Below are 72,089 nucleotides of genomic sequence, written 5' to 3'. Positions count from 1 at the left end.
TCGGTAACCAACCATATAACTCAAATACGCATAAAACAACGTCGAACCTTAAGTGTGCAGACCCTGCGGGTTCGAGAACTATGTAGACATGACCCGAGGGACTCCTCGGTCAATATCCAATAGCGGGACCTAGATGCCCATATTGGATCCTAAATATTCCGAAGATCTTTATCGGTTGAACCTTAGTGCCAAGGATTCATATAATCCCGTATGTCATTCCCTTTGTCCTTCGGTATGTTACTTGCCCGAGATTCGATCGTTAGTATCCGCATACCTATTTCAATCTCGTTTACCGGCAAGTCTCTTTACTCGTTCCGTAATACAAGATCCCGCAACTTACATTAAGTCACATTGCTTGCAAGGCTTGTCTGTGATGTTGTATTACCGAGTGGGCCCCGAGATACCTCTCCGTCACACGGAGTGACAAATCCCAGTCTTGATCCATACTAACTCAACTAACACCTTCGGAGATACCTGTAGAGCATCTTTATAGTCACCCAGTTACGTTGCGACGTTTGATACACACAAAGCATTCCTCTGGTGTCAGTGAGTTATATGATCTCATGGTCATAGGAATAAATACTTGACACGCAGAAAACAGTAGCAACAAAATGACACGATCAACATGCTACGTCTATTAGTTTGGGTCTAGTCCATCACATGATTCTCCTAATGATGTGATCCCGTTATCAAGTGACAATACTTGCCTATGGCCAGGAAACCTTGACCATCTTTGATCAACGAGCCAGTCAACTAGAGGCTTACTAGGGACAGTGTTTTGTCTATGTATCCACACAAGTATTGTGTTTCCAATCAATACAATTATAGCATGGATAATAGACGATTATCATGAACTAAGAAATATAATAATAACTAATTTATTATTGCCTCTAGGGCATATTTCCAACAGAGAATTGGATCTGCGTACCCTTGTGGATCGCACAGCGGGAAGCATTAAGAAACGCGGTTGATGTAGTGGAACGTCTTCATGTCCCTCCATCGGCCCCACGAACCGTCCCATGAACCGTCCCAAGATCCGTCCCACAAACCGTCCCGCGATCCGTCTCACGATCCTTCCGATCTAGTGCCGAACGGACGACACCTCCGCGTTCAGCACACGTACAGCTCGACGATGATCTCGGCCTTCTTGATCCAGCAAGCAAGACGGGGAAGTAGATGAGTTCTCCGGTAGCGTGACGGTGCTCCGGTGGTGGTGAGGATCTATTCCTGCAGGGCTCTGTCCAAGCTCCGCAGAAATACAATCTAGAGGAAGAACTATGGTCTCTAGAACTGAGTTGCAAGTGGCAAAAGTTGTCTCAAATCAGCCCTAAATCACCACTATATATAGGAGGGAGGGGGAGGAGGCCTGCCTTGAGGACTAAGTCGCCAAGGGGGCGCCGGCCAGGAGGTGAGTAGGATTCCTACTCCGATCCTACTCAAAATAGGATTGGAAAGTGGAGTCCTTCTCTTCCTTCACACCTCCCCTTTTTTTCTTTCTTTGGTTTTCTCTTTACGGTGCCTAGGCTCTCTTGGGCTGTCCCACCAGCCCACTAAGGGCTGGTGCGCCACCCCTAGGGCCATTGGGCTTCCCCCGGGTGGGTTGCCCCCCTCCCGGTGAACTTCCGGAACCCATTCGTCACTCCCGGTACATTCCCGGTAATGTCCGAAAACCTTCCGGTAACCAAATGAAGCCATCCTATATATCAATCTTTGTTTCTCGACCATTCCATAAACCCTCATGACGTCCGTGATCTCATCCGGGACTCCAAACTGTTGGGTAATGTAGAAAAAAATCAAAATTTTCCTACGCCATACTTAGATCTTCCTATGGAGAAACCAGCAACGAGAGAGGGGTGAGAGCATCTTCATACCTTTGAAGATCGCTAAGCGGAAGCGTTTCTAGAACGCGGTTGATGGAGTTGTACTCGGTGTGATTCCGATCGCGGTGTGATTCCGATCTGGTGTCGAACCACGGCACCTCCACATTCAACACACGTGCAGCCCGATGACGTCTCCCGCACCTTCATCCAACAAGGAGGAGGGATAGGTTGGGGAAGAGCTCCGGCAGCACGACGGCATAGTGGCGATGGAGCGTCGAGGTCTCCCGGCAGGGCTTCGCCAAGCATCGTGGGAGAGGAGGAAGAAGAGAAGAAGGGTTGCACCGAGAGAGAGAGAAATTGTCGTGTCTCCAATGGCCAAAAACCCCACTATATATATTTGGGCTGGTTCCGGTCACCTTTTGGGGCTGGTGGCTGCTCCCGGTGGACCTCCGGTACCCTTCCGGTTGTCCCGGCACTTTGCCGGTGGTGCCCGAAACATTTCCGGCGTCCAAACCCATCCATCCTATATATCAATCTTTACATTCGGACCATTCCGGAGCTCCTCGTGACGTCCGGGATCTCATCCGGGACTACGAACTACCTTCAGTAACCTCGTACAACGATTCCCTATAACCCTAGCATCATCGAACCTTAAGTGTGTAGACCCTACGGGTTCGGGAGGCATGCAGAGATGACCGAGACACCTCTCCGGTCAATAACCATCAGCGGGATTTGGATACCCATGGTGGCTCCCACATGTTCCACGATGATCTCATCGGATGAACCATGATGTCAAGGATTCAATCAATCCCGTATACAATTCCCTTTGTCTGTCGGTATAGAACCTTCCCGAGATTCGATCGTCAGTATCCCTATAGCTTGTTCAACCTCGTTACCGACAAGTCTCTTTACTCATTCCGTAGCACATCATCCCATGACTAACTCCTTAGTCACATTGAGCTCATTATGATGATGTTCTACCGAGTGGGCCCAGAGATACCTCTCCGTCACACGAAGTGACAAATCTCGATCTCGATTCATGCCAACCCAACAGACACTTTCGGAGATACCCGTAGTGCACCTTTATAGTCACCCAGTTATGTTGTGACGTTTGATACACCCAAAGTATTCCTACAGTATCCGGGAGTTGCACAATCTCACAGTCGAAGGAAAAGATACTTGACATTATAAAAGCTTTAGCATACGAACAACACGATCTAGTGCTATGCTTAGGATTGGTTCTTGTCCATCACATATGTAACATCCCAATTTTCTTAAATTCGGATGTTAATAGATCGTTCCTATGCATCTCATATTTTATGCATCATTGTGTTCTTCTGAAAATTTTATCCTTATGTGACTACGGGCAATTTATCGGAGTGGAGATAATATGACTTCTCCCCTGTGAGTTAAAGTCATCATTTTTGGTTTTTGCAAATTTTTCCAAACTCCGAATTATTTTAGTCGCGTTTTTTTTTCGATCGCGTTGTGTGATCCTAGTGCATAAAACCTTTTTTTAAAGTTGCATTAGGTGGAACTAGGGTTCCTATATATATTATATATATATTAGTTGTATATGTTATTTTGTTTTCTCCTAAGTTCTAGTGCATATATGTATATTAGTTCCTACTTTTTGTTAGCTAGGAATATATATATATATATATATTTTTACTGTTTTGGTTTTCTTTCTTTTCTTTTTTTGCTGCTGTTAGTTTGTTTTAAAAAAATATATAGAACTGCCAGGCCGAGCCACAAGGGCTCAGCCCAGCCCCCATGCATGCACGCATGCAATTTCCATGCATGCACTCCCTCCCCACGTGAGTCTTCCCTCCCCTTTCCTTATTTCTCTCCTTCCTTCTTTCTCTCCCTCCTTTTCCTTTTACTCCCCACGTTCACCTCTCCCTCTCTTTCCTATTTTCTCTCCCATGATCTCCTTCCCAAAGTTCTCCCTCTCCTTCCTTCTACTCCCCTCCCCTAAGCCTATATAAACCCCCCCCCCACCGTCACCTCTCCCCAACCCTAGCCGCCGTCTCTCCACCGTCACCTCTCCCCAACCCTAGCCGCCGTCTCTCCACCGCCGCCTCCACAAGCCGCCGCCGGCGCCTCACCCCACCGCCGCCCTAGCCGCCGCCGCGAGCAGCGGCAGCAGCCCGAAAGCTGCTGCACCTCGGCCTCGCCGCGGAGGAGGAGCCCTCCCCGAACTCTCTCTCCACCGCCGCCTCTTCCCCGCGGAGGAGGAACCTCACCGCCGCCGCCCGACGCCCCACCGCCCGGAGCTACTCCCTCCTTCCTCGCCGGCCATCTCCTTTCTTGCCGGTGCAACACCTCCAGCAGCAGGTAGCAACCTCTCTCTCTCTATTTCATGCACTCCATCTCAGCCATTAGAAGCTTGCCACGTGTGCCTCTCATTAGCACTAGCAGTTTTGTAAGTTTCTGTCCAGATTTCAAAAAACAGAAACTTTCAATCTTGTTTTGATCACAACTTTTTATCCCTACGTCCAATGACATTGATTATTTTACCAGTATCTCACAAATTTCCTGTAGTTCTTAAAAATATATAATTTTTCTGTGTTTGGAATTTTTAAATATAAGTTAGAGCAGATTTAGTTTAAACACTGTTTTGCCTATTCCAGGAGTTTGAAACATGATATTGAGTTGATTCTTTTTGCTACTGTTTTCTAGTGATAAAATCTTACTGTGGTAGAATGTTCAGAATTTTACAAGTATTTTTACTAGTGTTTTCAACAGAAACAAGTTTCTGTCCTACCGACGCGCGATAAATTCTTTTGCGTAGTCGTTTGCAAATCATTGCATGTGATGTTATTTTTACTCGTGGCATGATTGAATTGCTTATGGTGTGCTTTGTGTTTGTATCGGTAGATCATCCGGAGTGCGAAGCGTGTTACTTAGAGACGCTCGAGCAGGACAACTATCATCAAGGCAAGTCATCTTTGATCATGTTATTTTACCTATGTTTTCAATGCATAGTAGATCACCTTCTTTGCCCTATTTGCATGCTGCCTAGGTACTTAGAAACTTTAGTCATAGGTGTAGTATCATGTGGTAGGAACACCAACACCCCGATACTTGGCCCCGGGACGACAATGTTATATATGCTATGCTTAAGTAGACGGGTTATCGGTTGAGTGTATACCACGAGTGAATGCGAGGTTGATATAATAATCAAGACCGGACTAAGACAAGATTTTCAAGACCTCGGACGCAATGCAACACTGGGTGAAGGACGGTTGATCGGCTCCCTGGAAAACCCAGTGGATGCCCGGGATGCTGGAGAGGCCATGTCATCCTGCGGAAAGCTTCACCCAGGCTCAAAGGGACGGACGGAGACTTCAAGACTCAAGGCTTACCTGCACAGCCACAAGTCATTATGGGCTCTGGCTTGGTTGGACAAGGCGGCGACTCTGGACAGGCGGTGCTAGCAGATGTAGACGAACGGTAGGAATGGATGGGCACCGACAGGGATTCAGAGGGACCCGTTGAAAGACCATGTTTTGATCATCCGGTCTTCAAACACCCTGAAGTGCGAGGACAAACCCGGAGGCGATCAAATCTTGTGGGGAACGTGTGCAAAACTCTGCAGAGTACCCAACCTAGCCGTGTCCACGGTCATGGACAACTTGAGCCGAAGGCATTGAATTTCCCCTGAACTCTCGACACAACTTAATAATGATGTGGGTGTTAACAACTATTCGGGTACGAGAACTGGTTGGCGGAACCATCTCGTTAACAACAAACTATGTAGTAATATTTTGCTTTCAAACCCTTTTGTTGTAGGATAAAACTAGCTTTATGCAAAACTTAGCTCCACCGGCCAAATATGCATGTAGAGATAGATGATTATTATTTTACTCCCTCTCTTGATGATTTGCCAGCATATTCAATATGCTGACCTACACGGCTGCAACGTATCATGTTGCAGAGTACTTTTCCGACCAGGAGTGAGGCTACGGTTCTACGCTTAGCGACATGCCCTTGGAGTCGGATGGACTCGTCTACCTGATGCTTCCGCTTAGTCTTCGTTAGATAATCTCATGAGTTTGGCCTTCAGCCACTTTATGGTACTCCGTTATTGTAATAAAGTACTCTTTATGAGATTTCGATTAATAAAGCTATGTGATTGCACTCTTGAATATATACATTATGTACTGTGTGTGTACCAGCATGATCTTGGGATGGTACAGAAACACCAGAGGCTTGACTCGTTGAGTCGGGTCGCTACAACATCATTCTTCTAATGATGTGATCCCGTTATCAATGACATCCAATGTCCTTGATCAGGAAACCATGATCATCTATTGATCAACGAGCTAGCCAACTAGAGGCTTGCTAGGGACACATTGTGATCTATTTATTCACACATGTATTACTGTTTCCTATTAATACAATTATAGCATGAATCATAGATGATTATCATGAACAAGGAAATATGATAATAACCATTTTATTATTGCCTCTAGGGCATATTTCCAACAGTCTCCCACTTGCACTAGAGTTAATAATCTAGTTACATTGTGATGAATCGAACACCCATAACATTGTGGTGTTGATCATGTTTTGCTCGTGGAAGAGGTTTAGTCAACGGGTCTGCAATATTCAGATCCGTGTGTACTTTACAAATATCTATGACTCCTCTCTGGACCTGGTCCTGGATGGAGTTGTAGCGGCATTGGATGTGCTTGGTCTTCCTGTGAAATCTGGGCTCCTTGGCTATGGCAATGGCTCCAGTGTTATCACAGAAGAGTGTCATCAGACCTGACGCGCTTGGAACCACTCCAAGGTCGGTGATGAACTCCTTCATCCAGATCCCTTCATGAGCTGCTTCAGAAGCAGCTATATACTCCGCTTCACATGTAGATGCTGCCACGACGTCTTGCTAGCTTCTGCACCAGCTCACTGCCCCACCATTCAGAACATACACGTATCCGGTCTGTGACTTAGAGTCATTCGGATCTGTGTCGAAGCTAGCATCAGCGTAACCCTTTACGACAATCTCTTCGTCACCTCCATAAATGAGAAACATCTCCCTAGTCCTTTTTAGGTACTTAAGGATATTCTTGACCGTTGTCCAGTGTTCCATATCGGGATCACTTTGGTACCTCCCTACCAAACTTATGGCAAGGTTTATATTAGCTCTGGTACACAACATGGCATACATTAGAGAGCCCACGGCTGAAGCGTAGGGGACAGTACTCATCTTCTCTCTATCTGCTACCGTGGTTGGTGACTGAGTCTTACTCAATCTCATACCTTGCAAAACTGGCAAGAACCCCTTCTTCGAGTTTTCCATATTGAACTTCTTCAATATCTTGTAAAGGTATGTACTTTATGAAAGACCTATGAGGCGTATCGATCTATCTCTATAGATCTTGATGCCTAATATGTATGCAGCTTCTCCAAGGTCCTTCATTGAAAAACTCTTGTTCAAGTAGGCCTTTATGCTCTCCAATAACTCTATATTATTCCCCATCAATAATATGTCATCCACATATAGTATGAGAAAAGCTACAGAGCTCCCACTCACTTTCTTGTACAGACAGGCTTCTCCAAAAACCTGTATGAACCCAAACGCTTTAATCACCTCATTAAAGCGAATGTTCCAACTCCGAGATGCTTGCACCAGCCCATAGATGGAGCGTTGGAGCTTCCACACCTTGTTAGCACTCTTAGGATTGACAAAACCTTCTGGTTGCATCATATACAACTCTTCCTTAAGATACCCGTTAAGGAACGCTGTTTTGACGTCCATTTGCCAAATTTCATAATCATAAAAAGCGGCAATTGCTAACATGATTCACACTAACTTCAGCTTCGCTACGGGAGAGAAGGTCTCATCGTAGTCAACTCCTGGAATTTGTCGAAAACCCTTTGCGACAAGTAGAGCTTTATAAACGGTCACATTACCGTTTGCGTCAGTCTTCTTCTTGAAGATCCATTTCTATGGCTTGCCGATCATCGGCCAAGTCCACCAAAGTCCATACTTGTTCTCATACATGGATCTTGTCTCGGATTTCATGGCCTCAAGCCATTTGTTGGAATCTGGGCCCGCCATCGCTTCTTCATAGTTCGAAGGTTCACCATTGTCTAACAACATGATTTCCATCACAGGGTTGTCGTACCACTCTGGTGCGGAACGTACCCTTGTGGACCTTCGTGGTTCAGTAGCAACTTGATCTGAAGCTTCATGATCATCATCAGTAACTTGCTCTTCAGTTGGCGTAGGCACCACATGAACATCTTCCCGTGCTGCGCTACTCTCCGGTTCGAGAGGAGGTGCAATTACCTCATCAAGTTCTACTTTCCTCCCACTTACTTCTTTTGAGAGAAACTCTTTCTCTAGAAAGGATCCATTTTTGGCAACAAATATTTTACCTTCGGATCTAAGATAGAAGGTGTACCCAATAGTCTCCTTAGGGTATCCTATGAATACGCATTTCTCCCCTTTGGGTTCGAGCTTTACTGGTTAAAGTTTCTTCACATAAGTATCACAGCCCCAAACTTTTAGAAACGACAGCTTAGGTTTCTTGCCAAACCATATTTCATCGTCTCAACGGATTTAGACGGTGCCCTATTTAAAGTGAATGGTGCAGTTTCCATTGCGTATCCCCAAAATGATAGCGGTAAGTCGGTAAGAGACATCATAGATCGCACCATATCTAATAAAGTGCGATTACGACGTTCAGACACTCCGTTACGTTGCATTGTGCCAAGCGGCGTGAGTTGTGAAACAATTCCATATTTCCTTAGGTGTGTGCCAAACTCGTGACTCAAATATTCTCCTCCATGATCAAATCGTAGACACTTTATTTTCTTGGCACGTTGATTCTCAACCTCACTCTCAAATTCCTTGAACTTTTCAAATGTTTCAGACTTGTGCTTCATCAAGTAGATATATCCATACCTACTCAAATCATCGGTGAGAGTGAGAACATAACGATAGCCACCGCGAGCTTCAGCGTTCATTGAACCACATTGATGACCCACAAGTATAGGGGGTCTATCTAGTCCTTTCGATAAGTAAGATGTCGAACCCAACGAGGAGCAGAAGGATCTGACAAGTGGTTTTCAGCAAGGTAATCTCTGCAAGCACTCAAATTATCGGTAACAAGTAGTTATGTGATAAGATGATTCGTAGCAAGTAGCAAGTAACAACTAACAACTAACAAAGGTGCAACAAAGTGGCCCAATCCCATTTGTAGCAAGGGACAAGCCTGGACAAACTCTTATAGGAGGTAAAGCGCTCCCGAGGACACATGGGAATTTCTGTTAAGCTAGTTTTCATCATGTTCATATGATTCGCGTTCGCTACTTTGATAGTTTGATATGTGGGTGGACCGGCGTTTGGGTACTGCCCTTACTTGGACAAGCATCCCACTTATCATTAACCCCTCTCGCAAGCATCCGCAAATACAAAAGAAGAATTAAGACAAAGTCTAACCATATCATCAAACAAGTGGATCCAAATCAGCCCCTTACGAAGCAACGCATAAACTAGGGTTTAAGCTTCTGTCACTCTAGCAACCCATCATCTACTAACTACTTCCCAATGCCTTCCTCTATGCCCAAATAATGGTGAAGTGTTATGTAGTCGACGTTCACATAACACCACTAGAGGAAAAACAACATACAACACATCAAAATATCAAACGAATACCAAATTCACATGACTACTTATATCATGACTTATCCCATTTCCTCAGGAACAAATGTAACTAATCACAAAGCATAATCATATTCATGACCAGAGAGGTAATGAATAGCATCAAGGATCTGAACATATAATCTTCCACCAAGTAATCCAACTAGCATCAACTACAAAGAGTAATTAACACTACTAGCAACCTTACAAGTACCAATCGGAGTCACGAGACGGAGATTGGTTACAAGAGATGAACTAGGGTTTGGAGATGAGATGGTGCTGATGAAGATGTTGATGGTGATGAGTCCCCTCCGATGAGAGGAGTGTTAGTGATGATGATGGTGACGATTTCCCCCTCCGGGAGGGAAGTTTCCCCGGCAGGATCGTCGTGCCGGAGCTCTAGATTGGTTCTGCTCAAGTTCCGCCTAATGGCGGCGGCGATTCCTCCCGAAGGCCTCCTCTTGATTTTTTCTGGAACGAAACCCTTCTTGTAGCAAAAGAGGGGGCCCAGAGGGCCACCAGGGAGCCCACAAGCCCCCTAGGCGCGGCCAGGGGGCGCGGCAGGCTTGTGGCCTCCTGCTGGCTCCCCTCTGGTACTTCTTCGGCCCAGTATTTTTTATAAATTCCAAAATAAATCCTTGTTGATTTTCACGGCTTTTGGAGTTGCGCAGAATAGGTATCTCAAACTTGCTCCTTTTTCAGGCGAGAATTCCAGCTGCCGGCATTCTCCCTCTTCATGTAAACCTTGCAAAATAAGAGAGAAAAGGCATAAGTATTGTACCTTGAAGTGTAATAACAGCCCATAAAGCGATAAATATCAACATGAAAGCATGATGCAAAATGAACGTATCAACTCCCCCAAGCTTAGACCTCGCTTGTGCTTAAGCGAAAGCCGATATCAACAAACATGCCCACATGTTTAGAGAGAGAGGTGTCGACAAAACAAGGTACGGACATGCAGGAATCATGATCATAGTTAGAACAGCAATACCAACATATAATCTCTCGTGCTAAAGTTATAATTCCTTCACAAAGTAAAGTATGGATCAAGAACCTTAATGAGAATTAACAATCGATAGCCTTTAGTCACTAAATCAATTGCAATTTATCATCACATCGGAAAGAGTCAAATCAGAGCTTGTAAAGAAAATTCACATACTCAATCATCCTTTTGTCTTCTACAATTTCTACAACTCACATGGTACTCATGAGATCAAAGTTTCAGTCGGACACAGAGAAAGATAGGGGCTTATAGTTTCGCCTCCTAACTATTTACCTCAAGGGTAATGTCAACAATAATATTTTATGAATACTTACTTCCAAGTTGATATATGAATATAGATCTTTCCCTAGCATATGACGTTAGCCAAGAAAAAGGCGAAATAAGGAATTGGTGTAGATCACCATGACTCTTTCAAGGGCAAAAAGTAAAGGTACAGGATAGGCCCTTCGCAGAGGGAAGCAGAGGTTGTCATGCGCTTTTGAGGTTTGGATGTGCGACCTCTTAGTGTTAAGGAACATCACTTTATATTGCCTCGTGTGATAAAGAACTTTATTATGCAGTCTGTCGCTTTTATGTCTTCCTCATCACAGGTTCGTACAAAGCTTATTTTCCACACACTAATAGATCATACATATTTAGGGAGAAAGTTTTATTGCTTGCACCGATGACAACTTACTTGAGGGATCTTATTCAATCCAAAGGTAGGTATGGTGGACTCTCATGGCAAAACTAGGTTGAAGGTTTAAGGATGCACAAGTAGTATCTCTACTTAGTGCAGAAGTTTTGGCTGATATGAGGTGGAAGCAATCGTCACATGCTAAGGGATCACTAGTCATATAATCATTGTTCGGAACCAAGCAAACATAATTCATTATGTTGTCTTCCTTGTCCAACATCTACTTCTAAGCATGTAATAGTTTAGTGAGTGTTCACAATCATAGATGGTGTCAAAGATGATATATTTATATGTGAACATATCCTTCCTTATCAGTTCCTATTAATTGTAACAATGACCAAGGTCTACGTTTGTCCACCCTCAACAAGTTTCAATCAACATTCTTTTTATATGTGAAGCCATCACTTCCCATAAGATCATTACATGATCTTTCATGCTTTTGTTCTTTTATCATTCTCTTGATCATGGCACGAAGCAAGGCCCTTAGCAAAGACACTCTTTATTATATGAATCATGAACTCGAATACATCGGGGGTGACACAAAGCAAAACACAAGCCTAAAACACTAAGGACTTTATTCTACTAGAGAAAGATAAAACCAAAAAGGATCGAACTAAGAAAAGGTAAAGGCAAAATATGTGATGGTGATACGATACCGGGGCAACTCCCCCAAGCTTGGCACAATCCAAGGGGATTTGCCAAACCCATGCTTAGTTGTCTTCCTTTGGAGGTGATGGTGCTGGAGCAGTCCTATCCCTTAATTCCAAGAGGGCCACCAATCTTCGATTTATGCTTCGAAGATCTGTGATTTATTTCTCCAGCAAAGTAATTTCACGGGTGTGAAAAGTATTGCGAACATGAGTTGTTTCACAAAACCTCAAGAGTTCAAACAAAGATGGAGACAGTAGGTGGAGGTAGGGTTTAAGGAAATCCACTTCTTGAACTTCTTCCTTGTTGAACACAGATTGCCCTTTGTCCCACACCTCATTATCCTCCTTAGTTTTGCCATTGGCTTCTGTGACTTCCACTCTTTTCAGATCAACATCTACTACTTCCCCGATAGATTCCTGAGACGACATCTTGCTCTAGATCTGCAGCAGAAACAGGCTTGAAACGAAACAGAGAAAATTTGTGTGATACGAGGGTCAGACCTTTCGGGAGAATATATAGTGATTTTTTTACAGACCAGAAGGAGTACTCCGCAAGAAAACGGAGTCCGGGAGGTGCACGAGGTGGTCACAAGCCCCCAGGCGCGGCCAGGGGTGGCCCGCGCCTGGCAGGCTTGTCGCCTCCTCTTGCGCTTTCCGGACTACTTCAAAAAAATTCTATTTTTTCAAAAATTCCAAAACGGAGAAAAATTCCTACTAGAAAAGTTTTGGAGTCTCTTTACTTACCGAATCACATACCTCTTCATTTTCGGAGTCTGAAACAGGGTGATAAATATCCCTCATGTACTCCTTCGGAGTTATGGTATTGATAATATTACTTTCAACATTTATGGGAGTACATGAGATATAATGCTTGATTCTTTGCCCATTTACCACTCTCAGAAAATTACCTTCCGTGTTGTTGATCTTGATGGCACCGGAACGATATACTTCCTCAACAATGTAAGGACCTTCCCATTTAGAGAGAAGCTTGCCTGCAAAAAATCTTAAACGAGTATTATATAGCAAGACATAATCACCTACATTGAACTCACGTTTGTGTATCCTTTTATCATGCCACCTCTTAACCTTTTCTTTGAACAACTTGGCATTTTCATATGCCTGAGTTCTCCATTCATCAAGCGAGCTAATATCAAATATCCTCTTCTCACCACCAAGTTTGAAATCAAAGTTGAGCTCTTTGATTGCCCAATAAGCCTTGTGCTCTAGCCCAAGAGGTAAATGACATGCTTTGCCGTAAACCATTTTGTACGGAGACATGTCCATGGGATTCTTATAGGCAGTTCTATAAGCCCACAGTGCATAGTCAAGCTTCTTAGACCAATTCTTTCTAGACCTATTGACAGTCTTTTGCAGAATTAGTTTAATCACTCTATTACTTAGCTCTGCTTGACCACTAGACTGAGGATGATAGGGAGACGCAATTCTATGACTGACATCATACTTAGCAAGCGTCTTACAGAAAGCACCATGAATGAAATGTGAACCACCATCAGTCATTAGATATCTAGGGACTCCAAATCTAGGGAAAATAACTTCTTTAAGCATCCTGAAAGAGGTGTTATGATCAGCACTACTAGTTGGGATAGCTTCTACCCACTTAGTAACGTAATCAACAGCAACTAGGATATGAGTATACCCGTTGGATTTTGGAAAAGGTCCCATATAATCAAAGCCCCAAACATCAAATGGTTCAATGACAAGTGAATAATTCATAGGCATTTCCTGACGTTTACTGATATTACCTATTCTTTGACATACGTCACAAGACAAGACAAACTTACGGGCATCCTTGAAGAGAGTAGGCCAATAGAAACCTGGTTGCAATACCTTGTGTGCAGTTCTATCTCCCGCATGGTGTCGTCTGTAAGCTTCGGAGTGACACTTTTGTAGGATTTGTCTCTGTTCATGTTCAGGTACACAACGTCTAATAACACCATCTACTCCTTCCTTATAAAGGTGAGGATCATCCCAAAAGTAGTGTCTCAAATCAAAGAAGAATTTCTTTTTTTGCTGGTATGTGAAACTAGGTGGTATATATTTGGAAACGATATAATTTTCATAATCAGCATACCACGGTGTACTATGTGAAGTATTAATGACATTCAGTTGCTCATCAGGAAAGCTATCATCAATAGGTTGTGGGTCATCAAGAACATTCTCCAACCTACACAAGTTATCTGCTACTGGGTTCTCAGCACCCTTCCTATCGACAACATGCAAATCAAATTCTTGTAGCAAGAGAACCCATCTGATAAGTCTAGGTTTAGCGTCTTTCTTTTCCATGAGGTACTTAATAGAAGCATGATCAGTGTGAATAGTGACTTTGGAATCAACTATGTAAGACCTGAACTTTTCACATGCAAACACGACTGCTAAAAATTCCTTTTCAGTAGTAGCATAGTTTCTTTGGGCACTGTCTAGAGTTTTAGTAGCATAGTGAAATAACATTCAACTTCTTATCAACTCTTTGTCCTAGAACAGCACCAACAGCATAATCACTAGCATCACACATGATTTCAAAAGGTAAGTTCCAATCAGGTGGTTGAACAATAGGCGCAGTTATCAAAGCCTTCTTAAGTATTTCGAAGGCTTCCTCACAATCATCATCAAAAACAAAAGGAATATCCTTTTGCAAGAGATTGGTAAGAGGCCTAGAAATCTTAGATAAGTCTTTAATGAACCTTTTATAGAAACCAGCATGACCAAGGAAACTTCTTATACCTTTGATATCTGTGGGGCATGGCATTTTCTCGATTACATCAACCTTAGCCTTATCGACTTCAATACCTCTTTCAGAAATTTTATGTCCTAAGACGATGCCTTCATTAACCATAAAGTGGCACTTCTCCCAATTCAAGACAAGGTTGGTGTCTTTACATCTCTGCAAGACTCGATTAAGGTTGCTGAGGCAATCATCAAAATAAGACCCGTAAACAGAGAAGTCATCCATGAAAACCTCAACAATCTTTTCACAAAAGTCAGAGAATATAGCCATCATACATCTTTGAAAGGTAGCAGGTGCATTACATAAGCCAAAAGGCATACGTCTGTAAGCAAAAGTATCGAAAGGCATACGTCTGTAAGCAAAGGTACCGAAAGGGCAGGTGAAAGTGGTTTTCTCCTTATCAGATTGTGCAACAGGTATTTGGGAGGAACCAGAATAACCATCTAGAAAGTAGAAGTGTTTGTGTTTAGACAGTCTTTCTAGCATTTGGTCGATAAAAGGCAAAGGGTAATTATCTTTCCTAGTGGCCTTATTCAACTTCCTAAAATCGATCACCATCCTATAGCCAGTAATAATCCTCTGTGGGATCAATTCATCCTTATCATTAGGGACAACGGTAATACCTCCCTTCTTAGGGACGCAATGCACCGGACTCACCCAATCACTATGAGCAACAGGATAGATAATACCTGCTTCCAGGAGCTTTAGTATTTCTTTTCTTACTACCTCTTTCATCTTAGGATTTAATCTCCGTTGATGATCAGCAACTTGTTTGGAACCAGGATCGGTTTTAATCTTGTGTTGGCATAGAGTGGGACTGATGCCCTTAAGATCATCAAGAGTATATCCAATAGCGGCACGGTGCTTCCTTAGAGTTTTTAGTAACTTCTTTTCTTCATGCTCTGAGAGGCTAGCACTAATAATAACAGTATATATCTCTTTTTCATCAAGATAAGCATACTTAAGAGTATCTCGCAACTGTTTAATCTTGAACACAGGATCACCATTTGGTGGGGGTGGATCTCCAAGCAGTTCAATAGGCAAATTATTCTTAAGGATAGGATATTGTTCAAAGATAAATCTATCTATCTCATCCCTTTCATCCATATGCATATCATTTTCATGCTCAAGCAAGTATTGCTCCAAAGGATCAGTAGGAGGCACAACAATAGAAGCTAGGGCAATAGTTTCATCCTTACTAGACAACTCTTTTTCGTGAGGTTGTCTACCAAACTTGGAGAAATTGAACTCATGTGGCACTCCTTCAAAGCCAACAGTGACAGTTTGCTTCTCACAGTCAATATGAGCATTCACAGTATTGAGAAAAGGTCTGCCAAGTATGATGGAACAAAAGCTATCTTGTGTGGTAGCAAGAACGAGGAAATCAGCAGGATCTTCGTTTTACCATACAAGACTTCAACATCTCTAACAATTCCCAAAGGGCAGATAGTATCTCTATTGGCAAGTTGAATATTGACATCAATGGGTTCTATCTCGACACGTGCGATCTCGTCTTTGATTTCATCATATAAAGATCGAGGTATTGCACTAACACTAGCACCCACATCACATAAACCATGATAACAATGATCTCCTATCTTAACAGAAACAACAGGCATGCCAACAACAGGCCTATGTTTGTCTCTAACATGAGGTTTAGCAATTCTAGCAGCATCTTCATAGAAGTGAATATCATGGCCATCAACATTGTCGGACAGGAGGTCTTTGATAATAGCAATGCTAGGTTCAACTCTAATTTGCTCAGGGGGTGTAGGTGTTCTAATGTAGTATCTACGTATCACAGTTGAAGCTTTAGAATGATCCTTTATCCTAACAGGGAAAGGTGGTTTCTCAATGTAAGCACTAGGAACAATAGGATCATTATAGGCAATGACTTTCTCTTCAACTGGATTGGGTTTGACTACATTGCCTTCTAAGGGAGGATGATATTTAAACCACTCCTCTTTGGGGAGATCAATATGAGCAGCAAATGATTCACACAATCAAGCTACTATCTCAGAGTCAAGTCCATACTTAGCGCTAAAATCACAAAAAGTATTTGTTTCGACAAAGGATTTAACGCAATCAAACTTGAAATTCATACCTGACTCCTTACCTTCATCAAGCTCCCAATCTTCAGAGTTGCATTTAATTCTCTCCAATAAATTCCATCTGAAGTCAATATCTCTCTTCATAAAAGAATCGGTACAAGAAGTGTCAAGCATGGTGCGATCATCATGAGAAAGCCGAGCATAGAAGTTATGAATGATAATTTCTCTTGAGAGCTGATGGTTGGGGCATTAATATAACATTGATTTAAGCCTCCCCCAATCTTGAGCGATGCTTTCTCTATCACGAGGCCAAAAGTTATAAATATAATTCCGATCACGATGTACTAGATGCATAGGATAAAACTTTTGATGAAATTCCAATTTCAACCGGTTGTAGTTCCATGATCCAGTATCATCACATAGCCTATACCATGTCAATGCCTTATCCCTCAAAGATAAGGGAAATACCTTCTTCTTGACCTCATCCTCGGGAAAACCTGCAAGCTTAAATAAACCACAAACTTCATCTACATAAATTAGATGCAAGTCTCGATGTGATGTTCCATCTCCTGTAAAAAGGATTAGCCAACAGTTTCTCAAGCATACCCGAAGGAAATTCATAGAAAATATTTTCTGTAGGTGCAGCAGGTTGAGGAGCAACTCCTTGTGCTTCCGTTCGAGATGAAGATACCCCGAACAAGCCCCTCAAAGGATTAGTTTCCATAGTGACAAGTGACAATAAATTTCAGCACACTATATAAATGTTTCCTTACCAAATTCCACTTACCAAAGGCGCTTCACTCCCCGGCAACGGTGCCAGAAAAGAGTCTTGATGACCCACAAGTATAGGGGATCTATCGTAGTCCTTTCGATAAGTAAGAGTGTCGAACCCAACGAGGAGCAGAAGGATCTGACAAGTGGTTTTCAACAAGGTAATCTATGCAAGCACTGAAATTATCGGTAACAAGTAGTTATGTGATAAGATGATTCATAGCAAGTAGAAAGTAGCAAAGGTGCAGCAAAGTGGACCAATCCCTTTTGCAGCAAGGGACAAGCCTAGACAAACTCTTATAGGAGGTAAAGCGCTCCCGAGGACACAAGGGAATTTCTGTCAAGCTAGTTTTCATCATGTTCATATGATTCGCGTTTGCTACTTTGATAGTTTGATATGTGAGTGGACCGGCATTTGGGTACTGCCCTTACTTGGACAAGCATACCACTTATGATTAACCCCTCTCGCAAGCATTCGCAACTACGAAAGAAGAATTAAGACAAAGTCTAACCATAGCATTAAACTAGTGGATCAAATCAGCCCCTTACGAAGCAACGCATAAACTAGGGTTTAAGCTTCTGTCACTCTAGCAACCCATCATCTACTTACTACTTCCCAATGCCTTCCTCTAGGCCCAAATAATGGTGAAGTGTTATGTAGTCGACGTTCACATAACACCACTAGAGGAAAAAAACATACAACACATCAAAATATCGAACGAATACCAAATTCACATGACTACTTATAGCATGACTTATCCCATGTCCTCAGGAACAAAAGTAACTACTCACAAAGCATAATCATATTCATGACCAGAGAGGTAATGAATAGCATCAAGGATCTGAACATATAATCTTCCACCAAGTAATCCAACTAGCATCAACTACAATGAGTAATTAACACTACTAGCAACCTTACAAGTACCTATCGGAGTCGCGAGACGGAGATTGGTTACAAGAGATGAACTAGGGTTTGGAGATGATATGGTGCTGATGAAGATGTTGATGGTGATGAGTCCCCTCCGATGAGAGGAGTGTTGGTGATGACGATGGCGATGATTTCCCCCTCCGGGAGGGAAGTTTCCCTGGCAGGATCGTCCTGCTGGAACTCTAGATTGGTTATGCTCAAGTTCCGCCTCGTGGCGGCGGCGATTCCTCCCGAAAGCCTCCTCTTGATTTTTTCTAGAACGAAACCCTTCTTGTAGCAAAAGAGGGGGCCAGAGGGCCACCAGGGAGCCCACAAGCCCCCTAGGCGCGGCCAGGGGGGCGCGCCTAGCAGGATTGTGGCCTCCTGCTAACTCCCCTCTGGTACTTCTTCGGCCCAGTATTTTTTATAAATTCCAAAATAAATCCTCGTTGATTTTCACGGCTTTTGGAGTTGCGCAGAATAGGTATCTCAAACTTGCTCCTTTTTCAGGCCAGAATTCCAGCTGCCGGCATTCTCCCTCTTCATGTAAACCTTGCAAAATAAGAGAGAAAAGGCATAAGTATTGTACTGTGAAGTGTAATAACACCCCATAAAGCGATAAATATCAACATGAAAGCATGATGCAAAATGGACGTATCACACATACATCAGTATGTATTATTTCCAATAAGTCGGTTGTTCTCTCCATTATTCCTGAGAATGGAGTCTTAGTCATCTTCCCCATGAGGCACGGTTCGCATGTGAAATGATTCAAAGTCAAGAGACTCTAACAGTCCATCAGCATGGAGTTTATTCATGCGCTTGATACCGATATGACCAAGGCGGCAGTGCCACAAGTATGCGGGTGATACGTCTCCAACGTATCTATAATTTTTTATGGTTCCATGCTATTATCTTGTCAAACTTTGGATGTTTTGTATGCCTTTTATATCTTTTTTGGGACTAACTTATTAACTTAGTGCCAAGTGCGAGTTCCTGTTTTTCCGTGTTTTTGACCCTTTTCAGAGGAGAATATTAAACGGAGTACAAACAGAATAAAACCTCCGAAAAGATTTCTTTCGGAATAGAAGATACGCACGGAGCTTGAGAACTAAGGCAAAGGCCACCAGGGGAGGCCACAAGACCCCTAGGCGCGGCCAGGGGCCCCGCACCTAGCAAGCTTGTGGGCCCCCTGTGGCTCCTCTACCCTACTTCTTCCACCTATAAATCCCTGAAAAATCCAAAACCACGGGAGATATCCACGAAAATACTTTTCCGCCGCCGCAAGCTTCTGTCTCCGCAAGATCCTATCTGGGGCACGTTCTGGTGCCCTGCCGGAGGTGGGATTCGGATACGGAGGGCTTCTTCATCAACACCATTGTCTCTCCGATGATGCGTGAGTAGTTCACCATAGACCTTCGGGTCCATAGCTAGTAGCTAGATGGCTTCTTCTCTCTATTGGATCTTCAATACAAAGTTCTCCATGATCTTCATGGAGATCTATCCGATGTAATCTTCTTTTGCGGTGTGTTTGTCGAGATTTTGTGGATTTATGATCAGATTATCTATGAATCTTATTTGAGTTTCTTCTGATCTCTTATATGCATGATTTCATATCCTTGTAATTCTCTTCGAGTTGTGGGTTTTGTTTGGCCAACTTGATCTATGATTCTTGCAATGGGAGAAGTGCTTGGTTTTGGGTTCATACCGTGCGGTGAACTCACCCAATGACAGAAGGGGTAGCGAGGCACGCATCGTGTTGTTCCCATCAAGGGTAAAAAGATGGGGTTTATATCTATTGCATGAATTTATCCCTCTACATCATGTCATCTTGCTTAAGGCGTTACTCTATTCGTCATGAACTCAATACACTAGATGCATGCTGGATAGCGGTCGATGTGTGGAGTAATAGTAGTAGATGGAGAAAGTATCGGTCTACTTGTGTCGGACGTGATGCCTATATGTATGATCATTGCCTTAGATATCGTCATGACTTTGCGCGGTTCTATCAATTGCTCGACAGTAATTCGTTCACCCACCGTAATATTTGCTATCTTGAGAGAAGCCTCTAGTGAACACTATGGCCCCCGGGTCTAATTCACATCATATTTTCAGCCCTACACTTTTACTTTGTTGCACTTTCCGCCTTCAGATCTCACCTTGCAATCAATCGTGAAGGGATTGACAACCCCTTTGTAGCGTTGGGTGCAAGTTTGCTGTTTTTGCGCAGGTACATCGGTGCTTCATCTTTATACTCCTACTGGATTGATACCTTGGTTCTCAAACTGAGAGAAATACTTACTGCTACTGTGCTGCATCACCCTTTCCTCTTCAAGGGAAAAAACCAACGCAAGCTCAGGAGGTAGCAAGAAGAATTTCTGGCGCCGTTGCCGGGGAGCATCAAGTGAAGCTTATCCAAGTAAGTGTCGCAAACTCATCTCTTGCATTTACTTTTTTGCCTCTCATTTTCCTCTCCCCCACTTCTGAAAAAACAAAAAATTACAAAAATATTTGCCTTTTTCGTTCGCCCTTTTCCTTCGCTTGCTTTCTGTTCGCTTGTGTGCTTGTCTGCTTGCTGAAGTCACCATGACTGAAAACACCAAACTTTGTGACTTCTCGAATACTAATAATAATGATTTTATTAGTACTCCGATTGCTCCCGCCACTAGTGCGGAATCATATGAAATCAATGCTGCTTTGCTGAATCTTGTTATGAAAGAGCAATTCTCCGGCCTTCCTAGTGAAGATGTCGCATCCCATCTTAATACCTTCATTGAGTTATGTGATATGCAAAAGAAGAAAGATGTGGATAATGATGTGATTAAATTGAAGCTATTTCCGTTCTCATTGCGAGATCGAGCAAAAAACTTGGTTTTCATCTTTGCCCAAAAATAGTATTGATTCTTGGAACAAGTGCAAAGATGCTTATATATCCAAGTATTTTCCGCCGACTAAGATTATCTCTCTCCGTAATGATATCATGAATTTTAAGCAACTTGATCATGAACATGTTGCACAATCTTGGGAGAGAATGAAATTGATGATTAGAAACTGTCCCGCTCATGGCTTGAGTCTTTGGATGATTATACAAATCTTCTACGCTGGTTTGAATTTTGCTTCTAGAAATATCTTGGACTCCGCCTCTGGTGGAACCTTCATGGAAATCACATTAGGAGAAGCCACAAAACTCCTAGAAAATATCATGACAAACTATTCTCGGTGGCACACTGAAAGGTCACCTACTAGTAAAAAGGTACACGCTATAGAAGAAATTAACTCGTTGAGTGCTAAGATGGATGAGTTAATGAAATTGTTTGCTAGTAAAGGTGCTCCTTTAGATCCAAATGATATGCCCTTGTCTTCCTTGATTGAGAGTAGCAATGAAAGCTTGGATGTTAATTTTGTTGGTAGGAATAATTTTTGCAACAACAATGCTTTTAGAGGAAACTATATTCCTAGGCCTTTTCCTAGTAATCCCTCTAATAACTTTGGCAACTCCTACAACAATGCTCATGGAAATTACAATAAATTACCCTCTGATCTAGAGAGTAATATTAAAGAGTTTATCAACTCGCAAAAGATTTTCAATGCGTCCATAGAAGAAAAACTACTCAAAATTGATGATTTGGCTAGGAGCGTTGATAGAATGTCTCTTGATATTGATGCTTTGAAAGTTAGATGTGCTCCTCCCAAGATCAATATGGATGAAACTTTGAAAGCTATGCGTGTTTCCATGAATGAGAGTAAGGAAAGAACCGCCCAAATTCGTGCTAGACATGAATGGCTTAAAAAGGCGTGTTCTCGTGATGAGAATCACGAAGATCTTAAAGTGCATGGTGTGACTCCCATTGAATCCTTGTTTTCTAGTGTCAAACCTAATGATGATGGGGCTTATGAATCCACCGTGGTTGAAAAACGCCCCAATGATTCGGAGTCTATCTATATTGATGCTAAAAGCATTGAAAGTGGAGTAGAGGATATCAAAACTTTGAGTAGTAATGAAACTACTACTTTGGATTTCAAGGAATTCAATTATGATAGTTGCTCTTTGATTGAATGTATTTCCTTGATGCAGTCCATGCTAAACTCTCCACACGCTTATAGCCAAAACAAGGCCTTTACCGATCATATCCTCGATGCTATGATGAAATCTCTTGAAGAGAAACTTGAATTGGAAATTTCTATTCCTAGAAAACTTCATGATGAGTGGGAACCTACTATCGAAATCAAGATCAAAAACTATGAATGCAATGCTTTGTGTGATTTGGGTGCTAGTGTTTCCGCGATTCCAAAGTCTTTATGTGATGTTCTAGGCTTTAATGAGATTGATGAGTGCTCTCTTAATTTGCATCTTGCGGATTCTACTGTTAAGAAACCTATGGGAAGGATCAATGATGTTCTTATTATTGCAAATAGGAAGTGTGTACCCATAGATTTAATTGTGCTTGATATTGATTGCAATCCTACATGTCCTATCATTCTTGGTAGACCTTTCCTAAGGACTATTGGTGTTGTCATCGATATGAAGGAAGGGAATATTAGATTTCAATTTCCTTTAAAGAAGGGCATGGAACATTTTCCTAGAAATAAAATAAGATTGCCTTATGAATCCATGATGAGGGCTACTTATGGTTTGAGCACCAAAGACGATGATACGTGATTCTATCGCCTTATGCCTAGCTAAGGGCGTTAAACAATAGCGCTTGTTGGGAGGCAACCCGATGAATTTATCATTGCTTTTTGCTTTCTGTTTTGTTGTGTCCACACCATCATAATTCTGTTATGATTGTGTATTTTGTGTTTCTTTTTGTGTTTGAGCCAAGTAAAACCTTTATGACTAGTTTGGTGATGGTTGTTTGATCCTGCTGGAAAAAGACAGAAACTTCTCGCTCACAAAATTATTTTTAGTTTTTATTCAGAAAGAGCTTTTGAGTTGATTCTTTTTTATGCAGGTTGATATGCCAATTTCCCATACTGTCGTAATTGTTCAGAATTTTTGAGATACCAGAAGTATACGAAGTATACAGATTGCTACAGACTGGTCTGTTTTTGACAGATTCTGTTTTTGTTGTGTTGATTGCTTATTTTGATGAAACTATGGATAGTATCGGGGGGTATTAGCCATGGAAAAGTGAGAATACAGTAATCTAACACCAATATAAATAGAAATCAAGTTTGCTAAAGTACCTCAAGAGGTGGTAGTTTGTTTTCTTGTGCTAATGATATCACGAGTTTCTGTTTAAGTTTTGTGTTGTGAAGTTTTCAAGTTTTGGGTGACGTTCTCATGGCAAAGGGATAAAGAGTGGAAAGAGCTCAAGCTTGGGGATGCCCAAGGCATTCAAAGCCAAATTCAAGGACACCAAAAATCCTAAGCTTGGGGATGCCCCGGGAAGGCATCCCCTCTTTCGTCTTCAATCCATCGGTAACATTACTTGGAGCTATATTTTTATTCACCACATGATATGTGTTTTGCTTGGAGCGTCGTGTATTATAGGAGTCTTTTATTTTTGTTGTGTCACAATCATCCTTGCTGCACACCTTTTTGAGAGAGACATGCACTCATCGTGAATTTTCTAGAATACTCATTGAGCTTCGCTTATATCTTTTGAGTTAGGCAATTTAGCTCACATGTGCTTCACTTATATCTTTTGAGCTAGATAACTTTGCTCTAAGTGCTTCACTTAGATCTTTTAGAGCACGGCGGTATCATATTTTGGAGAAATAAGAACTCTCTATCTTCACTTATATCTTTTTGAGAGTGCTCTCCCTGAGTAACTTGGTAGTTGGCTTGTGCTATGAAAGTAGTCCCAAAGGTGATAGGCACCCAAAGAGGATACAATAAAACTTCCATATTCTTGTGCATTGATTAGAAAGAGAAGTTTGATTCCTCTCAATTAGTTTGGAGACATGGATTTGGTAATATTAAGAGTTACTTTAGTAGGGTGTTGTGAATCTAGAAATACTTGTGTTGAAGTTAGTGATTCCCGTAACATGCACGTATGGTGAACCGCTATGTTAGGAAGTCGGAGCATAATTGATTTATTGACTGTCATCCTTTGTGTTGCGGTCGGGATCGCGCAATGGTTAACACCTACCAACCCTTCCCCTAGGAGTATGCGTTTAGCACTTTGTTTCGATTACTAATAAAAACTTTCGCAATAAGTATGTGAATTCTTCATGACTAATGTGAGTCCATGGTATAGATGCACTTTCACCTTCCACCATTGCTAGCCTCTCTAGTGTGGCGCAACTTTCGCCGGTACACAAAATCACCATAGATCTTCCTCAAAACAGCCACCATACCTACCTATTATGGCATTTTCATAGCCATTCTGAGATATGTTGCCATGCAACTCCCACCGTTCCGTCTCATGACATGTTCCGTCACTTTCATATTGCCATTGCATGATCGTAAGATAGCTAGCGAGATGTTTCAATGTCATACGCCAAGCTAGATCGTTGCACATCCCGGTACACTGTTGGAGGCATTTCCTATAGAAGTCGTCATCGTTCTAAGCATTGAGCTTTGAGTAAATAAAAGTGTGATGATCATCATTATTAGAGAATTGTACCATGTAAGGAAATAAAAAAAGGCCAAAGTTGCCCACAAAAAAAGAGATATGGAAAGAGGCCAAAGAGCCCAAACAAAAAAAAGAGAAAAAGAGAGAAGGAACAATGTTGCTATCTTTTCCACACTTGTGCTTCATAATAGCACCATGTTCTTCATGATTGGGAGTCTCTTGTTTTGTCACCACCATATGCTAGTGGGAATCTTTATTATATAACTTGGCTTGTATATTTCAATGATGGGCTTCCTCAAAATTGCCCTAGGTCTTCATGAGCAAGCAAGTTGGATGCACACCCACTAGTTCTCCTTTTGAGCTTTCACATACTTATAGCTCTAAGTGCATCCATTGCATGGTAATCCCTACTCTTTCACATTGGTATCTATTGATGGGCATCTCCATGGCCCTTTGATACGCCGAGTCGATGTGACCATCTCCTCCTTTTCGTCTCACAACCTCCACCACACTCTATTCCACCTATAGTGATATAGCCATGGCTCACGCTCATGTATAGCGTGAGAGTTGAAAAAGGTTTGAGAAAGTAAGAGTGCGAAAACAATTACTTGGCCAATACCGGGGTTGTGCATGATTTAAATTAGTTGTGTGGGGATGATGGAGCATACCCAAACTATATGATTTTGTAGGGATAATTTTCTTTGGCCTTGTTATTTCCAAAGTTCATGATTACCTTGCTAGTTTGCTTGAAGTATTATTGTTTTCATGTCAATAGCAAACTATTGTTTTGAATCTTACGGATCTGAACATTCATGTCACATGAAAGAAGTTACAAAGGACAAATATGCTAGGTAGCATTCCACATCAAAAATTCAGTCTATATCACTTCCCTACTCGAGGACGAGCAGGAGTTAAGCTTGGGGATGCTTGATACGTCTCCAACGTATCTATAATTTTTGATGGTTCCATGTTATTATCTTGTCAAACTTTGGATGTTTCGTATGCCTTTTATATCTTTTTTGGGACTAACTTATTAACTCAGTGCCAAGTGCCACTTCCTGTTTTTTCCGTGTTTTTGACCCTTTTCAGAGGAGAATATTAAACGGAGTCCAAATGGAATAGAACCTCCGAAAAGATTTTTTTTTCCGAAACAGAAGATACGCACGGAGCGTGAGAACCAAGGTAGAGGCCACCACGGGAGGCCACAAGACCCCTAGGCGCGGCCAGGGGGCCGCGCCTAGCAGGCTTGTGGGCCCCCTGTGGCTCCTCTTCCCTACTTCTTCCGCCTATAAATCCCCGAAAAATCCAAAACCACGGGAGAGATCCACGAAAATACTTTTCCGCCGCCGCAAGCTTCTGTCTCCGCAAGATCCCATCTGGGGCACGTTCTGGTGCCCTGCCGGAGGGGGGATTCGGATACGGAGGGCTTCTTCATCAACACCATTGCCTCTCCGATGATGCGTGAGTAGTTCACCATAGACCTTCGGGTCCATAGCTAGTAGCTAGATGGCTTATTCTCTCTCTTGGATCTTCAATACAAAGTTCTCCATGATCTTCATGGAGATCTATCCAATGTAATCTTCTTTTGCGGTGTGTTTGTCGAAATCCGATGAATTGTGGGTTTATGATCAGATTTTCTATGAATCTTATTTGAGTTTCTTCTGATCTCTTATATGCATGATTTCATATCCTTGTAATTCTCTTCGAGTTGTGGGTTTTGTTTGGCCAACTTGATCTATGATTCTTGCAATGGGAGAAGTGCTTGGTTTTGGGTTCATACCGTGCGGTGAACTCACCCAATGACAGAAGAGGTAGCGAGGCACACATCGTGTTGTTGCCATCAAGGGTAAAAAGATAGGGTTTATATCTATTGCATGAATTTATCCCTCTACATCATGTCATCTTGCTTAAGGCGTTACTCTGTTCGTCATGAACTCAATACACTAGATGCATGCTGGATAGCGGTCGATGTGTGGAGTAATAGTAGTAGATGCAGAAAGTATCGGTCTACTTGTCTCGGACGTGATGCCTATATGTATGATCATTGCCTTAGATATCGTCATGACTTTGCGCGGTTCTATCAATTGCTCGACAGTAATTCGTTCATCCACCGTAATATTTACTATCTTGAGAGAAGCCTCTAGTGAACACTATGGCCCTCGGGTCTACTTCACATCGTATTTTCAGCCCTACACTTATACTTTGTTGCACTTTCCGCCTTCAGATCTCACCTTGCAATCAATCGTGAAGGGATTGACAACCCCTTTGTAGCGTTGGGTGCAAGTTTGTTGTTTTTGCGCAGGTACATCGGTGCTTCATCTTTATCTCCTACTGGATTGATACCTTGGTTCTCAAACTGAGGGAAATAATTACTGCTACCGTGTTGCATCACCCTTTCCTCTTCAAGGGAAAAAACCAACACCGGCTCAAGAGGTAGCAGTGGGACTGTCATTATCAACCTTACATCTTTTGGTATTCACACTATGAATATGTGTAACATCACGATCGAGATTCATCAAGAATAAACCATTCACCACCGGAGCATGACCATAAAACATATCACTCATATAAATAGAACAACCATTATTCTCTCACTTAAATGAGTAGTCGTCTTGCATTAAGCAAGACCCTGATACAATGTTCATGCTCAAAGCTGGTACTAAATAACAATTATTAAGGTTTAAAACTAATCCCGAAGGTAGATGTAGAGCCAGCGTGCCGACGGCGATCACATCGACCTTGGAGACATTCCTGACGCGCATCGTCACCTCGTCCTTAGCCAGCCTCTGTTTATTCCATAGTTCCTGCTTTGAGTTGCAAATGTGAGCAACAACACCGGTATCAAATACCTAGGAGCTACTACGAGCGCTGGTAAGGTACACATCAATGACATGTATATCATATATACCTTTGACATTGCCAGCCTTCTTATCCGCTAAGTACTTGGGGCAGTTCCGCTTCCTGTGACCGTTTCCCTTGCAATAGAAGCACTCAGTCTCAGGCTTGGGTCCATTCTTTTTCTTCTTCCCGGCAGCTGGCTTACCGGGCGCGGCAACGGCTTTGCCGTATTTCTTGAAGTTCTTCTTACCCTTGCCCTTCTTGAAACTGGTGGTCTTATTGACCATCAACACTTGATGCTCTTTCTTGATTTCTACTTCTGCAGATTTCAGCATTGAGTACAACTCGGGAATGGTCTTCTCCATCCCTTGCATGTTGTAGTTCAGCACAAAACCCTTGTAGCTTGGTGGGGGAGACTGGAGGATTCTGTCAATTACAGCGTCATCTGGAAGTTCGACTCCAAGCAGAGTCAGATGACCGTGCAACCCAGACATTCTGAGTATATGCTCACTAACAGAACTGTTCTTCTCCATCTTACAGCTAAAGAACTTGTCAAAGACTTCATATCTCTCGACCCGGGCATGAGCTTGAAAAACTAGCTTCAGCTCCTGGAACATCTCATAATATTCTCGTGTGTGCTTGTTTGCTTTATCACTAAGTAGATTTATTTGTTGTTCTAAGTTGTTCTCTATCTTTAGTTATGGATATGGAACCGAAATACCAAAAAAAATAGGTGTACTTGCTACTCATGGAGATGGGGAACCTCCTAAAACCCTCGATGCTCATTATGTGGAAAATATTATGCACTTCTTTAATAATCCTGAGAAAACCCCATTAAATTATATAATGGGATACACGTTGGATCAATGTGAATACTTTAGGGATTATCGCTTGACTCAAAAAGGGAAACTATTATGGGATCAAATTCATATGTTGAAATGGTATGCTTGGGAGCTATGCTCGAGATATGATATTACTTGTTGCTCTAGGATGAAGGCTAAACACCTTCCCTTTTCTTGTAAATTTAATGCTAATGAAACCTTGCTTCTTATGCTAATGGTATATATGATTACTATGATGTGGAACAAATAGAAGAGTTTGTTGCTTTATGGGTGCTTATGAAATTGAAGCTTTGTTTAAAAGGTGTGATGATAATGATGACGATGCTTACCTATCTGAAAATTTGGTTATGCTTAATTATTGTTATACTAATTATGAATATAATGCCCATATTTATCGATTTATGGAGAAATTCTACGCTGCCCAAGAAGAGACTAATATTTTGCAGGAAACTATGGAAGAAGAAAATGTTGAAACTATGAGCTCATTAGATGAAAAACATGACGAGGAGAGCGAAGAACAAAAGGAGAAAGAGCAAACTAGCTACCCGTGCCCACCTTCTAATGAGAGTAACTCTTCAACTCATACATTGTTTAATTTCCATTCGTTCTTACCGAAGGATGAATGCTATGTTGATTGCTATGATCCCTTGGATTCGCTTGAAATATCCCTTTTTGATGAACTTGATGCTTGCTATGCTTGTGGCCATGATGCCAATATGAATGATGCTTATGAAGATGAACTTGCTATAGTTCCTATGTTAAACATGAAATTGTTGCTATCGCACCCACTTATGATAGTCCTATTATCTTTTGGAACTCTCCCAACTACACTATATCGGAGAAGTTTGCTCTTATTAGGGATTACATAGATGGGTTGCCTTCTACTATTACACATGATGATTTTTATGAATATAATATGCATGTGCTTGCTGCTCCTACTTGCAATTATTATGAGATAGGAACTACATCTCCACCTCTCTATGTTTCCAATACGATAAAATTGCAAGAAACTGCTTATGCTATGTATTGGCCTTTACTTGATGTGCATGAATTGTTCTTTTATGACATGCCAATGCATAGGAAGAGAGTTAGACTTCGTCATTGCATGATATATGTTACCTTGTGCTCACTACTAAATTACAAATCCTTGTTAATTAAAATTGGCTTTGATATACCTTGGGATCCGGGTGGATCCATTACTTGAGCACTTTATGCCTAGCTTAATGGCTTTAAAGAAAGCGCTGCCTGGGAGACAACCCGGAAGTTTTAGAGAGTCATTTATTTCTGTTGAGTGCTTTTATTTAGTTTTAAAAAAATAGAGGTGAACTTAAAACTTTTTCAAAAAGAGAAGCGATTGAAAGGTGATGCATTGCGGAAGTGAGGGTTGACCTTGAACACTTGTGTTCATGCTCATGGAAACAATGTGGAATTTTTCATGGAAGTTTCTCGCAAAAATAATTATACCCTTGTACAATTCCATTGTATTATAAAAGTAATGTGCCAAGTAAAGCCTTTATGATTAGTTTGGGTGATAGTTGTTTGATCATGCTGAAAAAGACAGAAACTTTGTGCTCACAAAATTATTTTTAATTCCTATCCAGAAAGAGCTTTTGAGTTGATTATTTTTTCTGCTGATTGATATGAAAATTTACATAATTTTCATAATTGTTCAGAATTTTTGGAGTACCATAAGTATGGTATAAGTTCAGATTACTACAGACTGTTCTGTTTTTGACAGATTCTGTTTTCTATGCATTGTTCTCTTATTTTGATGAATCTATGGGTAGTATCGGGGGGTATGAACCATGGTGAAGTTGGATTACAGTAGATATAATGCTAATATGAATTTGGAATGAGTTCACAACAGTACTTAAAGTGGTGATTTACTTTATTATACTAACGGATCTCACGAAGGTTTTGTTGAGTTTTGTGTGATTGAAGTTTTCAAGTTTTGGGTGAGACCACGATGGATGAAGGAATAAGGAGAGGCAAGAGCCTAAGCTTGGGGATGCACGAGGCACCCCAAGGTAATATTCAAGGAAGACTCAAGTGTCTAAGCTTGGGGATGCCCCGGAAGGCATCCCTTCTTTCGTCTACAATCTATCGGTAATTTTACTCAGAGCTATATTTTTATTCGTCACATGATATGTGCAAATGCTTGGAGCGTCTTTTGTGTTTATTTTTCCTTTTTATTTTATGCACCATGCTGGTATGAGATAGTCCTTGGTTGATTTATAGAATGCTCTTTGCACTTCACTTATATCTTTTGAGTATGGCTTTATAGAATGCCTCATGTGCTTCACTTATATCATTTGAAGTTTGGATTGCCTATTTCCCTACACATAGAGAACCGCCATTTGTAGAATGCTCTTTTGCTTCACTTATATTTGTTAGAGCGGGGCATATCTTTTGTAGAAAGAATCAAACTCTCATGCTTCACTTATACCTATTTAGAGAGTTGACAGGAGTTGGTCATTCACATGGTTAGTCATAAAATCCTACATAAAACTTGTAGATCACTGAATATGATATGTTTGATTCCTTGCAATAGTTTTGCGACATGAAGATGTGATATTAGAGTCATGCTAGTGAGTAATTGTGTATTCATATAAATAGTTGTGTTAAGGTTTGTGATTCCCGTAGCATGCACGTATGGTGAACCGTTATGTGACGAAGTCAGAGCACGATTTATTTATTGATTGTCATCCTTTGTGTGGAAGTCGGGATCACGCGGTGGTTAACTCCTACCAACCCTTCCCTTAGGAGCATGCATGTAGTACCTTGTTTCGATGACTAATAGACTTTTACAATAAGTATGTGAGTTCTTAATGACTAATGTTGAGTCCATGGGTTATACGCACTCTCACCCTTCCACCATTGTTAGCCTCTCTAGTACCGCGCAACTTTCGCCGGTGCATGACACCCACCATATACCCTTCCTCAAAACAGCCACCATACCTACCTATTATGGCATTTCCATAGCCATTCCGAGATATATTGCCATGCAACTTCCATCGTTCCGTTTATTATGACACGCGCCATCATTGTCATATTGCTTTGCATGATCGTAAGATAGCTAGCATGATGTTTTCATGGCTTATCCATTTTTTGATGTGATTGCTACGCTAGATCATTGCACATCTCGGTACACCGCCGAAGGCATTCATATAGAGTCATATTTTGTTCTAAATATCGAGTTGTAAGTAAATAAAAGTGTGATGATCATCATTATTAGAGCATTGTCCCATGTGAGGAAGTAATAAAAGAGGCCAATGAAGCCAAAATAAAAAAGAAAGAGGCCAAAGAAGCCCACCAAATAATAATAAAAATAATGAGAGAAAAGAGAGAAGGGACAATGCTACTATCCTTTACCACACTTGTGCTTCAAAGTAGCACCATGATCTTCATGACAGAGAGTATCATATATTGTCACTTTCATATGCTAGTGGGAATTTCATTATAAAACTTGGCTTGTATATTCCAATGATGGGCTTCCTCAAATTGCCCTAGGTCTTCGTGAGCAAGCAAGTTGGATGCACACCCACTTAGTTTCTTTTTGATATTCCATACACTTATAGCTCTTGTGCATCTCTTGCATGGCAATCCCTACTCACTCCCATTGATATCTATTGATGGGCATCTCCATAGCCCATTGATACGCCTAGTTGATGTGAGACTATCTCCTCCTTTTTGCCTCACAACCACCACCATATTCTATTCCACCTATAGTGCTATGTCCATGGCTCACGTTCATGTATTGCGTGAAAGTTGAAAAAGTTTGAGAACACTAAAGTATGAAACAATTGCTTGGCTAAAACTGGGGTTGTGCATGATTTAAATACGTTGTGTGGGGAAGATTGAGCATAGCCAGACTATATGATTTTGTAGGGATAACTTTTTTTGGCCATGATATTTTGAGAAGACATGATTGCTTTGTTAGTATGCTTGAAATATTATTGTCTTTATGTCAAATGATAGACTATTGCTTCAAATCACTCGTGTTTTAGTATTCATGCCATGATTAGATTATATGATCTAGATTATGCTAGGTAGCATTCCACATCAAAAATTATCTTTTTTATCATTTACCTACTCGAGGACGAGCAGGAATTAAGCTTGGGGATGCTGATACGTCTCCGTCGTATCTATAATTTTTGATTGTTTCTTGCCAATATTCTACAACTTTCATATACTTTTGGCAACTTTTTATACTATTGTTGGGACTAACATATTGATCCAGTGCCAAGTGCGAGTTCCTGTTTGTTGCATGTGTTTTTGTTTCGCGGATTATCCATACCAAACAAAGTCCAAACGAAATAAAAAAAAACCTACGGGGATTTTTTTTGGAATATTTATGATTTTTGGGAAGAAGAATCCACGCGAAACGATGCCCGAGGAGGTCACAAGCCCAGGAGGCGCCCCCCCTAGGGCGCAGCTGGCAGGCTTGTGACCAATCCCTAAGGCGGTTTGGGCCCTTCTTTCGCCGCAAGAAATCTAATATCCGGAAGAAAATCGTGTTAAAATTTCAGCACAATCGGAGTTACGGATCTCCGGGGATTTAAGAAACGGTGAAAGCCAGAATCTGGGAGCGTAGAAACAGAAGGACAAAAAGAGAGATCCAATCTCGTAGGGGCTCTCGCCCCTCCGCCGCCATGGAGACAATGGACCATAGGGGAAACCCTTCTCCCATCTAGGGAGGATGTCAAGGAAGAAGAAGAAGAAGGGGGGCTCTCTCCCCCTCTCTCCTGGCGGCGCCGGAACGCCGCCCGGGACATCATCGTGTGACGGCGATCTACACCAACACCTCCGTCATCTTCACCAACACCTCCATCACCTTCCCCCATCTATATTCAGCAGTACACTCTCCCACAACCCGCTGTACCCTCTACTTGAACATGGTGCTTTATGCTTCATATTATTATCCAATGATGTGTTGCCATCCTATGATGTTTGAGTAGATTTTCGTTGTACTATCGGTGATTGATGTATTGCTATGATTGGTTTAATTTTCTTGTGGTTATGTTGTTGTCCTTTGGTGCCCATCATATGAGCGTGCGCGTGGATCACACCATAGAGTTAGTAGTATGTTGATAGGACTATGTATTGGAGGGCAAGGGTGACCAATATATCTTATTGCTATGGTTGGGTTTTACCTTAATGATTGTTAGTAGTTGCGGATGCTTGCTAATTGTTCCAATCATAAGTGCATAGAATTCCAAGTAAGGGATGGCATGCTAGCAGTGGCCTCTCCCACATAAAACTTGCTATCGGTCTAGTAACATAGTCAATTGCTTAGGGACAATTCCGCAACTCCTACCACCACTTTTCCACACTCGTTAAACTAACTGCTTCTTTATCTAACCAGCCCCTAGTTTTTATTTATGTTTTCTTGCAAACCTATCCTTTCACTCCTACAAAGTACTTCTAGTTTCATACTTGTTCTAGGTAAAGCGAACGTAAAGTGTACGTAGAGTTGTATCGGTGGTCGATAGAACTTGAGGGAATATTTGTCCTACCTTTAGCTCCTCATTGGGTTCGACACTCTTACTTATCGAGAAAGGCTACAATTGATCCCCTATACTTGTGGGTTATCACACACCTTTGGAGATACCTGTAGAACACCTTTATAGTCACCCAGTTACATTGTGACGTTCGATGCACACAAGTTATTCCTCCGGTGCCAGTGAGTTATATGATCTCATGGTCATAGGAACAAAAACTTGACACACAGAAAACAATAGCAATAAAACGACACGATCAATATGCTACGTTCATAGTTTGGGTCTTGTCCATCACATGATTCTCCTAATGATGTGATCCCGGTATCAAGTGACAACACTTGCCTATGGCCAGGAAACCTTGACCATCTTTGATCAACGAACTAGTCAACTAGAGGCTCGCTAGGGACAGTGTGTTGTCTATGTATCCGCACATGTATTTGAGTTTCCAGTCAATACAATTCTAGCATGGATAATAAATGATTATTATGAACAAGGAAATATAATAATAACTAATTTATTATTGCCTCTAGGGCATATTTCCAACAGTCTCCCACTTGCACTAGAGTCAATAATCTAGTTCACATCACCATGTGATTTTAACGAATCCAACACCCATATAGTTCTGGGGTCTGATCACGTCTTGCTCGTGAGAGAGGTTTTAGTCAACGGTTCTGAAACTTTCAGATCTGCGTGTGCTTTACAAATCTTTATGTCATCTTATAGATGTTGCTATCACGTGTTATTCGGAAATACTCCAAATATCTACTCTACTATACGAATCTGTTTTACTACTCATAATTATTCGGATTAGTGTCAAAGCTTGCATCAGCGTAACCCTTTACGACGAACTCTTTAATCACCTCCATAATCGGGAAAAATTCCTTAGTCTATTAGTCACTAAGGATAACTTTGACCGATGTTCAGTGATTCAATCCTGGATCAATCTCTGTACCTCTTTACAGACTTGTGGAAAGGCACACATCAGGTGCAGTACACAGCATGGCATACTGTAGAGTCTATGGCTAAGGCATAGGGGACGACCTTCGTCCTTTCTCTTTCTTCTGCCGTGGTCGGGCTTTTGAGTCTTACTCAAATTCACACCTTACAACACAGCCAAGAACTTCTTCTTTGCTGATCTATTTTGAACTCCTTCAAAAACTTGTCAAGGCATGCATTTCATTTGAAAGTTCTGTTTAGCATTTTGATCCATCTTCATGGATCTTGATGCTCAATGTTCAAGTAGCTCTATCCAGGTCTTCCTTTGAAATACCCCTTTCAAACAACCTTTATGCTTTACAGAAATTTTACATTACTTCCAATCAACAATATGTCTACCACATATACTTTATCAGAAATACTATAGTGCCCCCACTCACTTCTTTGGAAATACAAGCTTATCATAAACCTTGTACAAACCCAAAAGCTTTGATCATCTCATCAAAGCGTATATTCCAACTCTGAGATGCTTGCACCAATCCATAAAAGGATCGCTGGAGCTTGCATACTTGTTAGTATCTTTAGGATCGACAAAACCTTCTGGTTGTATCACATACAACCTTTCCTCAAGGAAACCGTCGAATAAACAATGTTTTGACATCCTATGTGCAATATTTCATAAATAATGCACCAACTACTAACATAATTCCAACAGACTTTTAGCATCGCTACGAGTGAGAAAGTCTCATCATAGTCAACTATTTGATCTTGTCGAAAACATTTTTGTGACAAGTCGAGCTTTTCTTAATAGTGACTTATCACCATCATCGTCTATCTTCCTTTTAAAGATCCATCTTTACTCAATAGTCGTATGACCATCAAGTAGTTCTTCCAAAGTCTACATGGATTCTCTCTCGGATTTCATGGCCTCGAGCCATATGTCAGAATCCGGGCCCACCATCGCTTCTCCATAGCTCGTAGGTTCATTGTTGTTCAACAACATGACCTCCAAGACAGGGTTACCATACCATTCTGTAGTAGTACATGACCATGTCGACCTACGAGGTTTGTAGTAACTTGATCCGAAGCTCAATGATCACCATCATCAGCTTCCACTTCAATTGGTGTAGGCGCCACATGAACATCTTCCTGCGCCCTGCTACACACTGGTTGAAGTGACGGTTTACTAACCTCATCAAGTTCCACCACCCTCCCACTCAATTCTTTCGAGAGAAACCTTTCCTCGAGAAAGGACCCGTTTCTAGAAACAAACACTTTGCTTCCGGATCTGAGATAGGAGATGTACCCAACTGTTTTGGATATCCTATGAAGATGCATTTATCCGCTTTGGGTTCGAGCTTATCAGACTGAAACTTTTTCACATAAGCGTCACAGCCTCAAACTTTCAAGAAACGACAACTTAGGTTTCTCCAAACCATAATCTATACCGAGTCATCTCAACGGAAATACGCGGTGCCCTATTTAAAGTGAATGTGGTTGTCTCTAATGCATAGCCCATAAACAATAGTGCTAATTCGATAAGAGACATCATAGTATGCACCATATCTAATAGGGCGTGGCTATGACGTTCGGACACACCATCAGACTATGGTGTTCCTGGAGGCATGAATTGCGAAACAATTTCCACATTGTCTTAACTGTGTACCAAAAACTCGTAACTCAGATATTCATCTCTATGATCATATCGTAGACAGTTTATCCTCTTGTCACGAGATCTTCACTCTGAAATAGCTTTGAAATTTTCAATATTTCAGACTTGTGATTCATCAAGTAAATACCCTTGTATCTACTCAAATCGTCAATGAAGTAAGAACATAACGATATCCATTGCGTGTCTCGGCCCTCATTGGACTACACACATAAAAAAATGTATCACTCCCAACAAGTTACTCTCTTGTTCCATGTGGTATGTTTTGCATGTCTCAAGTGATTCAAAGTCAAGTGAGTCCAAACGATCCATCTGCATGGAGTTTCTTCATGCGCTAATACCAACAGGTATGGTTTGCATGTCTCCAACGTTTCAAAAAATGAGTGAGTACGAAGATCCATCAGCATGGAGCTTCTTCATGCATTTTATACCGTCATGACTCAAGCGGCAGTGCCACAAGTAAGTGGTATTATCATTATTACTTTGTATCTTTTGGCACCAATATTATGAACATGTGTAACACTACGATCGAGATTCAATAAACCATTGAAGGTAATTATTCAAGAAAATAGAATAACCATTATTCTCTTTAAATGAATAATCGTATTGCAATAAACACGATCCAATCATGTTCATGCTCAACGCAAACACCAAATAACAATTATTTAGGTTTAACACCAATCCCGATGATAGAGGGAGCGTGCGATGTTTGATCACATCAACCTTGGAAACACTTCCAATACTTATCGTCACCTTGCCTTTAGCTAGTCTCTGTTTAATTTGTAGCTTATATTTCGAGTTACTAATCACTCAGCAACCGAACCGGTATCTAATACCCTCGTGCTACTAGTAGTACTAGTAAAGTACACATCAATATCATGTATATCAAATATACTTCTGTCGACTATGCCAACCTTCTTATCTACCAAGTATCTAGGGTAGCTCCGCCTCAATGACCGTTCCCCTCATAACAGAAGCACTTAGTCTCGGGTTTGGGTTCAATCTTGGGTTTCTTCATTAGAGCAGCAACTGGTTTGCCGTTTCATGAAGTATCCCTTCTAGCCCTAGCCTTTCTTGAAACTAGTGGTTTTACTAACCATCAACAGTTGATGCTCCTTCTTGATTTCTACTTTCCCAGTGTCAAACATTGCGAATCTCTCAAGGATCATCATGTCTATCCTTGATATGTTATAGTTCATCACGAAGCTCTAGCAGCTTAGTGGCAGTGACTTTGGAGAACCATCACTATCTCATCTGGAAGATTAACTCCCACTTGATTCAAGCGATTGTTGTACTTAGACAATCTAAGAACATGCTCAATGATTTGAGCTTTTCTCCTTTACTTTGTAGACAAAGAATCTTGTCGGAGGTCTCATACCTATCAACAAGGGCACGAGCATGAAATCTCAATTTCATCTCCTAGAATATCTCTTATGTTCCGTAACGTTTCAAAACATGTTCGACGCCTTGCTTCTAAGCCTTTAAGCATTGCGTACTGAACTATCACGTAGTCATCAAAAACGTGTAAGTTAGATGTTCGCAACATCCACAGACGACGCTCGAGGTCCAGTACACCGAGTGGTGCATTAAGGACTTAAGCCTTCTGCGCACCAATGAGGACAATCCTCAGTTTTACGGACCCAGTCCGCAAAGTTGGTACTATCAACTTTCGACTAATTTTTCTCTAGGAACATATAAAAAACAGTAGAGCTATAGCGCAAGCTACATCATAATTCGCAAAGACAATTAGACTATGTTCATGATAATTAGTTCAATTAATCATATTACTTAAGAACTCTCACTCAAAAAGTACATCTCTCTAGTCATTTGAGTGGTACATGATCCAAATCCACTAACTCAAGTCCGATCATCACGTGAGTTGAGAATAGTTTCAGTGGTAAGCATCTCTATGCTAATCATATCAACTATACGATTCATGCTCGACCTTTCGGTCTCATGTGTTCCGAGGCCATGTATGTACATGCTAGGCTCATCAAGCTTAACCCGAGTGTTCCGCGTGTGCAACTATTTTGCACCCGTTGTATGTGAACGTTGAGTCTATCACACCCGATCATCACGTGGTGTCTCGAAACGACGAACTGTAGCAACGGTACACAGTCGGGGAGAACACAATTTCATCTTGAAATTTTAGTGAGAGATCACCTCATAATGCTATCGTCGTTCTAAGCAAAATAAGGTGCATAAAAGGATTAACATCACATGCAATTCATAAGTGACATGATATGGCCATCATCATGTGCTTCTTGATCTCCATCACCAAAGCATCGGCACGATCTTCTTGTCACCGGCGCCACACCATGATCTCCATCAACGTGTCGCCATTGAGTTTGTCGTGCTACTTATGCTATTACTACTAAAGCTACGTCCTAGCAATATAGTAAACGCATCTGCAAACACAAACGTTAGTTTAAAGACAACCCTATGGCTCCTATCGGTTGTTGTACCATCAACGTGCAAGTTGATATTAACTATTACAACATGATCATCTCATACATCCAATATATCATATCACGTCATTGGCCATATCATATCACAAGCATACCCTGCAAAGACGTCCTCTAATTTGTTATTGCATGTTTTACGTGGCTGCTATGGGTATCTAGTAGGATCGCATCTTACTTACGCAAAAACCACAAAGGAGATGTGCAAATTGCTATTTAACCTCTCCAAGGACCGCCTCGGTCAAAACCAATTCAACTAAAGTTGAAGAAACCGACACCCACGAGTCATCTTTATGCAACGAGGTTGCATGTCAATCGATGAAACCAATCTTTCGTAAGCGTACGAATAATGTCGGTTCGGGCCGCTTCAATCCAACAATACAGCCGAATAGAGAAAAGACTAAGGAGGGCAGCAAATCGAACATCACCGTCCACAAAACCCTTTGTGTTCTACTCGAGATAACATCTATGCATGAACCTAGCTCATGATGCCACTGTTGGGGAACGTTGCATGGGAAACAAAAAAAATTCCTACGCACACGAAGACCTATCATGGTGATGTCCATCTATGATAGGAGAATTGGATCTACGTACCCTTGTAGATCGCACAGCAGGAAGCGTTAAGAAACGCGGTTGATGTAGTGGAACGTCTTCACGTCCCTCGATCAGCCCCACGAACCGTCTCACGATCTGTCCCACGAAACGTGTCGTGATCCATCTCATGATCCGTTCCGATCTAGTGCCGAATGGACGGCACCTCCGCGTTCAGCACACATACAACTCGACGATGATCTCGGCCTTCTTGATCCAGCAAGCAAGACGGAGAAGTAGATGAGTTCTTCGGCAGCGTGACAGCGCTCTGGTGGTGGTGAGGATCTATTCCTGCAGGGCTCCACCCGAGCTCCGTAGAAATATGATCTAGAGGAAGAACTATGGTGTCTAGATCTGACTTGCACGTGGCAAAAGTTGTCTCAAATCATCCCTAAATCACCACTATATATAGGAGGGAGGGGGAGGAGGCCTGCCTTGAGGACCAAGTCCCCAAGGGGGCGCCGGCTAGGAGGAGAGTAGGATTCCTACTCCAATCCTACTCAAAATAGGATTGGAAAGTGGAGTCCTTCTCTTCCTTCCCACCTCCCCTTTTTTTCTTTGGTTTTCTCTTTATGGCGCCTAGGCCCTCTTGGTCTGTCCCACCAGCCCACTAAGGGCTGGTGCACCACCCATAGGGCCATTGGGCTTCCCCCGGGTGGGTTGCCCCCCTCTCAGTGAACTTCCGAAACCCATTCATCACTCCCGGTACATTCCCGGTAATGTCCGAAAACCTTCCGGTAACCAAATGAAGCCATCCTATATATCAATCTTTGTTTCCGGACCATTCCGGAAACCCTCGTGAAGTCCGTGATCTCATCTAGGACTCCAAACAACATTCGGTAACCACACATATAACTCAACTATACTAAAACATCATCGAACCTTAAGTGTGCAGACCCTGCGGGTTCGAGAATTATGTAGACATGCCCCGAGGTACTCCTCGGTCAATATAAAATAGCGGGACCTAGATGCCCATATTGGATCCTACATATTCTCCGAAGATCTTATCGGTTGAACCTCAGTGTCAAGGATTCATATAATCCCGTATGTCATTCCCTTTGTCCTTCGGTATGTTACTTGCCCGAGATTCGATCGTCGGTATCCGCATACCTATTTCAATATCGTTACCGGCAAGTCTCTTTACTCGTTCTGTAATACAAGACCCCTATGACTCACACTTGAGTCACATTGCTTGCAAGGCTTATATGTGATGTTGTATTACCGAGTGGGCCCCGAGATACCTCTCCGTCACACGGAGTGACAAATCCCAGTCTTGATCCATACTAACTCAACGGACACCTTCGGAGATACCTGTAGAACACCTTTATAGTCACCCAGTTACGTTGTGACGTTTGATGCACACAAGGTATTCCTCCGGTGCCAGTGAGTTATATGATCTCATGGTCATAGGAAAAAAATACTTGACACGCAGAAACAATAGCAATAAAACAACACGATCAATATGCTGCTTTCATAGTTTGGGTCTTGTCCATCACATGATTCTCCTAATGATGTGATCCCGTTATCAAGTGACAACACTTGCCTATGGCCAGGAAACCTTGACCATCTTTGATCAACGAACTAGTTATCAGTGTGTTGTCTATGTATCCACACATGTATTTGAGTTTCCAGTCAATACAATTCTAGCATGGTGAATAATAAACGATTATTATGAACAAGGAAATATAATAATAACTAATATATTATTGCCTCTAGGGCATATTTCCAACAATTCATCCCTTGCATGTTATAGTTCAACACGAAGCTCTTAGAGCTAGGTGGCAGTGACTGAAGAATTCTGTCAGTGATAGCTTATTGCGGGAGTTCAATCCCCAGCTCAGCTAGACGGTTAGAGTACCGAGACATTCTGAGCACATGTTCACTGACAAACGAATTCTCCTCCATTTTGCAAGCATAGAACTTATCGGAGGTCCCATACCTCTTGATCCGGGCATTCTTCTCAAAGATAAACTTCAACTCCTAGAACATCTCATATGCTCCATGACGTTCAAAACGTCTTTGAAGTCTCGGTTCTAAGCCATACAAAAATGCACATTGAACTAGTGAGTAGTCATCCTTACGTGCTTGCCAAGCGTTCAAAACATCTTGGTCTGTCGTAGAGGGTGGTGCATTGCCTAGCGATGCATCAAGCACATATTGCTTTTGGCCAGCTTGGAGGATAAACCTCAGATTGCGAGCCCAGTCAACAAAGTTGCTTCCATCAACTTTGAGCTTAGCTTTCTCTAGGAACGTATTAAAATTCAGGGTTGCTACTGTGCGAGCCATTGATATACAACATAAAATTTTGCAAAGATTACTTAGACTATGTTCAAGACAATTGAGTTTAGCTAATCATATTACTAATAAACTCCCACTCAAATAGACATCCCTCTAGTCATTCGAGTGCCGCATGATCCAAATTCACTTACTCAAGTCCGATCATCACGTGAGTTGAGTATAGTTTCAGTGGTGAACATCTCCATGTTGATCATATCAACTATATGATTCATGCTCGACCTTTCGGTCTCTTGTGTTCCGAGGCCATGTCTCTACATGCTAGGCTCGTCAAGTTTAACCCGAGTGTTCCGCGTGTGCAACTGTTTTGCACCTGTTGCATGTGAACGTTGAGTCTATCACACCCGATCATCACATGGTGTCTCGAAATGATGAACTGTCGCAATGGTGCACAGTCGGGGAGAACACAATTTTATCTTGAAATTTTAGTGAGGGATCACCTTATAATGCTACCGTCGTCCTAAGCAAAATAAGGTGCATAAAAGGATTAACATCACATGCAAATCATAAGTGACATGATATGGCCATGATCTTGTGCTTCTTGATCTCCATCACCAAAGCACCGGCGTGATCTCCATCGTCACCGGCGTCGCACCATGATCTCCATCATTGTGCCTCCATCAAGGTTGTCGTGCTATCTATGCTATTACTACTAAAGCAGGGACGGAGCTAGCATGCAAGCATAGGGGGGCAAATTTGTTCATGGAGGGGGCAAAGTTTATATGAAATGAATTTTTTTGGCTATAACAACCATTATCATAGTAGAAAAATCTATTTGTTAGGGGGGTCTAGCCCCCCTTGTCCCCCCTATAGAATCGTCCCTGCTAAAGCTACTACCTAGCAATATAGTAAATGCATCTGCAAGCACAAATGTTAGTTTAAAGACAACCCTATGGCTCTTGTCGGTTGCTGTAGCATCGACATGCAAGTCGATATTTAACTACTACAACATGATCATCTCATACATCCAATATATCAAATCATGTCTTTGGCCATATCACATCACATGCATACCCTGCAAAAACAAGTTAGACGTCCTCTAATTTGTTGTTGCATGTTTTACGTGGCTGCTATGGGTATCTAGTATGATTGCATCTTACTTACGCAAAGCCACAACGATGATATGCAAATTGCTATTTAACCTTCTCCAAGGACCGCCTCGGTCAAATCCGATTCAACTAAAGTTGAAGAAACAGACACCCGCCAGTCATCTTTATGCAAAAAGTTGCATGTATGTCGATGAAACCGGTCTCTCGTAAGCGTATGAGTAAGGTTGGTCTGGGCTGCTTCAATCCAACAATACCGCCGAATCAAGAAAATACTAAGGAGGGAAGCAAATTGAACATCAACGCCCACAAACTCTTTTGTGTTCTACTCGAGATATCATCTACGCATGAACCTAGCTCATGATGCCACTGTTGGAGAACGTTGCATGGGAAACACAAAAATTCCTACGCACACGAAAACTTATCATGGTGATGATCATCTACGATAGGGAGATCGGAGCCACATACCCTTGTAGATCGCTAAGCGGAAAGCGTTAAGAAACGCGGTTGATGTAGTGGAACGTCTTTGCAATCCAAATCGTCGTTGTCCCACGATCCGTCCCAATCTAGCACCGAACGGATGGCACCTCCGCATTCAGCACACGTATAGCTCGATGACGATCTCCACCTTATTGATCCAGCAAGAGAGACGAAGAGGTAGATGAATTCTCCAGTAGAACAACGACGTGGCGGTGATGATGGTGGAGCTACTCCGACAGGGCTTCGCAGTGCCGTACCGATCTAGCTATGACGTGTCACGAAGTAGTGGAGGGAGAGAGGTTTGCACAAAGGCTTGAGGTGCAAAAACTCTCTCAAACATCCACTATATATAGGAGGAACAAGAGGGAGGCTGCCTTGCCTCCTACTCCAAGTAGGAGGGCTTGGCCGAGCCAAGGAAGAAGGTCTCCTCCTCCAATTTTTTTCTTTCCTTTCCTTTATTTTTGCTTTAGCCAAAATAGCCCTATTGGGCTGGCCTCACCAGCCCAATAAGGGTTGGTGCGCCACCCATGGTCCTATTAGGTCCTCTCCCAGGTGGGTGGCCCCTCCCGGTAAAACCACGGAACCCATTCGTCACTCCCGATACTTTACCCGCAATGCCCGAAATCTTTCCAAAAGCCAAATGCAACAATCCTATATATCAATCTTCGTTTCCGGACCATTACGGAGACACTCGTGACGTCCGGGATCTCATCCGGGACTCCGAACAACATTCGGTTACCAACATAAATAATTCAACTATACCAAAAACGTCACCGAACCATAAGTGTGCAGACCGTGCGGGTTCGAGAACTATGTAGACATGACCAAGACATTCTTCAGCCAATATCCAATAGCGGGACCTGGATGTCCATATTGGATCCTCCATATTCTACGAAGATCTTATCGGTTGAACCTCTATGTCAAGGATTCACACAATCTCGTATATCATTCCCTTTGTCATTCGGTATGTTACTTTCCCGAGATTCGATCGTCGGTATCGCCATACCTATTTCAATCTCGTTACCTCTAAGTCTCTTTACTCATTCCGTGATACAAGATTCTGTGGCTAACTCTTTAGTCACATTGCTTGCAAGGCTTGTTTGTGATGTTGTATTACCGAGTGGGCCCCGAGATACCTTTCCGTCACACGGAGTGACAAATCCCAGTCTTGATCCATGCTAACTCAATGGACACCTTTGGAGATACCTGTAGAGCACCTTTATAGTCACCCAGTAACGTTGCGACATTTGATACACACAAGGCATTCCTTCGGTGTCAGTGAGTTACATGATCTCATGGTCATAAGAATGTATACTTGACATGCAGAAAACAATAGCAAGAAAATGACACGATTATATGCTACGTTTATAGTTTGGGTCTTGTCCATCACATCATTCTCCTAATGATGTGATCCCGTCATCAAGTGTCAACACTTCACTATGTCTAGGAAACCTTAACCATCCTTGACCAATAGGCTAGTCAACTAGAGACTCACTAGGGACATTGTTTTGTCTATATATCCACACATGCATTTATGTTTCCATTCAATACAATTATAGCATGGATAATAAATGATTATATTGAAATAGGAAATATAATAATAACTATTTTATTATTGCCTCTAGGGCATATTTCCAACATTCTGGCATTGTTTGTTCCTCTCTTTTTTAACCGGGCGAACCCGTTTCCATTATCAACATAACGAAAATACATAGTTCAGACCAACAAAGGAAAACTAGAAAGGGGAGCGAGTTCAAAGCATTTCTGGGAAACCTACCATAAGCACTCATCATCGAGCAGCCTACCGCAGGGTGAAAACCCAAAAACATCATAAAACGCAACGGTCAACCTAACAGATAAGGAAGAACACGAGACAAGTCTAAGTCACCCAGGATGCAATCAGATTCACCAAAGAATCGACCACTCACCCACGTAGGGGCCTAAACCAATTAAGAGCAAAGACATAAACTTGTGGCATTCCATCATCAGTTGGCACCCTTGGGGGTAGCGCAGATCAGCATCATGCTAGATGCATTGCTCTTCAACATCTTTCCTTCACGCTCCATCGCCTCCCGATTAGCCCCAGCCAGCAGACCTGCCCAATAAGTAAGATAACCACAAGTAGTGTAAACCACATAAAAGGGGGATCTCAACTTCTTATTTTCGAAAGTAGCACGATTACGACAATTCCAGATTGCCCAGCAAACTGCAGCCAGACCAAAGGTGTAGAACCTGATCCCATCAGGAAGAAACATAAAACACCATGAAAAGTATTGCCAGATATTAATGGACCCAGGCCAGTGACAAACATACATCCAGTCGTTCTCCACACCACCCTGGCAACAAGACAAGTAAAACATAAATGTTGCGACGTCTCCCGCTCTTTACAGAATGAGCATTTAGGATTTCCAGCCCATTTTTTCTTTTTCATCACATCCCGCGTAAGAATGGCATCCTGAAAAAGTTGCCACAGGAATATCTGAATTTTAAGAGGAATTTTAGTCTTCCATATCCATCTATAATCACAGCCTGCGATATTTTTTTTGAGATATTCGTAAACTGATTTATTAGAGAATATCTTCCTTTTTCCCACGGTCCAAATAATTTGATCCGAGACATCAGAAGTAGTCCATCCCTCCACATTTTTTAAAACTCCCCCCATCGACATTAAGGACAGTAAAACTGGACCTAAAAGGAGCTCTCTCGTGCACTCACCGATTTTGGCCGTCAGATTACCAATTTATATCATTTCTGGCCGTCAGATCATTGTTTAAGGCCGGTTTACCACGATTGGCCCGACTGTCCTGATGGTCAGCTACTCTAGAGACTTTTTTGAAGGATTGTTGTTCACTGGGCCCAATGGCCCATTATCTAACTTGCAAACTACAGAGGAATCGATGCTTCGTTGGCCCATTTATCATCTGCATCTGCGTCAGCTGAGATAAGCCGAGGTGACGCCAGCGAAGGAACCGACGGTCAAGGGGATTCAGCGGAGGCCAGCCGTCAAGCGCTCAAGGAGCCGATGCGACGCACGCGAGCAACCGGCAGTCCAGGGGATCTAGCCACAGCAAGGCGCCCGAGGGGATCCGACGCTCTAGCGGCTGCCTCCAGGCCAGTTCGCTGATCCTCCCCCTTCTCTTTCAGGCCTTGAAAATCTCTAGCCGCGCTGGCGGCGGTCGCAACGAGCCAACGACGCCTCCGGTGAGGTTGCAGCGATGGAACCCGCATCAAGGCAGGGCGAGCATGCGGCATGGGACACTGGCCTTTGGAGCGATGGCGGATGACATCTCATCGTGCTCCTAGCGGGCGACGGTCGATCAAGGCCGCAACAGCGCACACGGCCCCCTCCACCACATCTCGGTGACGTTGTCATGGCCTCCTCATTCATCAGAGGCGCTCAACCAACTCAAGTTCTGAAATCTAGCCCTTTTCTCATCTTATTTAGATTGTTATTTTAATGCTAATGCTATCTCCTTTTCTTTTTGGCACATGGAACTCTTGGTGGGAAATCTGTTCTTCTCCATGATGCTCCAGCAAGTGCACAACGAGGTTGGGCCTCTCAGATTGGTGTCCTCCAGAATTCAGGTTGGAGGTAAAGGTTATGCAGGAAACTGTACATGAGAGGACATATCTATGTGGAACAACATACACCAGGTCCCCCCATATTTCTTTGTGTTTCATGTACGATTCCTTCTTCCACCAAATAATGTATTTGTCCTCACATCCTTCCAATCCAATTTGTACATACAGGTAATGTTTTGGTGGTGGTCAGTTGAGTCGCCAAGGAAGAGAGCATCTGAGAGGAGATGAGCAGATGTTCTAGAAGATTTTGTACATCGAGCAACTTCCTCTTCATATATCTGATATGTTCTTTAAAAAGTCGAGCGACTCGATTTATGCACTTGTCCGTTAGAGTCAATAGCCACAACCTCTTGCATATTCAGGTCCCCCACTCCCCCAATATGTGTATTTCCAAATATTCAAGCCCTTGGTTCTCTTCCATGTGACCGCCTCTTTGTGATTTCCAACTCAACAATTCATGGCATTTACATGAATTAGTAGTAGTGATAAGTAGTATGGATGCCATAGGATTATTTTCCGTCTCACATTCAAGTATTGTATTAGTTATTGCAAGCTTCTTCTCTATAGTTTGGTAAACCTACTAACATCAGTTAATTGTTTTTCTTTTTCTTGTGCTCAGCTTGCACGTAACAATTACTTGAAAAGACTAATATGCATCCTTTCACTCAAAAACCTTGAAAATAAAATGACAAGAATTTGGTATACATTTCTGGAATTAAATTTCTTTATTATATTGCAATTTATATTATCAATGATTTTTGATGAATTAAATTTCCTTTGCTTGAAAGCGAAGCCACCTTTTCTAACACGGTAAAGCTATGCTTACAAGTATTCGCTAATTAGCTTCTGAAGAGATCAGACACAAGGTCACTCACTATTAAAAATAAGGAATGGATCTGTACAATAATGAGTTGGTACTTTATTTTAATTTGAGTTTCATAATTTGGACGGTGTTTTTTCTCAATTGAACTATGATTGTTATTGTTGTTCCATGCATTTGTTATGAACTAATGTCCCATCTTATGTTACTTGACAATATTGCAAAGCATATGTTTTGGTTGAGCTATTTGAATGACTATGATTTTACCTTCTTTACTATTTTTCTGTTGAGACTACCATTTGGATAGAAAATTCATATGTGATTAGTAAGTTTGCATTTAGATTTTCCGTTTATATTTCATTTGTTTCCTCAAAGATTTATTTCACAAGGTAATATCATTTGCAAGAGACCTACTCATCGCCTCCAGACATTTGTCTCTTTGTAAGTAATAAACTGGTTTGGAAATTTTGATTTGTGGTATGGTTAGGATGTCATCATCATTTTCTGTATGATAGTATTATCCGATAATGGGAAAATGACAATTTTTTCATTACCACATATGTTGTCTTACCATTAACTGTACTAAATCTGAAATAATGTTAATTGGCGCTTCAAGTACTCCACTACCTGCTAGCTTTTGGAGACGAAATCATAACTGACCAAATTTGCATATTTTCTGAAAAATTCCATGGTAACGAGGGATAATGTTCGTAGCTACAGCCCATAGCTAGAAGAAAAGTACCTTCATATTTTATTTGGTGTCTTGACTGTTGCAAATATTGTCATCCAGTCAATGTTCTAGGCTACTTGCATACAAGGTCTTGCTTCTTAGAGTGGTTTTGTACTAGGAAATGACCTATTATCACATATAATATTTTGACATGCCCTCACTAAACTAACTCGTTACCTTCTCATACCGCATTTTTTTTGAAAAGATGCAAAGTGTTGTTTCTCACGTGTGATTCACGACTACTTTGAGATTTCTAATTCAACTCATGCCTGCCTCAGCATAAATTTGTATGCCAGCGCCCTTTCCAATTTATTCCCAATTTAAACAGAATGGACAAAGTAGCTCCCTTATGTATAGTGTATTATGTTATTATGGATCGACTATTAACATTATTGTATTTTTCATTGAATGTAGTGTCGAGTGTACATATTGTACTACCATTATTTATATATACATAATTATACTATATAGATTTTTTCAAATATTTATATTATTCTTTTATCAAAATGGACGAGTGTGCGAATAGATTCTATGACTGAACTTACATTTATAGATATATGGGTCACTATGTTATCCTCCTACATTGTTTATCCTAAAAGTACTATTCTCATTGTTTTGTGGAATCATATATACTATTGCAATTCCTACCATTCTATTGGTAAAATCGACAGGCGCAGCAACGCGCGTCATCAATGAGCTAGTAAAACGGAATGGTGTAGCTGTCTCCTCAAGAGCATCCACCCCAGCTCTGAACCGAGACACTGTGATATTTTGGTGGTTACAGATGTTAAATAGGTCTACATACGTATCTTTCAGTGGCGGATTACTACGAATGGGATCAAGCCAAAGTCTCGCTATGTTTCCAGAGTTTAGTAAAACTCCTCTACCAGCCATATAATAAGGTTTCACCTTCATAATGGCCTTCCAGATTGGCGAATCCACAAATTTTCTCTTTGCCAAAGCCACATCATTTTTTCTAAAGCATTTAGCTTTGATCACCTCTTGCCACAATCCATTCTGGATTTCTAGTTTCCACCACCATTTAGTAATAAGACTGATGTTCTGCTTGTAGAGGTCTTTCACTCCCAAACCCCCTTTCTTCTTGGATGTGCAGATACGTTCCCATTTCACCAAATGATATCTCTTGTGCCCCTCATATTCTCTCCAGAAGAACTTTTTCCGGTGTTTATCCAACTTATAAATCACCATCTCAGGAAGTAAAAAAACATGGACATATAATAGCTCACAATACTAGTGAGAGAAGCATTCATCAGGATCGGTCTACCCCCCCCCCCCCCCGAGGACGTAGCATTGCCTATCCAGGTCTCACAACACCTCAGAGACCTTTCATCCACAAAGGACCAATCCAGGTTTCTAAGACTGGTATAACTCACCGGGACCCCTAGATATTTCATAGGAAAATGCCCAATCTGGCAATTAATTAAGTCTGCATAAACTTTCAAGGTATCATCACCACCCCCGATACAAAGGATTTCACTTTTAGCAAAGTTGATCTTGAGTCCACACATAAGTTCAAATATATAAAGAAGAAACTTCAGATTAACCGTTGCATTGTAATCGTGCTCGAAACAAATGATAGTGTCATCTGCATATTGAAGGATATCTACTCCGTCCTCAATCAGGTCGGGAGAAAGGATAATTAGAAGGTGCTCCTTTTGAGCATTTAAAATCATTTTAGATAGCATCTAGACCGCAAGATTGAACGGGAAAGGAGAAAAGGGGTCTCCCTGGCGCACCCCTTTGTGGCTCTGAAAGTAGGGTCCCTTTTCATTGTTAAGTTTGATGCTCACCATTCCATTATAAAGGAACTTGTTAACCCAACCACACCAAGTATCACCAAAACCCCGGGTTTCGGTGACATTCCAACAGGAAGTCCCAGTTAATTTTGTCATAAGCTTTCTCAAAGTCCAACTTTAGGACTACACCAACTTTTTTCATGTGCTGCGTATGGTGTAAAACTTCATGCAGAGTTAGGATGCCATACATAATGTTCCTATGTTTAATGAAGGCATTTTGATGTCTGCTGATCGAAATATCTGTGTAAATAGCAACTCTATCATTCAGTACCTTTGTAGTTAGCTTATAAGGACATCGCAGCAAACATATTGGTCTATATTGTTGGATTTTTTTAGCCCCATTTAGCTTTGGAATCAAAGTGATCACTCCATAGTTCAACCGGGACACATCAAGGGTGCTATTATGAAAGGCCTCAAAAAGACACATCAAGTCTGTTTTGACAAAATCCCAGCAATGTTTATAAAACTCAGTCGGGACATTATCACGGCGAGGAGCTCTATTCCTATTCATAGAAAACAAGGCTTTTTTTCACCTCCTCCTCAGTGAATCCACGAGTGAGCAGGTTATTATCCTCAACACTAAGCTTTTCCTCAGCAGACCATGTGTCGAGCGTAAGTGAAACATGTTCCCCCTTGTTGGGCCAAATAGTTCCTTATAATAGCTAGTAGCATGGGCCAGGAGGTTGGGGTGCCCTCAATCAGAACATCCCCATTGATGAACAATGAATCATATTTTTTCTTTTTCTACCATTTGCAATCCGATGGAAAAGACAATATTCTGGTCTCCTTTGAGTAACCATCGTTCATTAGAGTGCTGGAGCCAGAAAAGTTCTTCTTTGATTAAAATCTCATTGAATTCAGCAAATAGCAGTGTTCTTTTTTTCATATATCTCACGGTCTAAAGGTCCAACTTCTTCCATCCTCTCAATCACTTCTAACTCTTTCTTAATATTAGCCTTCCTCTTCCTATCATGCCCAAAATCATTAGACCCCACCCTTTGAAATACTTCTTAATGCGCTTAAGCTTGATATTAAGAACATCAATAGGATCATCAACACCAACCGGTTGTTCCCAAATACTTTTTTCCTTAGGGTAAAATTCTTCATTATTTAACCAACAAAGCTCGAACCTAAACTCACGAACAATAGGAGTCCCATGTTTGATGGCATCGGAAGAAAACATCAGACACATCTCTAACAAGTTTACGCCCCGACACCAAAGGGTACATATCCTCCCAATCGAAGCTCATAAGTACCATATCCAACTTCTCCAGAATAGGGTGATTTTGCTTATTAGTCCAAGTATATTTACCACCTCCCATGTGAATATCCTGAAGGCTTAAGGAGTTAATGACCTTGTTAAATTGGTCAATGAACTATGAGTTACCAGGGTTTCTATTTTTCTCATCCACCCCCTGAATGATGTTAAAGTCACCCCTATGATATAAGGAATATTAAGATTGCTATAGGTATCAAGCATCTCATCTAGGAATTCATCTTTATGTTCATCGTGAGCTGCCCCGTATACCACTACAAGAGCCCATGCACATTTCTTCTTAATATCATAAACTATGGCTTGAACAAGGAAGTTCCCTACCGACCAGGATACTATCTCAAGTGTTTCTTTTCTAATGCCACAAAGGATACCACCAGACCTACCCATAGAAGGTAGGTGATTCCAAACGAAATTGTCAGAGGGGTCCACTTTATTCAAGAACCCAGGGGGAAAATCTTTCCTTTTATTTACTTGGATGCCTATAAAGTCAAGGGAATGGTCTTTGACGATATCAGAGAAACAAGTAGCCATTCCTCTCCTACCTGCTCCTCTGCAATTCCAAAATATATCATTCATTTGATTATGGAAGGTTTTCTTCTTTCCTTGGTAGCCCTACTAGGAAGCACAGTAGGGGCACCCTCATCTCTCTTCAAGGATACACCATTTTTTTGACTTCACGTAACCGACCTAGCTATCACCACAATTTTTTCCTTAAATTGTTTGTTCCTCTGGATGGAGGCCTTTTGTCGTGTAAGTCATGCTTCTATGTGTTGTGTGTGTAGGGATGAGGAGGGGGCGCTTGAGAGTGTTGGCTACTAGAGCAGTTGTCAACTCTGATCAGTACCAAGTCAACAACAATGGTGTCAGGACACATCACACATGGCTCCCCATGGGCATGTAGAGAATTGGAGCTTCGAGATGGACACGTTCACTGATGTTTTCTTGTGTGCCCACACATGTATAGTATGACATAAGCCTTATTGTATCTTTATTTCTTTCTTCCAGTGCCAGTTCTCATACTAGATTGTACTATATCGTGAGATATGTTGATTTTCACTCTTGAGTATAAAGCAGAAAACTTATGCAAGAATGTTGTCTCTAGTTAAGCAACGAGGAAAGACGATTAGGGTTTTTGACCGTCTTTGGTGGCCTTAGGGCCATAGAGGCATGGTGGACCCTGACCTTTACCAGTGGGAGGGCTTCAACTATGTTTTTAGTTATATATTTTTAGTTTAATTAGGGTTTGTGTCTTGCATAGATAGGTGAAGCGGCGACGGCTTCTTGATGATGGAATAAGGTCCTTCCCGTCCAACCCTTATCGTGGTGATGCATCTAGCATCGTCGGAGGGCATGTGAAGATGTGTCTCCGATGGATCTCAGGGGATTCTATCGGTGTTGTTTTTCGATGGATCTGTTTGGATCCGGTCTTCGTTCGTGCGGTGTCAAGTTAGATCATTTCAATCTAAGTTTCTCTTCATTGGTGATGGTTGTTCTTATGGTGCATTGACAAATTTCCGATTGTATGCTACAACAACGTTTACCAGGCTCCAGTGAGGGAGGAGCAATGACGTCAGTGCGTCTCCGGCTCGCTCCAGTGTCGATAGGTGGTCTAGGTACCCGGTTGTATATTTTGTTATTTCCGATGTTCTTTGTATGATATGAGAAATGATGAATAGATAGAAAAATTTATAAAAACTTTATCGCCCTTTTTTTTTGCAAAAAGCCAGTTAAAAATTTATATACAATTTTTGTAAAGAAAAATGCAGTTATACTCTTCTTCTTGATGTAATTTCATAAGTACGTACTCAGGAAGGTTGTTGCGCTCGCTCTATAGCCGCAAAACCCCACCTAAACCTGTATAAAATCGCAGTCCACGCCCCCGGTAATGGCGACACTTCTCGCCTCCATCTTACCCGCAGCCTGCTCTACCTCCGCCCCGGCGCTCCTCCTCCGCGCCTTCCCCCGCCTCCGCCTCCGCCGCCCCCTCGCCTCGCCGCCCCGCATGTCCTCCTCCTCCGCCACCTCTCCCTCGCCGGCCAACGCCGCGGGAGGGGAGAAGCCCACGGCGGCGCCGTTCGGGTCCTGGAGGTCGCCCATCACCGCGGACGTCGTCTCCGGCGCCTCCAAGCGCCTCGGAGACTTCGCCCTCGCCGGAGACGGCCGCCTTCTATGGATCGAGGGCCGCCCCGAGGAGAAAGGGTGCGTATTGAGTAACCACTGCTTCCGCGCTTCCAGATTTGTGCTACCTGTGGCTTTGAACTGCTAAACATCGTTGGTAATTGTGCGAGACTGTACCATCTAGTTTCCTGTAGTTTTACCACGCGTTCGGATTGCTGAGCTAGTTGTTGGTAATTTCTCAGCAACTGTGCATTTCTGCAGTTGTCTTCACAGCTTGTGGCTTGTGGGGGTGGGATTATCTAACTGCATTGGGCACAACCGTACCGGAGGGCTCAGGAGTTCCATCGCCTCAAGTGGATATAGCCGACGAAGGAAAAAATATTATCTGTAGAAAAGCGATATTAAATTATATTGATATCATACAACTGAATGATAACATAACCCATCCTCATTCACAACGGTGACACTATGGTCTATGGATCTCTATGAGTGCACATATCAAACTCCTCAGCCTATGTCAATTACTCTATGTTAGTGTTGATTATTGGTGTACCATATCCAATCTTGGTATGCTTCAACTAGTTTGTGTGGGGACGCGAAATTGATTTGCACCATATTTAACTAATTTTGTATTCAGGCGTATGGTTATTGTAAAGGAGGATGACAAGCCTGTGGATGTCATACCTCAGGAATTTGCAGCACGCACTCTGGCTCAAGAATATGGAGGCGGTGCATTCGCGGTCCAAGATAATGTTGTCGTTTTCTCAAACTACAAGGATCAACGCCTCTACAAACAACCAATAGGAAGTAAGTGGGATAGTAAGCACTTAGAATGGATCTAGTTCAATATAACTCTAATCCACATGCGCCATGCCAATAATGGACTGGAGTTAAGTTGGAATTGTATGGTCCTTACTTTGATTACTTAATTTTCTTACGGTGTCACATACTATGCTCTTACATTCCATTGCATATCCCTTCATAGATTACTGCATAGGTTGTATATTGTGCTCATTCAAATGGGTAATATGAGTACAGTATGCCTAAAAATGTAAGGGAAAGAACAGGGTCGGAAAGAGTGACGCCAACATAGCCGATACAATAGTAGTACTTAAGCCCGGATTTGAGTGCCTAATAAACTTATCTCTGAGATCATCCAACATCGTCATCAATATGTGGGCTAGCTAAAGCGCTGTGCCCTAATCAGCACTAGAACAACTTACATTTTAGGCTGAATACTTATCATTGGCAACAAATGAATGTTACAATGTGTCTGACAGGAAAACTAGGGAGTCTTGTTTGACTGAGAACTGTAGGGGATGCCTCGACAATATATGTTTGTGAACTATAAAAAATTGTACAAGGATGAGTATACAAGTTGGGTAGGGAGGGACGGAGGGTTGTAAAGATTGTCATTATATTATATCAACTCTTTAGAACTATTTAACATTTCATCTTCAGTAAACTAAACTATGATGTCGCTTTATTTAAAACTATTTCACATGATTATTTTCCCTTTTCAGCTGGTAGTCTGCCTGTGCCTCTTACACCCGATTATGGTGCACCTGATGTCAGTTATGCTGATGGTGTCTTTGATCCACACTTCAGCCGTTATATTACTGTGATGGAAGGTATTTTGCATATGATTTCTTTACAGACTTACATGCAGTATATTTTGTTACAGGATGAACTACTGAACTCTGACATGCTCAAATTTCTTGATAGACCGGCGAACGAGTAGCTTGAATCCCACTACAACAATTGTGTCTATAAACTTAAGCAATGGTGACGTCCATGGTAAGACTAGAAAATTCTATTTCTACCAAGTGATCTATGTCTGTTGGTTTATTGTGATGTTTACTCTGGTTTGGTGTTGTGATTAACAATACCTGACACATTTTCTTTATTGAAGAGCCGAAGGTGCTGATCAGTGGGAATGACTTCTATGCTTCTCCTCGAATTGATCCAACTAGAAAGAGGATGGCATGGATTGAGTGGGGTCACCCAAACATGCCGTGGGATAAATCAGAACTCTGGGTTGGCAACTTCTCTGAAAGCGGGTAAATGGCATTATCTTTTGAAGTGGAACATCCTGTCTTTCCTTGCATGATATGTTATAACTAAAAAAAACTTAGTTAATCAACACCTAAATATTGGATAGGTAGGCACTTTATCAGTAGATACATTCTGCATATCTACCATGACCATGGTACTGAAGGATTTCGATTGCACCTTTATGCCCACCTTTAGGGACACTTCATGTAGTACTTCTCCAAACAACTCGTCTGTTACCACAATGTAGTTACAAAACGCATTCCAATAGTTAGTTACCAGGAAAACCAGACACCTGCTGCCCCCTTTTTCTCATGTTGGGCTGACCAGGCCCAGCATCTCCCCCCAGTGGCAAAGGATCAGGATGTCATGGCTACTAGCTGAGATCCACTAATAAAAAATAGCTTTTTAGATAAAAGGCCCTTGGCTGAGCTTTTATATTAAAGCCCAACAGGTTCAACAGAACAATAAACCAGGGAACACCTGGGTACATAGGAAAGCAAAATAGAGGGCCCCACATGGCTCGTATCACATCCCTGACCAGCAGGAGGAGAAAGCACATCTTCATCAGAGAACCTCACAGCTTAGAACAAGCACCCCAAAAGAAAGCGAGATTACATCAAGTACAGCAAACCTTAATTGCTGTCAATTGCCTTTCTGCCTGTTGCTGATTTATTTGTGTGCAGAGACTTGACCGAACGGGTCTGTGTTGCTGGAAACAATCCAATGCTGGTGGAATCCCCTGCCGAGCCTAAATGGTCTCCAAAAGGTGTCATTTGCCAGCTAATTTTGCCTGTATTCCTTGTTATTTCCTTAGATATATGTTACTGTGCTTATTTGAGTGATAAAGACATTCCTCATTAGTGTAATATTTTGCTCTTTTGTTTTATTTCTGAAGTTCTGTTCTCGAGCAAAGTCAAACACATTTTTATTGCATTTAATATTGTGAAGTTGACAAGCATTTACATATCTTTCTGTACTCTTTTCTTTAGTTGTGCATGTTTATGGCTTCAATACACTCTTCTACTTGATGATAGAACTGGAAGGTCATTATAAGTCATAAGCTTTCAACTATAATGTTGAGATTAACGTCACTAGTTTCTGTTGGTCTGACAATTTCTTGATTCAACATTTCTTGGAGCTGCTTCAACTAAATGGACTATCATAATTTGTGTCCATAATATGAAAATTTTCGCCATAGATAAAAAAAGGTTATCTTCAATATGGAAGTACAATACTTTGTTCACAGTTCATGCTGCCTACTGATCGAACTGTTTGATTTCCTATCCTATACAACTTTAGTATCAATATATCTGCTTCCACAATAATAAGCTGACTACTGACTATCATAATTTGATCATTGCATGCAATTTTTACAACAAAATTATTTTAATACATGCAAGCTTGCAGGAGACTCATTATCTAAAAAAAAACCTTGCAGGAGAACTGTTTTTCGTAACTGACAGAGGGAGTGGATTCTGGAACATTTATAAATGGGTAATTTGTTTTTCTCTCAGGACTTGAGCTCTTTAATATTCATACATTTTGATGACACTGTTGCTGTTTTCTGTCGTGGAGGGTAATAACTTGAAAGCTTATGACTTATAATGACATGGTGATTAAATACTACATTCTTTTTCATCATATTATCTTTGCTTGCTTAAAATACCTCTGCACTTCTTTGTATCAGGTTGAACACACCAATGAGGTTGTTCCGATGTACACATTAGATGCTGAGTTCACAAGACCATTGTGGGTTTTCGGCATCAACTCTTACGATTTTCTAGGAAAAAGCAATCACATCGTTTTCACTTACAGGTTGCGATAATAATTCTGTAAAGTTGCTTGTTTCATTGTCATATTTTGTTGATGAAACATATTTAAATACTGATGTCACGCAGGCGGCTCGGGAGATCATATCTTGGTGTTCTAGATTGTGATTCAGGTTCTGTTTCGTTGCTTGACATCCCTTTCTCCGATTTGTCCAATGTGGTAAGCATCAGAATCTGCATACCCTTTGTTTAAAATTTTGTTGCATGTATAATGTGGTATTTCATGCTGCTGGTTGTAATGATCTAATTGTGGTCTGGCAGGTTACGGGAAATGATTACTTCTATATCGAAGGTGCATCTGGAAGCATCCCCCTGTCAATTGCAAAGGTTTACAGGATGTGACATCCACACTTTTGGTTATTAATTGATGATGTATTAGTGCATCAACTGATGCAGCACATATGTTGTTTCTTTCCAGGTTACTCTGGATGAGAACAAAACAGAAGTAATTAATTTCTCAATAGTCTGGTCCTCATCACCAGATGTTATGCAGTTTAGATCTTTTTTCAGCACCCCAGAATTTATCGAGTTCCCGACATCCAGCCCTGGGCAGAAGGCTTATGCTTATTTCTACCCACCGTTGAATCCCATGTTTCAAGGTTTACCAGATGAAAAGCCTCCATTGCTTGTCAAAACACATGGTAAAGGAATTAATGAACCCTTGTGATGCCTCGAAATAATTATGCACACTCAAGTTCAGTGCGTTTTTGTTTGTGCTTTCATTAATTACCTTGAAAGATGTTGGTTTGTTAAGTGAGTTACGGGATCCTCTGTTTTCCATGATAATAATAAAACCATGGAGTTTTGACACTTGCCACAATTTTTAGGAGGACCTACAGCTGAAACACGTGGAGTTCTAGACCTTAGTGTCCAGTATTGGACAAGTCGAGGGTGGGCATTTCTTGATGTTAACTACGGAGGAAGCACCGGTTTGTCCTTAGCTCAACTAATATTCAGATTACGCCTTGTATAAATGTTGAAAACTCTTTGTTTTGTCGTGGGCTATATCGACTGTAACTAAGACTCTGGATTCATTTAAAGCATTAATTCTATTACTGCACTCGCTAAACTATATTGAAACATAAACTGAAGGTTATGGGAGAGAGTATCGAGAGAGATTATTGAAGAAATGGGGTATTGTTGATGTTGACGATTGTTGCAGCTGTGCAAGATTCCTGGTACGTTATATCATCAGTGATTCTAATATTATATAGTAGCACTTATAGCAATAATGCAACCTGCCCTACTTTATTGTAAGGTGGAGAATGGGAAAGTAGATGAACAGCGCCTTTGTATAACTGGGAGATCAGCAGGCGGATACACTACTTTAGCTTCACTCGCATTCAGAGATACATTCAAGGCTGGAGCATCTTTGTATGGTGTAAGTTCTATCTTTTCAGAATCTATTTTATCGTCTTGGTACAAGCAACCATTCAACAGATACACAATGGGTGGTGCAGCTTCTATATTTGTTTTCCTTGTAAACAGTGTCTGCGGTCTCAAAATAGTTGTCTTAGACCGCTACCATAACTTTTGTGTTGCTCATCCATGAATTGCATTCATGTTTCACTGTTTCCATTTGGCTACATTTTATCACCCATCCTCTTTTTTGATATGAGATAACATCCTTTCTTCATTTCATTCTAAGATGGAAACAAAGTGTTGTACAGCAGAATATACCACAGCAGATGCTAAACCATACACTAAGAAGAGAAACCTATTACTGATCTCAAAGTGCGGCAGAAAGCAGATTCAAATTTTCCTTAGTCTGAATGAAGGCTCAACCACTTCTTTTTAGTGGAAAACTGTAGGGGAAGCCCTAACAAACTTTATTGAAAGGGAACATAACTGCATGGAGCTATACTAGAGGGGGAATGCACACAAGGAAAGAGGACTAGAGGGAAACAGACAGGACTATACAAGGAAGTCAAGCCTGGAGTCCTGGACCGGAGTGGTGCACGAGCACATCGCTCATTCTGAAGAACCGAGTAAAGAGGACTCTCTTTAGTTCTTCTCCGCCTGCAGGTTGCCTGACTGTCCGCATCTCTGTGTCTGGCTCAAGGCATTCAAGAACATCTTGTGTCCCTGTGGCCTGCACACACCCTTATATGCCCTGTTTGGAACTCAAATTTTTTCCCAATTCCTGTGGGAGTTGAACTGTTTCTTGTGAAATTTCTAAGTTCCAAACACGACCTATTGTGTCATATTGATTTACCCTCAGAACCTAAGTTCTAGCTTTGAGCACAAGACCAAGGAGTACCTTCTAGGGGCTTATGGCCAAATCTTAGTCATCATGCCACTAATAATGGCCGTGGTCACAGGCATGGATATAGCGGGGGTTCCGTGGCTACCATAGCACCCCCTCCTAAAATGCAAAACTGTTTATACCATATACTTCAGCACTGGCTGTCTAACATTTGAAAGCCTATTTTTTGGACTAATGTATTAAAGTTATGTTATTCATATTTTCTACATGTCAACTGCGGCTCCCCCAGTACTAAGATCCTAGATCAGCATCTTCCTGCCAAAGGAATCAAATAGAGGATGAAATTGGGAATAATCTGATAGATTGCAGAGTCAATTTCGAATGTCTTCAAATGTGATTTCTTAAAAAAAAATCTTGTCAAGTTGATTGTTATTATATGAAACTGGCTGTATGTAGACGCCAAGGATATGATATTTTGTATCAAGCTGTTCATTTTACTATTATTATTATTCTTTGAAAGGTCTAAGTACAAGCTGGTCCAAAGGTGCTGCCAGGGGAAGTGGAGCATTTGACATTTATGCACAGGCCCAAGCTCTCGTAAAAGGGGGCTTATTTTGGGAAATAAAAGGCCCCAAACTAATATGGCATGCTTTTATACTTGGTCATTGATTTACATTAGAATGATTTTGAAATAAGGTTGTTTAGTGCTATTTTTGTTGGTAATTTAGTCTTTTTGCTATATTGTTCTTCATTTGTATAGACATCATAACTAATTCTTTTGCTCAATTGATGAGCAGATTGGTGATATAACTTTGCTGAGGGCAGAGACACATAAATTTGAGTCCCATTATATGGACAATCTTGTTGGTAAGGAAGTATCTCAGCATTTTTTGTTCTGGAAAAGGATGTTCAATCCATCCTTGGTATACTTTAATATTAATTTCCTCCATGATATCCTTTCAGGAAATGAAAGTGCTTACTATGAAAGATCACCAATCAACTTTGTCAATAAATTTACGTGCCCAGTTATTCTGTTTCAAGGGTTGGATGATAAGGTAGGTCCTGATTATAAACCACATATATTATCATGAATTCATGAGTACACTAGTCAGTAGAACCATGTACTCCCTTCTTTCCTAAATATAAGACCTTTTAGAGATTTCATTATGAACTACATACGGATGTATATAGACATATTTTAGAATGTAGATTCACTCATTTTGCTCTGTATGTAGTCCATAGTGAAATCTCTAAATGGTCTTATATTCAGGAACGGAGGGAGTATATGTATATGCATGTTTCTATATTATATCAAGTTATATGAGGCGGGAGATGACTATATTAAGCGGTGCGTTGCAGCTTGAGTTGAAATCGATATCCAGCTGAGATTCTGTTTGTTCTGTAGTGGATTAGCCACTTCATTCTTCGGATAGTCATGATATAGTTCCTCCTGTAAAACTAATAGTCAAGTTTCTGTATTTTCATAGTGTTTTGGAGATATATGATTGAAATATAAAGTACTTCCAATAAATAACAAATCCCACGTTCACATTCTATATACCTTAAACAAACTGGCAAGCTATGGACCTGACTCTAGAAGGGCTGCAGAAGCAATGTATTAGGTGTAACCCTGAGATCCCATTTTCTGAGTACTGAATGGCAAAATTTGGAGGCAAATTATTTGAGGCAAAAAGTAATTGTGTAGCCCCTTTGCAGAACTCCATTAAGATGAATCATTGCTGCAACATTTCATTATGCAAAATGTCTCGTGCAGTCAATCCAATTGTTCGCTCCGGTCTTTTGCAAAATCAGAATCTGCATTTAGCTCGCGAAACTGTGAGGCTGAAAGAGACAATTGCGAAATATTTCACACTCCTTAATGTTCTGCAGGTCGTGCCACCAGATCAGGCACGCAAAATATACAAGGCCTTGAAAGAAAGCGGCCTGCCCGTTGCTTTGGTTGAATACGAAGGGGAGCAACATGGGTTCCGCAAGGTTAGATGCCGTGCCAATTGCATTTACCTTTAATCCTGTTGACTTTCAAGGTTGTCATGGATTTGGCCCTCACCATTTTTCACTCTGAGCAGGCCGAGAACATCAAGTTTACCTTGGAGCAGCAGATGGTGTTTTTTGCTCGAACGGTCGGGAAGTTTGAGGTGGCGGATGATATAACTCCGATCAAGATCGAGAACTTCGATTGATGTGTGCAGTAAACAAGAGTAGCACCAGCTTACATTCCTTTTAGAGCTTAACCTTTTACAGTTGTTTTTGTAGCTGTAATGGTGTCTGGATCAAAGCTTTGTGGCTGTAACTGTTTAAGTGTTTATTACAGCGCGTCTCTTCACAGTTGTTTTCGGTTACGTGGAAGAAGAACAACGACATGCCCACCGTGGTGTTCTACTTGCCCCAGCAAACACGAAAGAGCGTTTTCTAATCATGCGTAATTTTTTGCGGGGAATGCAAGAATCAATGACTGTCCCTTTTTGGGGTGTCAACTTGGGCAAAACAACATGATGTTTCTTCATAAGAAGGCATTTAAAAGAAAAACTATGACCATTCGACCTGTTAAATCAACTAAAACTATCAGAAAAAAGCGTTTGCTTGTCATCCTCCTCTCAGCTGACGTTTGCCAAATAACATTGCTTTCTCTCGTAAAGAACCGCTGTCAAACCTTAGTTGTGCGCGTGCACCAGCCTGGTGTGTTTGTGCGCGTGGGATTGGATATCAGGATTTGGGTTCGACTACTAAGAGCATCTCCGCAACAGCCCTAAATAAGCGCACACAAAAGCAGTTGTAGGGCATAGAAAATGGGTTCTAGAGCACCTGGAAATTCTCTTTCAACAGACGTTGTTTGGGGTAACGTGAAAAGTTTAGGTCGTCTTTGATTGGAAGGAATCTTTGTAGAAATTTCATAGGATAGGATTTTTATAGATTTTTTTCCCCTTTAAAGCCTTTTGGTTTGCACTTCTAGTGATCTAACTCTTATACGTTAATACTAGAAAATAGACTCCCTTTATGCAGGGAGTAGAAAATAGATTCCTATTTCTACTAGTTAGCATGCACATGCACGTGCATGCACGTAATCTTGAATTTCTTCAATTTGTTTGTATCATAATAATCATCACAATAGCATGCCATATTTTAATAACAATAGTAATCTTGCATGTAGCAGTCAAATACCAACAATTCAAGTAAGTGATAAATTGTCATTCAAATTTTGAAAACATTATTTAACAAGAGTCAATCAATTAACTATGATGGACAAAAGAGAATTTTGAAAACAATATTTAACTTGAGTCAATCAATTGCAAGTCACCGCTGCATCTCCATCGCTACTCAATCAGCTGGTCCATTCCAGTTTAGATACCTTCAATATTTTTTAGAGTATATCTTTGAGGTTTTCCAACTCAAAAGTTTGAGATCACCTCAAAACAACAAGGTGGTTGCAAAAAATGCAAGCATCAAATAAGGAAGAAAACATTCATCATCTTTCGACCAATCAAAAATATATTCCCAGATGAAGGGCATCATTATCATTGTTCTTGCATATTTCACAAGCTTATCACCTAATATGAAAACCATAATAGCTTGTTATATGCATTTACTGTTCTGTCCACAGGAGAAGATAAAATAGTGAGATAATATATTAATTCTTGCTTGCTCCCCAAAAAATAAAATGCCCGCTCTTATATAGAGCTACCTAACTTTGACCCCAAAGACATCGAGATAATCAAAACGATCAAGCTCACGCTCCACGACATTCTCAAAAATAGGCTTCAGAATGTCATCATACTCATTATTGAGTTGCATGATATGCACTTTCAACAGTGTCCTTGTACACTTTATCTTTAAAAAAGATGTGTATCTGAATTACAATTACCTTTCCTATTGTAATACCTTGTGCATTAGTTTATACTTGCAAAATACATGTACAAATTACAGTCTTCTGAGCTCAATATTTTATCTTCTTGCAACGGTGGATGCTCATATTCCTCCATAGGACTATAGTTTGATTTTCTTTTAATAAAATTCTCGTAAATATGAACTACTGGCTGCATAATTTAGTGTGACAAATAATTTGGCACAATCGCGAGGAAAATTAAGTAGCACATACCACCATAAACCCATGCACTCCACGCGAAGCCATGATTATGTAGGGCATGCCCGAGTAATCTTTAGAGGCTTCTGAGGCTAAATAAGGGATATCCTGAGCAATAGCAATGCCAAATTGCAATGGAATAGAACATAGGCACCTTTAAAATCTTCCATTGTAAGCACTTTAGAACTACCAATCTCCAAAAAATTAACAACATACTTTCTTCCAGTGTCGTCCAGGCGAACGGAAACATGGACCGACAATAACGCGAGATGCTCCCTGCTGCACATATTTTCCAAATGCTTCCATAATAGTGGGCTCAGTCGGCTCCTTCATTTTTTCAAAGCAAAATATTTAGCAACTTCATGTATCTCGAAGTGAAAAAAATATCTCTAGAAAAGAACTAAAAGTGAGATGATTCATTAGCGACAGCACCTTCATCCCGGACGGGTCGAAGGCGATGACCCCTGCGTGGGTGTCGGAGTGGCCGACGTCGACGAAGGCGACGAAGGTGGGCTCACTGGCGACGCCGAGGTCGGAGCGCTAGAGGCCGTAGCCGAGGGCGGTGACGGCGAGGTCGTGCATGAGGCGGAGCGGCCTGAGCCCCGCGATGGCGCCGCGTCGTCGTAGGCGCGGCGCTGCGCCTGCGTGAGGTAGGTAACAGGGCACGGAAATCACGCAGTCGGCGACGGGGGCGTTGAGGTCGTCCTCGCCGAGCTGGCGGAGGTAGGCGAGGAGCATGTCGAGGATGTGGGTCGGGGAGAGTGCGATGCGGCGACCGAGGTGGTCGACGTGGACGCGGGCGCCGATGTCGACGAGGAAGGGGAGGCGCGGGAGGTCGCGGGGGCGGGGCGGGAGGCGAGGAGGAGGAGGCGCTTGGGGCTGGAGAAGGGGGCGTGGGAGGATGCGGCGCCCGCGGCGTGCGCTGTGGGAGAAGGCAACGGCGGCGGGCGACTCGCGCTTGGACTCGACATTGAGCAGCACGTCGATCCCCCACTGTCGTGCCGCCGCAGCCACCAACGTGTCGTTGCCGACGTCGAGCCCCACCACGCTCATCGCGGCGGCGGCGGCGATGGCGGCTGGCTGGCCGGGAATTGGGGTTCCGGATTGATCGATGCGGCGAGGGGGTCGGCTCGGGAGGGAATGGGATTTTAGGGTGGGTGGGTGCGGGTGTGGGGGCTGGTGCGCCAGAGGGGTGCGGGCCGCGCGCGCCGGGTGGGCGAGGAGAGGACGAAAAGCGGATGCAAAGTTTTTGTCTGCTCTCGTAAATTGGTAAACGTACACAGGTGGGGATTACCTATTATGTTAACGGTTAGATCTAATTAGGTGGGCCGGATCGTGTGGTGGTACTTTATCTAGAATGTCCTGTGTACGTGTTTTCGGGTGCGTTTAGGAACGAATATGTTGGCTTGTTTATTAGTAGTATAGATTGAGGAATTCTTACTATTCTTCACATTTCATATGAAAATAAACATTAGGCTAGACTTAATGAATAAAATCTTATTATGTGAATTAAAGGACATTGTTTCTTCTTCTATTCATAGAATTCAAGATACATATTATCTCTTTACCATTCCAATGATTTTTCTGTGGAAAAGTGTTTAAATCAACCGGTTGATCTATCGCGAGCGTAAGCCGCGTCTATCGATTGACACACGTCCTGATGAGCCCCGCACATCACAGCTACTACCACCCGTCCTTATCCTATCCTAATTCCCAATATCTCAACTCGAAGCACTCACCAAACGTCTCTTCTTTCATAGTACACCACACGTTAACCACAAATCCCTCACAGGCTATGTATTGTATCTCGCCGGCGCTACATGTCGCGGATGCGCTGCTGCGAGCAGCAGTGCTCACCGATGCTACAACTGTAGAATCTCGTCGCAGGGGGGTGCTGCAACCAGTGGCCGCAAACACCATGTGGCTGCTGCAGTACCGTATGTGAAAAGGACGTGGATGTCGCCTAGAGGGGGGGTGAATAGGCGCTTTAAAATAGTTAAGGTTTAGGCTTGAACAAATGCGGAATAAAATTAACGTTTAATATGTCAAGCACAAAACCTACAAACAACTAGGCTCACCTATGTGCACCAACAACTTATGCTAAGCAAGATAAACAACTAAGTGATAGCAAGATATATTACAATAAACAATATGTCTATCACAAAGTAAAGTGCATAAGTAAAGGGTTCGGGTAAGAGATAACCGAGGCACGGGGAGGCACGCGGATGCTAATCTCCGTTAGAGCGGTGTGGAGGCACAATGCTCCCCAAGATGCCACTAAGGTCACCGTAATCTCCTCACGCCCTCGCACAATGCAAGATGCCGTGATTCCACTAAGGGACCCTTGAGGGCGGTCACCGAACCCGTACAAATGGCAACCCTTGGGGGCGGTCACCGAACCCGTACACGTGGCAACCCTTGGGGGCAGTTACCGGTACCCGTACAAATTGCTCGGGGCAATCTCCACAACCTAATTGGAGACCCCGACGCTTCCCGGAGCTTCACTCCACAATGATTGAGCTCCGAGACACCACCAAGCTTGTAGGACGCCAAAGCATCCACGAAGAACAATATCAAGGGTACTAAGTACCAAAGGTAGTAAGCTTCTCAACTTCTCACTTCCACGTATCACCGTGGAGAACTCAAACCGATGCAACTAATGCAATGGCAAGAACACACGAAGTGGTCAAGTCCCTCACACTCAAATCCCTCCACAACAACAAAAGCTATGGAGAAATATGAGAGGAAGAACAAGGAGCTCACAAAGAACTCCAAGATCAAGATCCAAGGGGTTCCCCTCACATAGAGGAGAAAGTGATTGGTGGAGATGTGGATCTAGATCTCCTCTCTCTTTTCCCTCAAGAACAAGCAAGAATCATTGGAGGGATAGAGAGTAATCAAGCTCTAAGAATGTCAACAATGGAGGTAGAACAAGAGCTCAACAGATGGATAAGACCAAGGGGGAAGAAGACCCCCTTTATATAGTGGGGGAAAGAATCAGACCGTTACCCCCACTCTCTGCCCGAGCTCCAGCGGTACTACCGCTGGCACTCCAGCGGTACTACCGCCTGCTAGCGGTACTACCGCTGGCACTCCAGCGGTACTACCGCCTGCTAGCGGTACTACCGCTACTGCTAGCACTCCAGCGGTACTACCGCCTGCTAGCGGTACTACCGCTGGCACTCCAGCGGTACTACCGTTGGCCCCAGCGGTACTACCGCTGGGCCCGTGGTAGTGCAAAGGCACTACCACCGCCAAGAAAGTCTTCGCAAAAAGGTCCGTCCACGAACAACCGCTAGGCAGGCGGTACTAAGCTCCTGGAGCGGTACTACCGCTGACCAGGGGCGGTACTACCGCGAGCCAGCGGTACTACCGCTAGGGCCAGCGGTAATACCGCCAACTCTAGCGGTACTACCGCTAGGTCCAGCGGCACTACCGCTCGCCACTGAAACAGCCATAACTTTCGCATACGAGCTCCGAATCGAGCAAACCCAAGCTTGTTGGATTCAGGACGACAAGGGCTATCCAAACAGCGACAAAGATATAGAGATGTGAGATCTCTATGAATGAAGAACCGGCAAAAACTCCAACATCGAAAACATCATAGTAGATGCATATGGACTCCGGTTTCGATGAACTCGAGCTTGTCACGAAGATGACCATAAGCTCTAAAACTCACAAATAGAAACACCAAACAAGAACCAAGAAGTATGATGCAAGGATGCAAATGGTTTGAGCTCTCAACGAACGATACGATCAAGCTACTCACTTGAGAGCCCCCCTTGATAGAACAGCAATCTATCCTAACCAGAAAACCTATCAAGGGCAAACCTATACCTTGCACCTCGTCCTCTTGAGCTAGATGATGATGATCTTGGCTTCCTCAAGATGGACCACCTTTCTTGATTGTGTTGGCTTGATGAAGACTAGTTGATTGCTCCCCCATACTCACTATGGGTGAGCCACTCTTCAGCATATCTTCACAAGTCCATTGCCACCACAATGGACGACAAGCTTCAAGCATGCTATATTCGTGCTGATCCACTTGAACTTGCACATCGCAATCTTGATGACGATCACAACTTGACGCCATACTCCATGGGTTGTATGAGATCTTCCCTTTGACGCAAGCCCATGGAAACACACCTAACCCCCACATAGAACTCTCACGAAGACCATGGGTTAGTACACAAACACGTAATGGACAATGCTTACCATACCATGGGATCACTTGATCCCTCTCGGTACATCTTGTACGCTTTGTGTGTTGATCATCTTGGTTTACTCTTTGTCTGAGATCTTGATCAACCATTGATGATGATCACAACTTGACGTCATACTCCATGGGTTGTATGAGATCTTCCCTTTGACGCAAGCCCATGGAAACACACCTAACCCCCACATAGAACTCTCACGAAGACCATGGGTTAGTACACAAACACGTAATGGACAATGCTTACCATACCATGGGATCACTTGATCCCTCTCGGTACATCTTGTACGCTTTGTGTGTTGATCATCTTGATTTACTCTTTGTCTGAGATCTTGATCAACCATGTGTCTCTATGACCATTCTTTGGATAATACCTTGAATACCATCTTGGTCATCATATAAACTCCTTGAACCCAACAGATGGACTTCAAGAAGTTCCTATGGACAAATCCATACCATGGGATCACTTGATCCCTCTCGGTACATCTTGTACGCTTTGTGTGTTGATCATCTTGATTTACTCTTTGTCTGAGATCTTGATCAACCATGTGTCTCTATGACCATTCTTTGGATAATACCTTGAATACCATCTTGGTCATCATATAAACTCCTTGAACCCAACAGATGGACTTCAAGAAGTGCCTATGGACAAATCCTATAAATGTAACTTAAGGCAACCATTAGTCCATAGGAATTGTCATCAAGTACCAAAACCACATATGGAGATATATGCTGCAACAGTGTGTCACCCAAGTTGCAAGCGGAGAGCTCGTCGACGTCACACTCATGGGCAGCGCCGGAACATAGGGAGCGACCGCATCATCGGGATCTCCGGGTTGTGGTTGGTGTTGTCGTGCACGTCAATGCAGGGCCGCCGGTGTTGCAAAGAGCAGCCCTGCAACCCATGGATCTCACCGGCGGCGGGGGCTGCTTCTACAGAGCAAGCGTGTCGCGTCCTCGTAGCTCTCGATGGGCGATGGAGCTGTAGTGTAGCTCGCCGGTGGGTGGGGGAGCTCCAATCCAATGGATATGGTGTTGTCCACCAGCGACGGAGCTGAAGTGCAGCGGGAGTGGCGTTGTGTGCCGATCGACGGAGCTACAGTGCAACTCGTCGGGAACTGGGGGAGCTGCAGTGCAACGGCCATGGTGATGCCCGCCTGTGACGGAGCTGCAGTGCAGTGGGTGTGGCGCTGCATGCCGGGCGGTGGAGCTACAACGCAACATGTCAGTGGGCCGCGGAGCTGCGGTGCAATGGTGGTGTCGCTACGTGTCGACCGATGGAGCGCAGTGCAACACACCGGTGGACGGCGAGCTGTGGTGCGACGGGCGGTTCTTAGATGGAGAGTGCGACTATCGCTTTTTCATCTTGTTGCGTTAACCAATTGGACGCTTCACAAGTGTCTCATCCAATGACCCAAGACTCGATCATTTAAAAAAACAGTCAGTTGATTTGTAGCCGCCCCTTTTCTATCCCGTGAGTCTAGATTTGTAAAAGTCTAAGAGCAACTCCAATGGGGCGACCCATTTCGTCCGCCGTCGTTCATTTGGGTCGGCGCGGACACAAAAGTCGCTCCAAAGCGCCGACCCAAACGGAAGCGCGTCTGCCTGGCCCATTTCCGGCCCAATTTTGAGCCGGATTTGCGTTGGCGCGGACGCGAGACGGACGCGCGCGCGCGCCTACTCATCTCCCCGAGCCCGCTGGGTGGCATCAACCACCATTTCCTCCCATTTGCCCCAAAAACCCTCCCGCCCGCACGCGCTCCCGCCCCACGCCCGCCATGGACGACGACCTCGACCTCGACGCCTCCGCCGGCCTCGCCTCCCTCGCCTCGTCCGGCAAAGGCAAGTCCCGCGCCCCCTGAAGGCCGTCGCGCCGAAGCTGAAGAAGGTGCTGGCGCCCGAACAACGGGCAAAGGAGTCGGCCAAGAGGAAGGACCGAAGGCACGTGATGGACACGAGGGATAAAGACATCACGGCGGCCGCTGCCGACGCCGCCGCGCAGCAGCAGGTCACCAATGCCCACGTCGCGACGGCAACGAGGGAGGCGCTCTGCATGTTGAGGTTAAACCCTAGCCAGCACGGCTTCGTCAACTCCGCCGTGGCCGTCGCGGTCAGCACCGGCTCATCCGCCTTCCCTCGGACGGTGCTGCCCGACTCGCCCCGCGCGTCGGCTTGCAACCGGTGCCCGGCTTCCACGTCTACCCGCAGGCCTCCCGCCTCTCGGGGGAGTGCTCGCCCGAGGTGAGCGTGGTCGCGCCTTCCACGCCCGCGACCGCGTCGATCGACCTCAACGCCACACCGGTGGCCGCTGGCTCGTCAGCCGGAGGCGCGAGGAAACACGCGAGGCAAACGCCAGCCGACCAGCTGCCGGGCGCGCACAACCTGTTCAACGGAATGTCGGCCACCGGCAACGACGACTACATGCAGAACATGATCTTTGAGGGTGGTGCGCAGGCCGCTGGCTTCGATCCCGACGAGACACAAAGCCAGGATGGCCGAGGGGCGTTCACGCCGCCCGCTGGCTACAATGAAGATCAGGCCGCCTTCATGCGTGATCAGGTCGGCCTGGACCTGGACGGCTTCCTTCTCGACCATGAGTTTCCGGAGGACTACGGGCTAGAGGAAGAGGACGAGTGCGACATCGAAGCAGAGGCTTTGTTTTAGTACGAGCTCACCAACCAAGCAGCCGGACCAAAGCCGAAGCGCAAGAGCAAGCAGACCAAGGCATGCACGGCGGCCGAGGACAATCTTCTTTGCGAGTGTTGGAGAGACATTGGGCAAGACCCCAAGACGGGCGCCAACAAAAGCATTCAACCTTTTGGATTTGTGTTCACCGTGATTTCCATGAGCGCAAGAAGTTTCCGCCGTACCAAATAGTAAGCGCGCGCGGGTGGGTGTCCATTTCGAAGCGTTGGAGGGTGATCCAACAAGAGTGCAACAAGTTTTGTGCCATTCTTGAGAGCGTCAAGGCCCGCCCCGTGAGGGGCATCGGCATGCAAGACATGGTATGCTAGCAAGCTGCCCTCTTTTTGTGTCATCAAGTTTATGCTTGGGTGTCCGTTTGCATATCATTTTGCCAATATGTTTGCATGAAATACATTTGCAGGCATTTCAAGCTTTGGAGGCATTCAAGGTCCAACACAATGGCAAGTGCTTCAACCTCTCCCATTGCTTTAGGATGATCAAAGACGAGGAAAAGTTCAAGGCGCAATATGTCGCCCTCAAGTCGCGTGGTGGGAAGTAAGCCGTGGAGGAGGTTGCGGATGGCGAGAAGGCTCGGCTGCGGGGGAAGACCAACTCCAAGAAGGAGGACAAGCGGGATGCGACATCGACCGCCTTGATCGCAACCGTGGAGGGCATGATCACCAAGAAGGAATCAAGGGAGGAGAAGCTCGGCAAGAAAAAGAAGAGCAAATGAACGCCTTCTTGGAGATCCAAAGGAGGAGGCTTGACATGGAGGCGGAGAAGCAAGCACGGATGCTTGAGATGGAGGCGGAGAAGCAAACCAAGATGCTAGAGATCGAGGCCGCCAACGCAAAGACCAAGCCAAAGAAGTGGCTCTCGCGAGCATGATGACCAGGGTGGAGGTCATGAAGGTGGATCTCAATCACCGTGTCGCCAAGGAAGAGGCCGTGGTTCGAGAAGATGCAGGCCGACATGCTCAAGTTCGACAACGAGTGATCTATGACGACGAGCGACATCTTTTTTGGATGCCGGCAGGTGTGCTGGCATGACCACGGGGGCCGCGATGGCGTGGTTGAGCTCAAGTCCTACCCTTTTTGTGTGATGGCATGTGTGTCGGCAGGCTGGCGAGTGCGCCAGCATGAACTATGAAGTTATTTTTTTTGAAACCGGCATTGTATGCCGACGCGGGCATGGTGT

At 42.8% G+C, this 72,089-nt stretch overlaps 1 protein-coding gene across 1 annotated transcript; it reads left to right on the top strand.

The window, feature by feature from the left end:
• Nucleotides 1-53,551: 53,551 nt before the first annotated feature.
• On the top strand, nucleotides 53,552-62,239 carry LOC123407749 (dipeptidyl peptidase family member 6-like). The gene is made up of 18 exons (XM_045100950.1): nucleotides 53,552-53,886; nucleotides 54,443-54,612; nucleotides 55,329-55,436; nucleotides 55,531-55,602; nucleotides 55,718-55,865; nucleotides 56,544-56,626; nucleotides 57,299-57,354; nucleotides 57,548-57,675; nucleotides 57,759-57,849; nucleotides 57,951-58,016; nucleotides 58,108-58,330; nucleotides 58,517-58,618; nucleotides 58,782-58,867; nucleotides 58,948-59,070; nucleotides 60,693-60,762; nucleotides 60,859-60,950; nucleotides 61,786-61,890; nucleotides 61,983-62,239. The coding sequence occupies exons 1-18, from the start codon at nucleotides 53,573-53,575 to the stop codon at nucleotides 62,094-62,096; spliced, it is 2,151 nt and encodes a 716-aa protein (XP_044956885.1). The 5' UTR covers nucleotides 53,552-53,572; the 3' UTR covers nucleotides 62,097-62,239.
• The last annotated feature ends 9,850 nt before the right edge of the window (nucleotides 62,240-72,089 follow it).

Source organism: Hordeum vulgare, chromosome 7H, assembly GCF_904849725.1.
Source record: "Hordeum vulgare subsp. vulgare chromosome 7H, MorexV3_pseudomolecules_assembly, whole genome shotgun sequence".
Classification (NCBI taxonomy): Eukaryota; Viridiplantae; Streptophyta; class Magnoliopsida; order Poales; family Poaceae; genus Hordeum; species Hordeum vulgare.
Note: the sequence above shows the minus strand (reverse complement) of the source record. Positions and strands in the feature narration are given on the sequence as shown.

Excerpts from the sequence above, each read along its gene's own strand:
- LOC123407749 (XM_045100950.1), top strand. The coding sequence starts at position 53,573 with ATGGCGACACTTCTCGCCTCCATCTTACCCGCAGCCTGCTCTACCTCC. Across the intron at positions 59,071-60,692 it reads CTGGAGCATCTTTGTATGGT|ATTGGTGATATAACTTTGCT; the intron begins GTAAGTTCTATC and ends ATTGATGAGCAG. Across the intron at positions 60,763-60,858 it reads TTATATGGACAATCTTGTTG|GAAATGAAAGTGCTTACTAT; the intron begins GTAAGGAAGTAT and ends ATATCCTTTCAG.